This window comes from Chrysoperla carnea, chromosome 4 (genome assembly GCF_905475395.1).
Source record: "Chrysoperla carnea chromosome 4, inChrCarn1.1, whole genome shotgun sequence".
Lineage (NCBI taxonomy): Eukaryota > Metazoa > Arthropoda > Insecta > Neuroptera > Chrysopidae > Chrysoperla > Chrysoperla carnea.
In genome coordinates, this window is record NC_058340.1 from 9,161,337 (window position 1) to 9,222,691 (window position 61,355).

The following is a 61,355-nucleotide window of genomic DNA, read 5'->3' on the forward strand; positions in this document are numbered from 1 at the left end:
TTTTTTTGTCCTAAGCACGCTATAAAATTTCAGCTTGATATCTCTATTCGTCTTTGAGTTATCGTGTTGACGGACGGACGAACTTAGTATACCTTGATATATGTCATATACAGGATGTTTTTTAAGTTGACATATGCTTGAAACTCGAAAAATAAGATTTATCGATAAAATTGCTTCAATCAAAAACGTTGGGTCTATAGGCGCACACCATACGCCTAACATTAAAGCAGACTGTGGTTTCCCAGATCAGTGAAAAACTCACTCTTTTCCTTACCTAGTAATAGATAGTGGAACATTTTAAATTAGAAAGTTATTATTGATTAAAAAGGTAACAGTTTTTGTTGGAAACTTTTTTCCGCAAACCGTACAGTTTAGGCAAAATTGGACTGAAAAGTTTTACCCAAAAATTGTTTTCTTGTTTGTGTCCTGAGGAATCTAGGTATTCTCAAAAATTATCCAATAAAAGTGGTTTGCTTTTCTATAGAGACCATTTTTGTTCAAATTGAGCGAAGAAACGCTCAAAAAGCTATGACATGTAGTTTTTTAAGGCCTTATAGGGGATTTTTGCTATCAATTATTCTCTTAACTATTCGCGGTTTACAAACAAATGTTTGCGTTTTAATAAAGAACATCTTTCTAATTTAAAATGTTCGTCCAATGTTCGTCGAAGTATATTTTGCTCGATTAATTTATTTATTTCTTTTTCCGTGTCAAGTTAAAAAGCACCCTGTAACATGTTATATTGAATCTGTTTCCTTGATTTAACAGACATTAGACACTTGCCTTACTGAACGTAAGTAGTACATAACTAGAGTCGAGCGGTCAATCGGCTAAATACAGTAAACGTAATCTTGATTGTAAAAAACATTTCATGAAATAGTGTCAAATATACAATACTATATTTAAATTGAAAAACTAATAATGTCTACATTAGTATTATTCAATGTTATGATTTTATTTTATATATTGTCAAAATATTGACAAAATATATAAATAAAATTGATGAATTATCTAGATAAAAATACTATACCATTATTGTAATTCATTTTGTTTAGATTCTTTTTTCTTTAATATCTTGATAAAGTAAAAAATATTAGGTAGATGTATTTTTTATCATGTAATATTCACATAATATATTTAATGATACTGATATTATCTTTGCTTCTATTCAATATTCTGAATACATAAATTGTATTTAAAAAAAAACTTTGAATTGAATGGCAGTACCGAGTGATACAGAAATTTTCCAATCAATTGTTTGGAGTTATTTTTATCCTTCGATTTAATAATAATCGATTGATGCACTTTTGCGAAAGCTTAATTCGGATGTGTGGTACTTTCCATATCTGCTTTTTTTTGGTGTATTTAATGGGATTTAAGAAAAAATAGACCCAAAAAAAAAGACCGAAAGAAATTTCTATAATAGTGTCTCATTTTGAAAAACAAGGGCTAAAACTTCAGAACTTTACTTCAGGTACTTTAGAACTTAGCCAGTCCCTCCACAGTCGATAAACTAAACCCAACCAACACGTAATTACAATAAGAATCCGGACCTATAAAATTTGAGTGTTTTTTTCCGCTTATGGTTTCTACCTATCCTGGAAATGTCTTTCTAGTGTCCAATACATTTTTTGGTTCAATTATATCCACTCTTCTATGCTTGCTTAGTTGTGTGGGTTATTTTTTGGGGCAACTCTAAACCTGAATAGAATAGGGCAATTTTTCCACGTTTCTCATTTTATAGAAATACCAGAAAGTTTCTAGTTCAACTAGTTCCTCCTTCTAACTGGGTCACCGTCGTACATACTAAGATGTGGATTTATTATCAAAATTATAGTAAGGTTCTCTCGATATTCTTGTTTTAGGACTCCGTCACAGAGGATATTCTAGAATATTGTGTCAAGCACTGAGCCCTGGGGTAATCCAGCAATGAGTTTTAAAACTTCCTCCCATTAAATAGGATGTACCGTGTGTCAATAGCGGATCGGAATTTTTTTTAACACTTCAGAATAAGAATTCCCACTTCACGAATAGAAAAGTGAAGTTGTTTTAAAAAAATCTTGACTAGTACGCAAGATATGAACGTTTAAAAATCCTGATTAAACAAAGAGGACGACACCTACTAGTGAAGTCATACGTATTCATCACCATAGAACTTATATATGAAACTTTGTTTTGCTAAAAAGAGATGGGCAACCTTTGAATTGATTGCTTTTTACTTCTTCTTTTTATTTTGTCATGACACCAAGTCGAGATTTAAATTTTGATGGGTAATATAGCAAATTCAACATCGGGATTATCCTCTATTCCTGAAACATTTTGTACACAAATGAATTTATATATTTTGATAATTTATTCTCCCACAATTAACAATAACTTGTAGATTTAAATGAATTTTTATTGTAGCATAAAACCACAAATAATTTTTTAAACAAATAAACATTTGCCCGTCTTAAGTTTAACTATAATGTATGTAAAAAATGTCTTTAAGCAATTACAAATAATATAATAATAAATGTAAAGAAATAACCCTTAAAAAGGTATCGTTATTGTTTAGTTCACAAATATGTTATGTATTGTATGAATAAAAATATGTTTATTATAAGAACAAACATATTAACATTACCTACTTTTTCGATATCGAGATATTATAAGTAGGAAATAAAAAATTGAGTATGACCAAAAAAAACTATAATGACCATCTGTTTGTATATATCATTTTGATATACAACTAGACGTTACACACCCGCTTCGCTAGGTAACTTCAAATTAAAATATATACAAATAGGTACTTAAAAAATGACGGAGTTTCAACTTTCATCTCCTATTTTAGTCCCTCGAAGAATGAATTTTCGTAAATAAGTGATACAGTAAACTTTTCTCTCAAATTATGAGCACAAATATCCATTTTACCCCAATAAATACTAACTTTTATATCAATTTTCACTCCTTTAAGAATGAATTTCTTTGAAAATAGTCATACAGTAAACTTTTATTTTGAACCATGAGCTCATGTATCATTTTTGCCTATCTAACTTCGAAATTGACCAAGTTTCATAGAAACTTTCAAACATGATTTTAAACTTTTAGGGAATGAAATTCTAAAAATTTTCTTCTTAGTGCTCGCTCATTAACGTCATTTAAAAAACATTTGTACAAAATTACATGCTTCTAGATTCAGCGGTTTCAGTTGTGCGTTGATACATCAGTCAGTGAATCAGTTAGTCAGCCAGTAGTAATATGTGGTTTTAAAGGTTTTCTAGAAATAGGTCATAACAAGATCGACACTAGATAATAAGTGTCTAAAAAAAAATAGAAAAATTTTAATAACTTTTTGAATGTGTGTCAATTCCGTTAAAAACTTTTAACTTTCGTGAATTCATAGTTTTAAATAATATTTTAGCGAGATTGGGAGAAATTAATATTACCTACACTTCTTAAAAATTTGTTTACGTAAATTGACCACATTTTAAACTAGTGATATGTTTTCCTGTACACTCCAATTCCCAATATGTTTCATTTTTTCCCAATATACGCTCAGCATAAACCAGATTCTTCATGTGACTTAAAACTTCTTAACTTCAATATTGGACCATGTTTTAGGCCGTACCCGTAAAAAAAATAATGAAATAAATCTCGATCGGAGTATCCACTTGCACCCAGCTTGCAATAATATCAAAATTAGTAGTGTACGTACAATCATTTGCGACTTATCGAATCTACCTGAGTAACCTTTTCACTAACCCAAAAAGTAATGAATTTTGGTTAAAGTTTTTCTTTTTAGTAATTGATTCGAAATAGTTACCATTAGCTTTTGGAAAAGTTCATTCTTAAAAGTCGTAACGAGCTGATTGAACTTAGTCTCGAGATTGGATAGATAACTTATTTCAATCTTTTAATCTCGACTGTCAACATAACACTAAAAATAATTTTGAATATAAGCTGGTTAAAATTTTTAAAATTGGGATTTGTGCGCAATGTTAAAGGAGCCAACTAGCCTGGAAACTAATTTAAGTTAGAATTTATAAACAAATTTTACTCGCTCGAGCTCTAAATACGCAAAGGATATAATTTCGGTTTTAAACTTTTCTTTACAAATGTGAAAATTATGATAAAATTGAAATTTTCATAAAAAAATAAATAATTTATTGACAGTAAATAAATACATATAAGCTATTAAATCATAAATATAGTATTTAATAATCGTATTCATGTGATGAAGATGAACCGTAACTGAATGAGGGCGAATCTTTATAAGCTACCGGCGCTGATTTATAAACAATTGGTACAGCTTTGTAGGAAATTGGTGCTGATTTGTATACAACAGGTGCTGCTTTATAATAAGTTGGTACAGCTTTAATAATTTGTGGTGCTTCAGTTGGTTTTCCTTCGTGTGTTACAACAGCGTTGAATCCATCATGTTTGTTAGCTGTGTAATGGACAATACGACGAGTACCATCAGCTTCTTTCAAGGTGTAGTATCCTTCAACAGCATCATCTTTACGTGTTTCCTTTTGTTCTTTAATGTCACCGGTATGTTCATCATGTACTCCGTATGCGAAATCGTAATGAGCTGGACCTTCTTCTTCTTCATGTTCTACAATTACTTTTTTTAATGCAATAGGTGCTGTGTGGTAAACTGGAGCAGCTTTGTAAGCGATGGGAGCAGCAGCATAATGAGGTGAGGAAAAATGTTGTACACTGTGTGATGTGGCCACATGTTCTTCCAAAGCAGAAATGGCAGCAACAAGGCTTGCAATAACAAATAACTGTAAAAAAAGTATTTATTAAAATTTGTTTTAAAAGAATTATGTAATAATATAATTCCACAATCCATTAGAGGCAACAAATTTTATTGTCACATATATACAGATCAAACATATGTTTCTAAAACTATCTAAAAAACTTTAAGCCTATTTTTATCCAATAATTCTGGGGATATTCTTTGTGTTTAAATATGTCATTTGGATATTTATCCAAAAGTTTAGAACTGAAAGAAAATTTTTTGGCTTTTAATATTTTGTTGCCTTGTTTTTTATACTAGTGAAAAGGAAACACCCAAAACAGTCAAAGCTCGATAATTTTGAACAGTAAAACGGATTTGAATGCAGTTTTCTGCATTTGATTCGTTAGAGCGTTAGGAAATTTTGTGGCCTTGATTTATAGAAATTAAAAATATACAATTTGCATAAAAAATAAATATACAATATGCATTTTAAATGAAACGTAAATATAATAAATTCACAATTCGGTTATTAGTGATGAAAATGATTCTAAACTTGTTAATCGGAGGTTTTTGGAGCCACTTAACACGAATATCACTCCTGGAGTTATCGGGAAATTCGTTATAGAATCGATCAAAACTCGTTACCCGGAGTTTTTGGGTACCTTTTTGGAAAGTATCGGGTGCTTGGGATACCTCGCAGACCAATTATGTCGTGATATTTATGTTCAGCGGAGCCAAAAACCCTTGAGTAATGAGTTTGGTCTGATTATATAACGAATTTCCCGAAAACTCCAAGAGACGGCAGGGATACCGTTTATCCTGGGCACTAGGTACGCCTGACATCAATTCTGATGCAATATTCGTGTTTAGCGACCCCAAAACCTCGTGAAACAAGTTTGGAATCATTTTCAACACTATTAACCGAATTGTGCTCAAATTTTTCGAACTCGCTTCCGCGACTAAAATATTCTCTTAAGATTTTAATACAATTTTATTTTTTGGAAAATGTTTTTATTTACTGGAATGAAACCGTTTTATCAAATCCGCCTTAAAAATTTCCCGTAAACCCGGAATTGTGTTGTAGTAAAAAAATTTATTTATTTAAAAATAATAATTTAGAAGAATATATACCTTGATTGCCATTTTTATTTGACTATTTCTTATTGACTTGGAGTAAATATGAATTCTGATATTGATTCACTTCTGGCGTTGTATTTTTATAGTTAAGTAGGTACTAATCACAAGGGAGGGTAAGTTACTTTCACTGGTACTTTTATGTTGTTTAAAAAATCAATTACCAACAATTACTTCTAAATAAATGAGCAAATTTATTTTTAAAGAAATTAAATTGCTAGTATAATTAATATTTATCTGAGAAGGTTATTGGTACTTATTTTCAACTTTATAATGTTCTTATAATAGACCAGTCATTAAAAAAAAAGATCTCGATAAAATGTCTTAAAAGTTTAAACCAGAAATTTTCTTTCATAGAAATTTTAGGGGAGTGTTACACCACTTCATAAAACAATAAAAATTTGTATAATGCTGGTGTGTATTCTCTCCCCAAAGAAATTTTTTTACTCCAAGAATATATATTTTTGTACATATAATCAAATGCCATGATTTATATCGAAATTTTACAACAAGAAAAATAACTCACCCAATTTACTTAAAAAATTTCAATCTTTAATCTTTTTCGAGAAATCGTGATTAAAAAATAAGATTTTTATTTCTCGCAAATTTCATATTAGTAAAAAGTTAGCTTTTGAGAGCAGATTACGGAAAAAACCCTGATTTTTAATATTTTTAAATTACGATTTTCTAATAGAATCCTTTTCTTGTAATAAATTGATTGGAATTTTCTCTTCCTCTTTTGTAAAATTTTAATATATATCACGTTTTTTGACATTTTTTCAAAAGGATACATTTTTGAGATAAAAACCTTAATTGGGGGAGAAGCTACTCCTCCCCCAATAAAGAATTTTTATAGTTTTATGACATACTAAATCTTCAGTAAAATCTTATGAATAAAATTTCTGTTACAAATTCTTGAAAGATAGTTTCATTAAAATGACTGGACTACAAATACATCTAATTAAATTAAAATCTGTTTTAATTTTTAATATAAAAAATGCATTTGCGATAATTTCATAAGTATTTTAGGTTAATACATTAACATACCATTTGTACTATTTATTTATTTTTGCTGAGGTCATTCGATTCGATTGTGACACAATTTATAAAAATATAAATTGACCTATTTTCTGGGTTGATAAAAGGAGATCGGACTAAATTAAGAATTCTCACTTCATGAATAGAAAATTGAAGTTGGTTTTTAAAAATTTTTATTAGTATGCAAATTAGGAACGTTTAAAATTCCTATAATTAAACAAAGAAGAAGATACCCACTAGTGACGTCATACGCGGGTATCGCCATAGAGATTACATATAAAACTCTGTTTTGCTAAAAGGAGATGGGCAACCTTTGAACGCAATCTTTGATTGCTTATATCTTCTTCGTTTTTTAATCAATTTTAGTTATACAGTTTTTACAGTTCTATTGGATGGAAAATTTTTTTGTCGTTCATTGTAATTGTATCGATTTTTGACTATGCCTAAATATTGTTCCTCGATATTTTCAATAGATATCAAATCCTCATTTTTTATAAAAAATGAAAATTGCAATGCAATGATAAATAAAATAGTCATATCAATTCCGCATGACCTTAATGAGTATTTTTGAATGTCATTTCTTAGTATGTTATCAAGTGGTCATAGTATCCGATGCGTTCCCTACTGCGTTTTTTCATACCGAACGCTATCGATATACATAAAACTTTCTGATGGACTGTATATTAGCTTATAGCATGAATTAACTCAACAAATCGTGAATTAGCTACTTCAATTGAAGTCTCCCACTAAGAATAAATTCAAAAGGTTTTCAATACGTATTATAATGATAAAATTTTATTAACTTTTAAAGAAACATTCGAGAGGGTAAATAAAAAATGTAACATAATCCGATCTAATAAAAAAGTATCACGTCAACAAATATAATTGCACAAACAACAATATATTCATTTATAGGGACATTGTAAAATATCGAAATAAAATTTATATAGGTTTACAGTTCCAGCATCGAACTTTTTAAAATTTGTTTCTCCTAGAGTGACATTTAGTTCAAAAAATTGGTTGCAATTCTACCAACCACTCATATTATTTTTTCAAACAAAAAAGCTCACTTACAAAAGAATAGAATGTCAAGATTCTAAATTCGTCACAAATTTGATCCGCCCGACTTTTAAAACCTACCAAACACTTTTACCATTAGACCGTGGGACACCACGGATTTTTTTCAATGATAAATACATACTTGCAACTTCTTGAGTGACTTCCTTTTGACGAGTCTACTAAGCTTTCCTCTACTATGTTTTTCGAAAAAGCTGGGTTTCAAAATGAGCATGATAACGTCATGTTTTAGCAATCGTTCTGAAAAAAAGCAACAAGGAATTTGTCGGACACTGTTACTACTTGATAACATTAATTATTATAAAACAATAAAATATTTTGTCGGACAAAAATATTACACCGATGAGCTGGTATACCACCTCGAACATGGTTCACTTTTGCTGAATTTTTTAATAATTATTAATGTTATCAAGTGGTCATAGTGTTCGACAAATTCCGACTATTTTTCAAAGCTGTAACTCAAATATGACGTCATTATGCTATTTAGAAAACGCTGCTTTTTCGAAAAAAATCATGAGGAAAGTTTATTTGGTAGACTCATCAAAAGGAAGCCACTCTCGAAGTTTAGAGAATGTATTCATCATTTTAAAAAAACAGGTGGTGTCCCACAATCTATGTATTTCGAAATAATCGTGGTTGCTAATTATTGCAGTGAACTAAAATGGTTAACTAAAATTATTAGTCTAGCAATAATGTATATTTTTTTTAAAAAATTAGTATATTTTTAATTAACACGTTTTCATTAGCTTCATACATATGTTAGTATGAATGAATGTATGTTATTGTGTAACGAAAACTTTGAACATAATTTTGACCCCCTTCAAAACGTTGGATTAACTTAAAATTTGATAAACTTATCCAGGATCGATGATAATACAATAATTAAATAAGTTGGTTTGATTATCATGATCAGAATGTTCAGGATTCACGATCACGGATTCACATATCTGAACATATATACATTTATTTGCGCTCCCACCATATTTATATACTCAATTTTTTATAAATAAATAATAGTCTAAAAAAACTAAGAAAAACAATATAAATAATAGTTTAAAAAAAATTAAAAAACCCGCTTTTGTTATTAGCTGTACTAAAAGGTAGAAAATAATTTCTTTATATTCAAATAATTTCTTTTTTTCTTTATAATTCAGTACGATTAAATGATTTTTTTTAAATTGAAGAAATTATTTGCTTATCTTATCTTTTAGTTCAACTAGTTACAAAAGCGTGTTTTTTAGTTTTTTTAAATTATTATTTATTGAATTTTTCCTTCAATTGATTACTTTGATAACTCGACATAATATATAATGTGTACAAAAAAAACACAATAAAATAAATACCTTGTATATTAGAATGAGGCACTTGTAGCAAAGAGTACCTACTTTTTTTACTTTTTTAATATCTAATATGTTACAATACTCAAACAAAAGAGTATTATATGTTTTCTTTTAATGTTTTTGTAACAAGAGATGAACTCTAACCATACACAATTCAATACTATATTGTGCATTATGTTTGTGTATACCACTATGTGTAGTGTAGCTAGATTATAGCTAATAGCATGGTCTAGCTCTTGCTAAACGCACAGTACGGAGCAGACAAGTGTGCAATTTTGAAATTCTTTAAGGTAGTACGAAATTCAAGGCAAGTTTAAACTTGTAGTTAAAATTATTTGTACCTTATTTTTATCTTTGTTAATGAATTTTGTTATAACTTCATGAATGTAGACGAAAAATAACAATAAGCTTTTTCGATATCTGCCTTGGTTTTCGAAAAAACGAAAGCTTAATAATTAAACAAAATTTTCAATTTTCGATATTTTGAATCTTACTCCAAGTATCGAAAAATTGTATTTATACTTTTCGTATTATATTGTCAAATTAAAACATAATTGAAAATCGAAAAAATATATTTATTTAAATTTGTGCCCCTACTACCGTAATTTATTAAGGTTTTAACTTTAAACAGTTTTTTTTTTTAAATTCCCACCTACTAGTTTTGGAAAAATCTATGAAATTATATCATCCATCTACCTTTTTAAAGCCAATGTTAAAAATACCTACTTCAGTCATTTATTTATTTAAATAATCGGACAACCCCCGTAAAATTTTCAAAGTTGATTTTGACTTAGTCCAACTTCATATTTAAAAAAAAAATCAAGCCTTTTATCCAATTCAAGCCTTTTACTTTTATCAAGACACTTGTGACAGAAATATGATGAAATAAGTTAAAATGAATTTAATTATTTATATTATTTCGCTGCTTTAATATTTATAAGCTCAAACATCATTCATTAATAATGCTAGTGCATTAAAAATATAAAATTATGTAGAGGCTATGATTTACAAAGTCAAAGAATATTTATCTCTCATCAAGCAACTAAAGATTACTGAACGGTTGAAACGCTAGTGCTAACGGGTTAAGTAAATTACATGACTTGGATTTTTAAGCAAATTGAAAATTTTATTTTTAACCAAATAAAGCTAATTAAGATAATAAATTATTCGGATCTAGCTTGCGACTTTTTCAAGTCCTTGACTTTTTGTGTAGTTATCAAAAAGAGAAAACAAATTCGGTGGAAAATGAGAAATAACTTGGTTGCCAGGAAGGATGTATAAGCCTGAAATGGCTCTCATTTTACGTAAAAATGCATGTTACGTTGAAATATATTTTATTCAATTTCTTTTAATATCAATTTATTTTACAGCGTATTCAAAATCACTCACTTCTATGCCCCACTCTGTAGATATGTTTTCTATCTAAGATCAATAACAATAATAATAATGGAATACAACCAAATCAAAGGGATGATACAGATACACATCTCCTGGGGAACCACAACCACCTTCCAACATCCAACGCACACACACTTGTTCTAAATACACTTTCTACCAAGTGGTACTAAATACAAAACCATCTTTGAAAAATTGTATGATATTTAAGTTCATACCAAAACTTCTACCATACCTATCCATCTGGTTTAACGATGTTTAAGGATGGGATAAAAGGCTTTATTTTTTTATATGAAGTTGAAATAAGTTTAAATCAATTCTGAAAATTTTAGGAGGAGGGGGGTAGGCATATTTAACATTGGTAAAACGGAGGGTGGATGATATGTTTTCATAGATTTCTCCAAAACTAGTCGATGGAAATAAAAAAAAAATAAAACTATTTAAATAAAAGTTAAAGCCTTAAGTAATTATTGAAAAACAAAACATTTTGCCAGACTAATTAAGGATGTATGAACACGGTAGTGGGAACACAAATTTAAAAAAAACTTGACAAATAAGACAAAAACTAAGAATAAATTTTTCAATATCTGGCGTAATTTGCAAAATATCGAAAATTGAATATTTTGTTTAATTATTTACCTTTCTATGTTTCGAAAACCAAGGCAGATTGTGATTGATACAAAATTGTATTCTTATTTTTCGTCTACATTCATTTGAAGTTATAACAAAATTCATCATTAAAGGTGCAAATAATCTCAACTACAAGTCCAAACTTGCCTCGGAGCTCGTACTATTTTAATCGGTACGAATTTTTCTAAACCATTTTGTGCTTAACAATATCTATTTAGCTACAGGTCATGGTTATACAACTTGTTACTACACAAAGTCTTTACACAAATATTGATTAGTATTATAGTTAAAGTACTTATTATTACACAAGAAAATTTTTTACTCATGTCAACAATTAACAAAACAGTTCTATGACATGTAACATACAAAAAAAAATTGATTAAATTTTAAGATAAAACCAAGCTTTTTATTGAAGTGTTTTGTTAAGATTATTCTCATGAGACCAAGATAAAGTTTTATTTATTTGTATTTCTGTAAAACTTATAACAACAATACCTTATACTTTTTTATAAGTTTTATAAAATATTGTTATTATGGAAAATGATAAAATTGTTTTATTTTGTAACCCACTTCAATATTTTTGCATACAGTAAGTAATCTTAATGCTGATGATATCGCAATCGATAATTACCAGAGGTTTGTTTAACCCCCGGACTAAAAAAAGGGGTGTCATAAGTTTGATTGATATGCCTCTCTGTCTTTTTTTGTTTCGTTTGAAAGGAAAGATGATCTTTAAAATTGACTCAGTTTAGAAAAAGCTTTAAGAAAACAGGTAATATAAGGAAGAGTGTTTTTAGATATGTTTCAAGTGCGAGTTTGGGGTTCCGTACCCGAAAAAGTTCCGTGCCAGTTTCCTTGAATTTACTTAAATATAAAATGTACCTATTTTTAGAGTGCCAGCCATATACAATAGTTAAGGATTATTTTCTTTCTGATAAAAAGAGCGATGTTTTAAAATAATAAGTAGGCATAATAATCAATCGTAGGTGAAGAGATGAGAGCTTGATGGATATCGCATATTTTATAGAATGTGAACGTATTTTTGCTATCCTATTTTTTTGGAGTTTATGTAAAAAGAATATAAAAAAAAGCATGCAATATATACATATTTGAAAAATGGCTCTATTGAAATATATATGAGCGATATGGTCAAGGGGTTAAAGAATTACCAACCGACCAATATAAACACACTTATTCTGCTGTTTACGACATATCTCACATAATAAAAAACGTTCGTCGAATGTGTGTTGTAATACGCACCAGTAAGGTTATGAAGGTGTTACATTGTATAACGTAGAATTTTGATAATGGATTCATTTGCAATTTCTTTGGCCATTTAAACTAATTTTAGAAGAATGATGTATTTTATATTCACCGGCTTGGGAGCGTAAGATGTAAATGTGTCCAAAAGTAGAGTCTGCCACTTCTGCCCCACTTTATGGGGGCAAATAGGAAATGCACAAGTTCACATGAAAATTATTTTGTTGAGTACACTCAGGTAAATATTTTCCAGCGGCTCCCATAAAAATTTACTGACGAGGTGTCGATTCCCTAGTTAGTCTGTTTTTTGGATTTATTCCCTCGATTAAATGGCTCGATTTGATTTACGACCAGAATAAATTCTAACAAAAATTTGAATTTATGAACTTGGCTTTATGAAAATATGAATATTAAGGTTATACGAAATAAGATTGCAATTGCTTAATTTCTTATTCCGCAAAAGCGGCGGTTTTGAAAATTTGACAAACAATGTAATTTCTTTTCCTCTTAAAATTATTAATTATTAATTATTACCATGTTCAGAATGAAAAACTAACCACAAAAAACCAATTTTAAGAGTCACCTCCCCAAAACTATTCTAGACAGTATAGAAAATTCCTTAAATCGGCTGAATTTTAATAGATGGGCTAATTTCAAGGATATTTTTCACCCTATGCCCATTATAGTCATATTTGAGGGATATTTATGATAACAAGAAATTTATAAGTTCTCCCATGATACCAGCGTTGATAGTGTCTTAGCTCAAAAGAGTAAGATTTTCAAGATTGGATACTGAACCCTATAAATAATAGAAAACACAGTTTGTATGAATTCGAATATATAACATTCAATATAAAAATTCAACATGTTATATAGAATATTTAATATGGAGTTCTTCTCAGTAAAATGGGAAAAAATGAGAATTATGTAATATATTACATATTTTTAACACGCTGTGTTAGCAACCCTTTTTTTTCTCAACTTTTAAAACTGATTCTGTCAGTTATTTATGTTACTGACCATTTTCAAAAAGAATAATCGTTATGCTCTTGTAAAAGCTATCTATTTAGAGTTTTTTTTTTTCGTTTTCCATAAATAAAGAAATTGTTTGCATTGTACAAGGGTGATCTAAAAGTGTGTGCTTATTCAAGAGAAATGAGGGACATTACATTATCAGAAATGTCCACATAAAATTTCGAAACTACTTCTTTAAATATAAAAAATATCGTCCCACCTTTTATAATCTTTTTTATTTGAAGTTCTCACGCAGACTTTGAATCAAAACTTAGAAAAAAAGTAAAAGTTAGAAGGTTATTCTTTATAAAATACTGAACAACTTTTGTTTATCTGAAGTTGTTTGTGTAATCGGCTTCTATGGAATCACTTTCGACGAAATATTTCGAGCGAGCTACAAACAAGAGCTCATTTTTCGACTACCTTGAAAAAAAAGGAATTCAAACATCGATTGATGGTATGTTCCCCTTATAATAGAACAACTTTTACCTGGGATAATTTTTATAAAAACACTTCATTGAAACAATATTTACCTAGAAAAATTAAAATAGTCACCCTATATATGAAGTGAGGTGAAAATTTTCAAAAAGTATAAGAAGAAGAAAAGTATAATGTAGAAACTCGAATTTTTTTAGTTGGTCAGATTTATTGAAATTTGTATCTGAATTTTTCATTCTCACTCAACATTTCAATTGAAAGTTCCTAAAATTTTGATGCACACATATATTAATACACACATACACAAAAACACCGAAGCTATAAATTTAAAATAAAAATATTTTTCTATGATAGTTTGTTTTCTAGTACATTGAATTGTTTTCAATTATCCAGAATAACAACCCAAACAAAAGGATTGTTGTTAAAACTGCTTTTATTATTATTTTTGTAAAAAATGGCATTAGTAAAAAAAAATAATAATAGAAGGTTAGGATTTATTTATCATTTTTATAATATTTTGCTGACTTTTTCACATATTATAAAAAATAACAGCTTAGGGTTGCATTTGATGCTGTATAATCTAAAAATAATACGCTTTCTGGCTGATATAGGTTATATAATATAACTGGTATGGTCCCGACGTATGGATATATTTTTTAAAATATATAATATAAAATATTATGAACTGGACCTCATTGGACAACTCGATGGCTATTATTTTTATTCTTTTACATATACATTTGTGTATTTATAATATGATGATAACTTTGCTCTTAATATAGTTGACTCAAAAGTCTCTTAATTTATTATTTTCTTTTTGAAATTTTATCATTGCTTCGGCAACAATATTGAACATTTTATATACGCTTCAATAAACACTTCGAATCGATTGTAGGGACCAAAAAAAAAGATTTCTATATGAAAATATTTTCATCAATAAATATACTCGGTTAGAAAATTGTGACATTAAAACACTTCAGAATATCAAAGAGTACAGCTAGAGAACGCAAGGCCCCAAAACTTGTGATATGAACGATCAAAAAACTGTTTCGATAGCTTAGACGACATTTTTGGGATTTTAACTGACAAAAATAAAAAAAAGGTAGTGTCTCTATAGCATGTGCAAATACTTCCTTGATATTACCTAATTCATTTCTTTCACCAATAATTATTAGTCTTATGCAACTTGTAAGACATGGTTGTAGTTGGTTGTATATAAAAATGAAAACAAATGCAATTATCTTAGATATGCTAGTATCCATCTTAGATAAAAATTTTATTTTGAACGGTTGTTTCTCAGAAACTGCTCATTGCAAACTTAGATGTATAATTTTCTTACAATGAAGGATGATACTGACTTTATAGTTTTGTTTTGGTTTTTTTTTTCTTACTTGCGAAAAAGGCGTACGTTTTGGATTGCGTTCAAAACTTATTATTCAAACTAAGTATGATCTTTCAAAGCAGCTATAATTTTATTTGTGCTAACTTCTCCCTCAAATTTTTGATCCTTATCATTTGGATTTTTGAACCTGTCCAAATACTAAGAGACATCCGGTTGCTCGTCCAGGTCTACATCTACGTGCTATTGATTTAAATAATTTTTATACAAAAATAGAAATGAAAAAGTTTTGGGCCCTATAAAATTTTTAAAGTTTGTATTACATTTTGATGAAATTTTCTAAAAACGAATTTTCTAATGCGTTGGTTTTTAGTATTTTTGAATCCTCTGTCTTTCGTTTAAAGATTTTGTATATTCATTTAATCATTTATATCATCACTATTCGCCAGTTTCAAAATTTATCTGCCTGTAGGAGGTTTGGAGCCATGTGTACTTCCAAAGCTCTAAAATTCCTCTGATACTCGCTAATCACTCCCAACACAGGTACTATAAAAATATGATTATTCATTGTTGAAAATGTAAGCCAATATATTGAAAATAAAATGTATAGAAGAAATTATATTGTTTATTTATATGACTGACATTTTAAATTGATCAATCAATTCTAATAAGCTATTATTTTTATTTTATATCTAAATAAATCATGACATTTTTGTAATAGATTATATATCATAAAAATATAAAATATATTTGAATAAAAAGAAATATGAAAATTTCAATAGCTATTGAAAATTTTTTTGTTGGTCGAAAACATAGGTAGGTAGGTACTTGGAAATAATAAATGGTATTTTAAAAACAAAAACCAAAAATATAGTAAGCTCGATGATAATGGTGCTAAAAATTTTGCGAATGAAGAACAAACAAATAAATAATTCATTATTTTTTTTCAAGGTGTAATCTTTTTATACCATGTATATATGAAATATACATAGTATATTAAGTTTCGTCCCAAGTTTGTAACGCTTAAAAATATTGATGCTACGAAAAAAATTTTGGTATAGGTGTTCATAGAATCACCTAATTAATCCATTTCCGGTTGTCCGTCCGCCCGTCCGTCTGTGGACACGATAACTCAAAAACGAAAAAAGATATCGAGCTGAAACTTTTACAGCGTACTCAGGACGTAAAAAGTGAGGTCAAGTTCGTAAATGAGCATCATAGGTCAATTTGGTCTTGATTCCGTAGGACCCATCTTGTAAACCGTTAGAGATAGAACAAAAGTTTAAATGTAAAAAATGTTCCTTATAAAAAAATAAAAAACTTTTGCTTGAAACATTTTTTTGTAAACATGTTTACCCACGAGGGCGTTAATTAGGTGCAAATTTTATAGTATGTATTAATATAGGAATATCAGTTGTGTGTGTGTCTATTTAAAAGTGAATATCTTTTGTTATTTACGTGACGTCAAAAAAACAAACGACTGCGCATCAACACTGTCTATACATGGTATTTCAACAATTAACTCAGTCAATTGTTTGTTTTCACTTGTTTTATACTAAAATTTGAGTCACCTATGATAGGTATATGACTATAATAAAACTTCAGGCGCTAATTTTTAATATGTTCATGAAATTGAAGTTGACCATAAATAAAAATGCATTAAACATAGGAGAAGGTATCCTATAACAATTCACCTAAGAAAAAAAGTAATTTATAGCCCATTATTCGAGACATGTACCTATAACGTCGAAATATTTTTGGTATCTTTATTCAAGTGTTGCAATTTGCATGCCAACTTCTTTGGATTTGGTCAAATTTTTAGAACTATTCAATATTTCTCAAAAGGCATCGTTTCTCTGACCTTGTAAGAATAGGTGGGTAAAATGATCCCATTGCATTTTTTTACTTAACAGTTTACATAAAATATTTATTGTTATTTTACATTGCATCAATGATTATAATGAAAAAAAAAATCACTGGTAAAATCACCTATATCAACATATTCAAAACCCACTATATGATTGGGGATCATTTTACCTATTATAATTTTACACACAAAATAGGGATCATTTTAACGTATATAAAGGGGATTATTTTAACCGTAACGACATATTTGAATATCTTATTAAATATCAAACATTTGCAAACTGAATGTAGGTAGATCTGTGATAACTATTTAAAACCTTTGGTCGACTAACCCTAAAATATGCTCACAATAATTTTTAACCTAAATTAATAAAAAATCTATCAATTTTCATAAACAAATTGATTTGGAACTTTTAGTTATTTAAGTAAACATTAACAGTTCCTACATATTGACTCATTAAAATATACAGTTTCATAAGTTTAAATATTCAATTTAAAAAAAAATCTAATTAGATATAACAACTTTAATTATGATTTCATAATAAATTCTTTAAAAATTGTAATTAATATCCATAAATTGATCTTGTGTATTTTATTTTTAGATATTTATTTCATATCCCATGGGAAATATATTTTAAAAATATATTACAACAAAAATTGTGAGGTTAAAATTTGTATAAAAAATGTTAATCCATGAAAATATTTCCAAATTTATTTGGATATATTTATTTGAATATACCCTTTTTCGAAATGCGCCTGAAAATGTTCGGTAAATGAAAAAAATCGAATTATTTTTTTATAATAATTAAGTATTGTTAAATCTATACAATTTATTTTTACTCATATTTTGGATCAATTAGCAATCGAAAATTACAGAATGAAAAAATTTTTAACCCCGAACCGAAAAAAAGGGTGTTATATGTTTGACCTCTATTTATGTCTGCCTGTCTGTGTGTCTGACTGTGGCATCATAGCGCCTAAAGCGATAAACCGATTTGGATGCTTTTATTTCGTTTGAAAGATAGTTTAATGAGGAGTGTTCATATCTATGCTTCAAGTTCGAATTTAGGGTTCCGTACCCACAACAACTAAAAAATAGGCGATGGTCTTCAAAATTGGTTCAGTTTGAAAAAGGCTCAAAGGAAAAAGATAATTTAATGGAGAGTGTTCCAAGATAAGTCTTAAATGCGAGCTTAGCGTGCCGTACCCGAAAAACTTCTCGGTTTTTTTTTTTTTAATTTCGTCAATTTTACTTGTACATTTATGATATATGCAGTCTTAGAATTTATGCTATTGAATACACAAAAATTAGAGGATAAAACTATGTGAGACTTTTATTTTAGTGAGACTTTAAAATTTTGTGAGACTTTTATTTTAGTTAAGTTAATTAAACATACGTAACAAACTTTTTTAAGAACTTCTTCTTCAAGCTTTGTTCTGTAGTTAACATTGCAGTACTTCGTCTAAATAAAGTTGAGGCCCATTTACTTCCCAACCAGCAAACAAATCAGAACGATAATGTGCGATAAGGAACATAGTTCCAAAAATAAATTTAAATACACAAATATATTTTTTTTATATATTTTTTTAATGCTCTTACTCAATGAAGTGCAAAAATTTCCAATTTGAAACCAGTGTAAATTTCCGGGTTTATTGTGTTAATTGACTTATTGTACCTACTTTTACCTAGACTGACCTCTTTTACCTTTTTGGGTGTATTAACTATATTATAACATCTAATTATACAATGTATAATTAAACTATAAATAATAATGTGATAAAATGTTTTTACAAATTTTCATGCAGTTTGTACTTTTATGGCATTCTTATCTATGTAAACGGTGTAGTAAGACTTTTCCCAAGTGTATATCCTTAATATATGAACTTAAAACAAAAATATAATCATAAATATATTACATTTACATACACTACTTTCTCCAATTCATTAAAATTAAATCGATTATTTATGTGTGTATTTGCATGTATGTTTGTATGTAAGTATTATTATTATTATGTAATTTGTAAATATAAATAAAAATATATTCTATATATTATGCAAATGAGTAAGTTGTTACATTTTTTTGTATTTTATTTTTATTAATTAAAGTATTTCCGTATGATATAATAAATAATAATTTGTTTATATTGATTAATAATATTTTATTGAAGCAATTTGTACTTTGTTATGAGTCATTAACCGTTTAAAAAAAATTAGTAAATAAATTTAAGGTAGTACGAACGCCAAGGCAAGTTTAAACTTGTGGTTGAAATTATTTGTAACTTATTTTCAACTTTGTTGATGTAATTTGTTATAATTTCATGAATGTAGACGAAAAATAAGAATATAATTTTTCGATATCTGGCTTGGTTTTCGAAATATCGAAAGCTAAATAATTTTCGATATTTTGAAAATTACTCCAAATATCGAAAAATTTTATTCTTATTTTCTATTTCAAGTTATAACATATTTTACCATTTACAAATTTTTTTTAAAAATTTGTATCAACAATACCGTGCTCATACATCCTTAATTAGTCGGGTATATCGGTTTTTTTTTTGTTTTCAATAATTTATTAAGGTTTAAACTTTAATTTAAATAGTTTTTTTTAATTTAATTTCCACAGAGTAGTTTTAGAGAAGTCTATGATAACAGATGATCCATCTTAATACAGTAACCTTGTCATTTGAAAGTACGGGGTAGTCTGCATCAAATTTGGTAGTTCCGATTTTTTGCAGACTTGTTTCTGACGGTGGTCTTATGAAAAATCCAAGTTTTTGATCTGAAGCGCCGAATGCAACTTTGTCTAAAAACGATAAATCCGTGAAAATTTTCGATTTTGGTGATTATAACAAACAAAAGGACTAGATTTTTGATGAAAACTTTTCAGAACGTTTTTAAAGTCAAATCCGGTAATTATGATTTTTATCAGTCTTGTTTTTGATGTTGTTCCAAAGGTCAATCCCAAGTTTGTGATCTCAAGCGACGAACGCAACTTTGTCAAAATCGAAAAAACCCGTAAAAATTTCAGATTTTGGCGATTATAGATTCTGTCAGATATCGAAGTATCTTTTCAAAATAGGACTAGTTTTTTGATAAAACCTTTTTAGAACGTAGACTAAAGTAGACTAAATTTGCTACAATATGAGACTAGAATCGTCTCTGTAGACCCAATAGTTTTTAGTATAGATACTTCAAAAACAACCCCTTTAGAGTTGTAATTGGAAAAATCTGAAAAAAACGTTCGTCGTTTGAGGTCTCAAACTTGGATTATTCATTGGGACAACATCATAAACAAGTCTGCGAAATCAGAACTACCGGATTTGATGCTGTAATGTATAAAGTTACTGTAATACTACCGTTTTCCCATAATACCAACGTTAAATATGCCTATTTTTGAAGTAATTTATTCAATTTAAAAATCAGGTACCCCCCCCTTAAAAAATTCAAAATTTATATACACTTCGTCCAACTTCATATAAAAAAATCAAACCTTTTATAAAAAATTGCTCTGGCGCTCGTACATCCTTAAATGAATTTAATCATTTATTTATAATATATAATTAATTACATATGTATATTGAATAAGTACATATAAATATTTTTATTAATTTAAGATAGTGTTACACATTTCAATAATTATGTGCTATTAAATCAGTAATAAAATAATTTATATGTTTATGTTAGTAAGCAATTAGAAGCTTTTTATAATCACAGCTCAGAATTTCTTTTTTATTTGTGCTTGTTGCATCGGTGTGGGAAGGGGTGTATTATAAATGCGTGTGGTAGCTCCTAGAACATTTTTAGAGGCTTTAATCTATACAATGAAATGGCTTTAATCTGTATTATGACATTTGTATCAGGATTAAGCCATTGCATAGTTAAAAAAAAACTTTTAACAAATAGAAAACCGACTTCAAAAGAAAATTTTTTCCAAAACAAATTAATATGCACTAAAAAGTAAAAAAAAATAACGATAATATCATGTTGTCAAAATTATTGTTATTTTTGGAGTCAGTGTCAGACAAGCTAATGTAGCAAACAGTTCTGCTAGAGTTGTTTTCATATATCTAAGAGTAATTGCTATTCCACATTTTCCATGATGTGGGCATCATAAGTCGAAAAATTTGCCTATTTTACTATTTATTTAAAATTTTAATTTAAAAGTAAAAAACGTGTGAACATCAAATATTCTTTAAGCGATGGGAAAATCAGATCATACTTACACTTATCATAAATATGTCATGCAATTTAAATATGCATGCAAAATTTCAGCTCAATCTGAAACCGGAAACAGAGTCTTTAACTTTCAAAATTCCAGGAAACACATACATAAAATAAAAGATTGTAAAATAAAAATATTTAATTATTTCAGTTCATGGTAAATTACATATACAAGAATGACACAAAATAGATGATAACATAATAAAACAAACATTAAGTACCGTATATTTTACTAAAATAAAAAAAATAAAAATAATCCTGAAAAATTTTCAATTTTTGTTTCTATTTGTTCGTATGTTAATTTTTTAGTTATTTATTTTTGTTTTTTTAATAGATATATTTTTTTATACATGAAATTTAACCATTATATAAAATTGGATGCAACTTTTCATAGATGCAACTTTTGGCTTACAATTTGCAATTAGTCGGTTTCCAAGACTATTTACATTTAATTGATTGTAGTTTAAAATTAGCTTGAAGGCAAGAGTAACATTCATGTGGGGTGACACTTAGGCGAAAATAAAACACATAAAAACTCTATATATATATATAGGTAAATAAAAATTTGCTTTTTAAGCAAATAAGCATTTTTGTCCTTTAAAACCTTCTATTTCTATGGTTGGTTGCAAGCGATGAAATTATATCGATGAGTGAAAAACACTGTGCCTTGAACTCATTTAAGAAACATGACAGTACTATCAATATTAATTTCACTCAGTCGTTTTCATCTTATATTAAAATTTTTAGAAATTTCTATTTTTCTATTAACAAACAGAAAAGAATAGAAATATTTTTCTTGTTTGTTGAATCAAGTAGTCAGGCCTGCCAAAGCTTCGTTGTGCGCTACACTTCGTGTATCGATATATATCAATGAAAAAGGTGAAAATTTTACCCTATATGGCTTTTCCAGATAAGCTACCTTTTCGTTTTAAGATGTTTCCTCTCCACGAGATAATTAATGCCTAAGTTCCCACTTTTGGCCAATTTACGTCATTCCCTCAACTCTCATTCCGTCAAAAAACATTCCTTTCAACTCTTTTACTTGTTTTTCAATTCTATCGGAGAATTTTTTAATATCGTAAAAAACAACTGTGAGGACAGTGAGTTGTACATGATTTGACCCTCGAAATTGCGAACTTTGCAACTGATTATTTCGCGATCAAAACGAACAAAAATTTTGCAACTAGAGTGTCTCGCAACTAACACTATTATGAGTGATACCAATAATGTAGTGATACACATTGCAAAGATACAAAATGTAATTGGAAACTGTTGAAAACAAAAAGCTAGCGAAACTCGTTAAGCCACCCTTAAAGACCTGTAATTTCGTGAAAAGTTAATAACCCGCCACCTTATCAATATGCATTTATTAATGCCAGCGCACAACGATTTAGCAGATCTCGTTATTAACTATTACTAATCTATCTACTACTAACTAATCTATTACTAACAAATCAATATTTATAATTAAAAACAGGTGTGTTAATTGATACATGAGTTTCTGGAAATTGATTACTAAATTGCTGTAAGACTTGTTGATCAATTTGTTTATTAGAATCCAAATTGTTACTTGTCACTTGTTGAATTGGTATATTCCCAACATTTTCATACGTTACATGTGCTTTGAATCCATTCAAAGGATTTGAATTATAACGTACAACACGTTTACGTCCATTTGGCTCAATTAAACTATAGTATCCTTCAACATTACCGTTTTGACGTGATTCTCTATGTTCCTTAAAATCACCGGTTTGCGCATCATGTACTGCGTATTCATAATTATAATTATGGTCAATGATTGGTTGATTAGTATTTACCGGTGTTGCGTGATTTACATGTGATGATTGGTGAGCATGATTTGAAAATCCAGAATTTGAATATGATGTCGCAGCGGGTTGAGAAGGAAAAGGTTGATTTGAAAATGGTGTGACTGGTGACTGATTCTGTAAATGATTTGATGATACTACCGATTGCGGTACCACATGGTTTGTAAATTGTGCCTGTTGTGATATATGACGATTGGTAAATGGAGCGGGTTGTATTGGTTGTGATACAGGATGACTTGTAAATGGCGTCGGTTGTACTGGTTGTGGTAGTGGATGAACTGCTGCTTGTTGTACATGCACTATCGGTAATGCACCAGTGTTTTGTTGAATTTTTAGAATTGGTAATGGAACTGCAGCTCCGTTAAGTGTGTTTAAGGTTTTTCCATTTGATGCAGAATGATATGTTGCTTGTCTACGTTTTGATTGATTGGTTTTTAATTTCTTTATGTCTGCAGCCAATGCAGTTATTTGTAAACATACAGTAAAAATAATTAGACCATTTACCATCCATTTCTATAATGATAATTAATATGTATTATATATGTAGATTATTATATCGATCTACAGGAAATCCAAAAGTTATCTGATGCAAGTAATGTGGACTTTAGATACCTCGGAAGTTTAAGTGCTCGGGCCGAAAGAGAAACTACTAAATTTAATTGTTTTTTATCAGATTGAGTGTCTAGGAGAAATTTTTTTTTTTTGACTTGTAAAAAAAAAAAAAATTTTATGAAGAAAATTTTTCGATTTTCAAATGTTAAGATGAAGATCACAAAAACTCATTTTGAAAAATATGCTTTAAAAAATTGTTTGAGGCGTGTTTGAAATAGACTTCTGACTTTCACAATCAATTGGCTTAAAAAAGCCAATATTGCTACACAAAGGGTGAGGAAGTGTAGTTTTGAAAATACTGTTGAAAAAATACCCATCATTTTTTTACATATTATTTTATAATAATCTTAAGTGTTGATTATTATTGAAATGCAAGTTAATTTTTGGAAAGACGCCGAAAGACGATCTCGCTTTACCTTGAATTGTGGATAGAGCCGGTGCTGAATTCTTCCAATCAACAAAGCTATGCATCACAGAATTCAGAATTTGGATCTTTACATTTGCAGAATTTGAAACACTAAACCGAAACACTATGAGTTTTGTTTCAACTCTTAGGAGTCAGTGTTATTCTGGAACATTTTATCTCTCACTCAAAATTATCGTTTTCAGGTAAAATCACAAGAAAAATCCACTCACAAGTGATTAAATCACAAATAATATATAACTTACCAACTTAATTTTATTTAGTTAAAAATACAATTTAGAATTTACTTCATTTAATTCATGTAATTTTTAATAAATCATTTTTTGTATATTTTATAGGTGGTGAAAAATAATTTGGAAAAATGGATTGGATTTTGTTTTAAGGCGTTTTCAAAATCGTACAATTTTCTACCCCACCTTGTACTTTCTTGTACTTAAAGTAAAGAACTGAAAATTTTTTGTTTTCATCGTAGAGTGTTCTTTATGCGTAATGTAGCGATATCGTAACTTTTAGAAATTCAGATTTCAACATAAATATATTTTTGAAATAATCTTTAACAATGTTATTAGGAATATCCATAGATATTTTATGCGCAGAAATACTTAATGTTGATTTAACAATATCGTTATCAACTTAACAATAAATATTAAATTATATATTGTTTTAAATATCTACCTACCTTGCAATATAACATGTTGAGTAAACACTTAAAAAATTAGTTAAATTAATTTATTTATCACAGGTACTTTTCGATTTACTAAATGACAAGACAAATCAATTTAGGTTTGGTTTTATACTATAACATCTGACTACCGGTACTATTGTTGTAATATTTTGTAGAAAAAAAAACAATCCGTTATTATTTATTAATTTATTGTATTGTCGAGTAAAAACAATAATGAATTCATCACATTGTAATCTATGTGAGAATCAAGTATTTCATGAAATAAATAATATTGTTTGCGCCAGACTTTTCAAGAATATACATCATCTTCGAATATATAACCTAACATTACGAATTCTTATAATTTGTCCTAAGTGCTTACAAAAATTGTTGGCCGTTAGCGCAGGATATGGCCGAAAAATGAAATTGAGTGAGGGGTTTTATTTAATACCCAATAATAATTAATGCATCATCCTTAAATCTATAATAATTTGTAAAATAAAATATTTTTAAGAAAAGGATGTAGGTCGTACATGGACAAACGTGGCTTAGAGAAGACACTCATACTACTGTATCTAAAATACGAGTAAGACAGTGACAACCAAAAATACGAGTAAGAAAGAGATACAACTTTTTTTTTCTACCTATCTCATTACTATAAGAGAAACTGAGATAGGTATACGATACAGTAAAAGGCGAATTTTGGAGTGCCAAGAAAGCTTTAACGAATAATATAAATATTCTACGGATATAGTACAGTGGTCAAGAACTCATTGCTACGTATTTCGTATACCCTTTTCCACCCTGGCGTTTCGCTAGTATTTTGACCCGCTGTTTGAAGTTTAATTATCTTAACGCTATTGAAACTCTCCAAAATTTTCGAAATTTTCAAAGTATTTTCTAGAGTTTTCCTTTTCGTTCCTCTAGAATGTTTCACAAGAACACTAGTTGAAGCAACGAGCAAATTTTCAACTCCCTTTCTTTAATAGTTTTGGAGAAAATTGCCACCAAAGTTTTGTCCTAAGTTGCGCCCTCACGGAAAAACAGCAATATTTAAAGAATGTTAAAACAAAAAGATACAAAAATTGTTAATTTTTTTACTTGAATAACTTTTGCATTTAAACTTTTGTTCTATCTCTAACGGTTTACAAGATGAATGATTTTTCATTTGAATGAACGAAAAAAATAACTCCATTTTAAAATTGACTTATCTCGTTCAATTTTAAAGCTAAAAAGTCGAAAAATCAGCTAGAGCTTTTATTTAAACTTTTTTTTTTATTTGATGTATAGTTTTTTGTAATTTGTAGAAAACTGATTTAAGCCAGCCCAAAAAATGGGTTACCCACCCTCTGAGTTTCACCTTCTGCGTACTTTGTGCTCAACCAACTAAGTCCTGATCCATAAATGTTTAATATGCTTGTGGAATCATACGCTGTAACTTCCTAGACACATTTTTATTAAGTATTAAACAATATAATTAATTTTACACATAAAAATTGAACATGATTACACATAAAATTGTATATAAAATTCTTGAAAGAATAAACATGAATAACTTATAAATAAAATTATTTCCTCTGTTTAATGTACCTACGATTGATTTAATAAGAACTTCATTCAGTCTGTTATATTATTATCTAAACTAATTAACATAAAAAAAAAAAAATCTTCCTATTTTGTCTAATTTACACAAACAATTTAAAATTTGTTTCAAAAGAATATTATTAAAATAATTTAATAAAATATATATACATTATTTTAAATTAGGTAGCTAATTTTGGTAATTCATTCATGACTTTCTTCAAAGATTATACAAACAAATTCGTTCTTCTAAAAATACAAACAAATTATTATAGATTCACATCAAGAAGTAAAAATAAAGTATTTTGAAGTCTGAAATGTCTAGTTTGATTGTTATAAAATGCTTTTTTAGCATCAAGCACAAAGCTATTAAAAGAAAATTGCACTAAGAAAATAATTTGGAAAGTTTGATATCTAACCTAACAATAAGGGAAAATGCTCGTACAAAAAAGGAAACATTACTTATATTCCCAGGTGCGGTATGCTTAGGGTAGCGGGTTCGATTCCCGCCGTCGCAACAAAATTAATTTAATTAATAGTTGTGATGGGCTGATAATGCTTGGTATATGCATGAAAGAGGTGCACTCAGGCTCTGAAATTGAGGAGCTGATAAATGAAATTATCAGCGGAAAGGTAGTAAAACACAGATATGGTATCGCAATGGGCTCTATAGCCTCTAAGTGTGTCCTTCATGGACAGCCAATATAACCTAACCTAACCTAACTTATATATCCAGGTAAAAAAAAGGCCTGGGAAGGAGTCGGAAATATCACATAGAATATAATCACATTAATAAATTATTGTAATGATTTAGAATGATAGAAATAATAAATCTTTACCAGGTTTTGTTTTTTGTTTTTTTGATATATTTGTTTATGATATGTCAAGAAACTGATTAAACGTTTAATTGAAATATTAAAATAAATTGTATAATAAGATATAATTGACAAACATTTTATGCAGGTACCTAATTCAATGATATAATAATAATTTGTCTATAAAATTTATAATAAAAGCGGAAGCATTTTCATTTCAAATTATAAATTAAACAAGTCTGCTTAACATTAAATTTGAATACCTCATTAAATAATGTTCATTACTCCATACGTAAAAAAAAACTAGATCAACTAGAAAGTTTTTAATTATATTGCCAATAAATATATGACTCTAAATATTTAGTATGACCTTGAAAAAGAAATGCTTAATAATAATCATTATCTGCTATTTATTATTACATAAACGAAATGATTTTTTATTATTTATTTTTGATAATAATAATTAATATGAAAGTCTCCCACTAAAAATTTCTTCCAAAATTACATACTATAAATACTTTATGGTTGACAAAAAATGGTATCAATCATCTATCGATAATCATTTTGATTAGAACATCTCTACTATATTTGTGTTTTTAAATTATCAGTACCTATATAATATAAACCATGGATTTTAAGGTAATAGTGATAATTTCAATATGGGTAGTGAAATTTAACATTTATTGAATTTTTGTGAAATATACGGGAAAATTTTTCAAAGTTTAGTTCTTGAAGAGTCCTCAATGGCTACAAAGTACAAAAGTTCGTAGTTTGTGAGATCGTTTACCGAGTCGAGGAAAACAAATTATGTTTGCGTATATTAATCCGCCAGCACTCACGCTATGTGCAATTTGTCACTCTCGATTTGGTTTATGTGGTTGAAATTATTTCTATCTTCATATAATTTTATTTATTTTTGGAAAACGAATTTTGCAATTTTTTTTTCTAACTTATCTACAGATCTATTTTTTGAAGTACAATCTCACAAGCTTTGGATTTTCGATGGCTTTGTGTCATTTACATAACTGTTCTACTACTCTTCAAGCGCTATCACTTCTCAAATTCTTTTTAATTTACCTGCTCAAATTTAATCGAAAGCCATTTTTGTAAGCATTCTACTCGATGGAGCTTTCGGTATTGGGTGAAGTTTTAAGTGCTTGACAAATTTTAACTCCTTAGAGTTCTTAGTAAAGTGTCAAAGTTCTGTTGGATATTTAGTTCAATAGAACGATATTCTGTTAAGAAGGGTAAAACCAACAAAAAATAACAAGAAGTGTCGTGAAACACACGGTAGGAACTTTATTCCTTTCGTGCATTCGTATACTATAAATGTGTCGCTTACTTTTTTTATTACAAGATATTTTTCTCAATAGTTAACGTAATAATTTTAGAAGTCAAATACTTGTTTGATTCTTTAAAGAATTTAATTTAAAGATACTTTTAGTTTTTACTGTATGAATTAATTGTAATATTAGTTTTAAAAAGACATACATCTCCTTTAGTAATCAACCCAATATTTGCGTACATTCCGTTTGGTTTTATCAGGATATTTATTATGACATAACATAACAATTTCATTGAACTTACTTTAAATTGTCTCTATTATCTTTAACTTCTGATAACTTGCATAACTTAATTTTTTTTCAATGATAAAACATAAAAGTTTGACAAATTGACAGAAAATACAAATTGACAATAATTATAAAATTTTTGCATTTTCTTAAAATTCATGGCTGGCTGAATCGATTGAAAAAGTTTTAGTTTTCTAGTTAATCTAGATGAAAATAGTCGGTTTTTGGTGTCGTTTGTTTTTGTTGCCCTTTTTTGGTTTACCTCCCAACCAATATACAACTCAGAACGATAAGGTGGGATAAGGAACATAGTTCAAAAAAGTTATTTAAATTGGCGAATTTGTTAAGGTTTTTTATTATGGAATGTAGATATAAAATTATAGAATAGTCTTATTATTGTTTCTTTGGCTTAAAAGCACAAAAAATACATTTTATAATTCTTAACAATATTTAATTTAATTTAATTTTTTTTAAATCTGTTCATTAATTAATAATTTGAAACAAAGAACAAATATAATTTTTAACGTATAAACCAAAGAACCCTTATTCAAATTAGCCCTCAAAAGGGTCAAAGTAACCCCTAATGTCAGAGTAGCATCGATCTATAATCAATATTAGTCAATTCTTATTATTCATTATTTGTGTTTAATTAAAAACCTGTGATAAAAATTAAATATGTTTGTTCCAGAATTGTATGCTTATCACGCTTGCGTTATTTTCAAGCACAAAAGCATTACCATTATATGAAGCACATCAAGAAAGTCCTGCCCAACAATATGTATTAAAGCAACAACAACCAGTGTATTATACACAACATAAGGAAATTCAAGCTTCCCCTGTACAAATTGAAAAACAACCAATTGTCTATGCACATCATAAAATTGAGGAACCAGAACATTATGGTCCAGCCAAATACGCTTTTGAATATAGTGTACATGATCCACATACCGGTGATATTAAATCACAAAAAGAGACACGTGATGGTGATTCTGTTAAAGGATACTATACATTAGTTGAAGCTGACGGAAGACATCGTACCGTACAATATACGGCCGATAAACATAATGGATTCAATGCTGTTGTAACTTATGATGGAAAACAACAACATCCTTCAGGAGGAAATTTACATCACCATCATCAACAACATTATTCAGGTGTATCAGTTCAAAAATATATTCAACCAGTTGCTCCAGTTGTACCAGTTCAAAAATATGAAGTACCAGTTGTACAAAAATACGAAGTACCAATTCAAAAATACGCTGAAGTCCCAGTTCAACATTATGCCGCTGCACCAGTTCAAAAGTATGAAGAAAGTCCAGTACATTCGTACGCTAGTGCGCCCGTAGCTGTACAAAAATATGAAGCACCAATCGTACAACAAAAAGTTGTAATTAATGGTCAAGACAATCAAAAAGATGGACTAGCACACAGTTATATTTATGCATCATACCCAACAGATTTATCTGAAGTGCATGGAGCTAATCATCATACTACCAGCCAAGCGAGTCATTCCATTTCAACTCATATCACTCATATCATTCCCGTTCATTCATCACATCATTAAAATCATTTCATTTTATTTTCACATAAATGCCATATTTTTTATTATTGTTAATGTTAAGATTTTGTTGTCAAATGTTTTTATTTTTTCATTGCCATTATTTTCATATTATTTTTATGTATCTCAGGTTTTAATATGAATAAATATTCATTTTTGTTTCAATCTTGTACTATTTTTAATCTTAATGGAAATTTCTTTTAGAATTGATAGTGTTTTTCTGCCTGGGTCACCCTGTATTTTAGAAAACTACCTATTTCTTTAAGTAAGTTTCATTAGCTGTACTACAGAGTATCCCAGAATATTGACAAGATCACAGTTTCGCGGTAGAATGAATAAAGTTTTCTTTCTAATAATCGATATCAATAATGAGGTAAATAGGTATAATGTAAAGGTATAAAACATTAGGATCATAAATATCTCCTACGAAATTAAAGTCTATAAATTCGCCTTGGCAATAGAAGTTGTTGTATACACATGCTGTTTCAAAATGCACGGAACTATTTAAACCGTGTGTTTTCTAGCTATATATAAATCATATGTCCCAAAATGAATTTTAATTTATTTTAAATACAGATGCTACAAGATTTACTTTTTTAAAGTAAGATGTTAATCAAGTTGTTACTTGTTTTACAGTTAATTAAAAATTAAAAAATTTTCACTTAATAATAAACACCATAGTACAATAAAATTATTTAAAAAATAATGGTAAGGAAAGGTAAGTTAGTAAGTTGCATCTTTGATATTTGCACAGATGTTTATTTAATTGTAACAACTTCGTACCGACAAATCGACTACTCAAGGAAGGGGTGGCTAAAACCTCTTTTTTGCGGGTTACAAAAAATGAATTTTTTACAAATTACAGAAAAAACTATACAACCAAGAAAAAACACTCAATTTAAAATAGTGGTTCGAGTAATTTTACACATTTTCGTAAATAATTTGATGTTCTATCACCCTTTAAAAGGGATTTTTCGGTACGTAGTTGCAACAATCAAATAAACAACTGTGCCAAATATAGTTTAGTAAATAAGCCGGAAAATACCATCAAATGTGGAAAAGTGGTGGAACAGCTCCGATTTTAAAAATTTTTTGTGTACGTGTTTCTTAGACTTTAATGAACATTCAGCCGCACTAACCTTGGCAAAACAGAAAAAAATGAGGAAATTAGGGTAGTTTTCTCATCCCCAGAGCATTCCAAATAGTAACAGAGAAAACAAATCAATATTTTTACTCAAAAATCGACTCTCGAGGGTCTTTGAGGTCGCTGATCATGAATTCAAGGTTAAAGAGCAACTCAATACAGTTGCAATCCCGCTAAAACTACCCCTAGAAGTGATAAACAAAAACTTTACTACATTCAAAATTTTGCTTCAGAAATCGTCTCTTATGGAGCTTTAAGGTTCGCTGTTCATTAATTTAAGGTCAAAAAGCAATTGAGAATGGTTTCAACCCCATTTAAACTACCCCTAGAAGTGTCACTGATAAAAAAAATTGAAAATTCTGAATTTCACCTCAGAAATTGTCTCTCTGTGGTTCTTGAAAACTATTAGTGCTAGGTTAATTTTGATCATAAATTTGAAAATTTGGGTTACATACTTGGTTTGTCAAAATTGGATAAAATTTCGATGTAATAGAGCAAAATTAAATATTTAGAATTTTGATGACGTCATCAAGTTCAAAAATTCGATTTTCTTAATAACACAGGCAATTTTGATCCGATCTTATTGGAATTTTTTTTGAAACCCACTAATTTTGGGTCATTCTTTTCAGCTGTGATGCCAGTTTTTCGCTAGTTATCACTTATGTGCTTAATTCTGGGACCAGGCCTCCACATTCTTGAAACCTAATAGAGCTAGGTTAATTTTGACCACAAATTTGAAAATTATGGTCCAAATTTAGTAGAATCACATACTTGGTTTGTCAAAATTGGATAAAATTTCGATGTAATAGAGCAAAATTAAATATTTTGAATTTTGATGACGTCATCAAGTTCAAAAATTCGATTTTTTTAATAACACAGGCAATTTTGATCCGATCTTATTGGAATTTTTTTTGAAACCCACTAATTTTGGGTCATTCTTTTCGGCTGTGATGTCAGTTTTTCGCTAGTTATCACTTATGTGCCTAATTCCGAAACCAGACCTCCACATTCTTGAAACCTATTAGAGCTAGGTTAATTTTGACCACAAATTTGAAAATTATGGCCCAAATTTAGTAGAATTACATATTTGGTTTGTCAAAATTGGATAAAATTTCGATGTAATAGAGCAAAATTAAATATTTTGAATTTTGATGACGTCATCAAGTTCAAAAATTCGATTTTTTTAATAACACAGGCAATTTTGATCCGATCTTATTGGAATTTTTTTTGAAACCCACTAATTTTGGGTCATTCTTTTCAGCTGTGATGCCAGTTTTTCGCTAGTTATCACTTATGTGCTTAATTCCGGGACCAGGCCTCCACATTCTTGAAACCTAATAGAGCTAGGTTAATTTTGACCACAAATTTGAAAATTATGGCCCAAATTAAGTAGAATTACATACTTGGTTTGTCAAAATTGGATAAAATTTCGATGTAATAGAGCAAAATTAAATATTTAGAATTTTGATGACGTCATCAAGTTCAAAAATTCGATTTTTTTAATAACACAGGCAATTTTGATCCGATCTTATTGGAATTTTTTTTGAAACCCACTAATTTTGGGTCATTCTTTTCGGCTGTGATGTCAGTTTTTTGCTAGTTATCACTTATGTGCTTAATTCCGGGACCAGGCCTCCACATTCTTGAAACCTAATAGAGCTAGGCTAATTTTGACCACAAATTTGAAAAGTATGGTCCAAATTTAGTAGAATCACATACTTGGTTTGTCAAAATTGGATAAAATTTCGATGTAATAGAGCAAAATTAAATATTTTGAATTTTGATGACGTCATCAAGTTCAAAAATTCGATTTTTTTAATAACACAGGCAATTTTGATCCGATCTTATTGGAATTTTTTTTGAAACCCACTAATTTTGGTTCATTCTTTTCAGCTGTGATGTCAGTTTTTTGCTAGTTATCACTTATGTGCTTAATTCCGGGACCAGGCCTCCACATTCTTGAAACCTAATAGAGCTAGGTTAATTTTGATCATAAATTTGAAAAGTATGGTCCAAATTTAGTAGAATCACATACTTGGTTTGTCAAAATTGGATAAAATTTCGATGTAATAGAGTAAATATTTTGAATTTTGATGACGTCATCAAGTTCAAAAATTCGATTTTTTTAATAACACAGGCAATTTTGATCCGATCTTATTGGAATTTTTTTTGAAACCCACTAATTTTGGTTCATTCTTTTCAGCTGTGATGTCAGTTTTTTGCTAGTTATCACTTATGTGCTTAATTCCGTGACCAGGCCTCCACATTCTTGAAACCTAATAGAGCTAGGTTAATTTTGATCATAAATTTGAAAAGTATGGTCCAAATTTAGTAGAATTACATACTTGGTTTGTCAAAATTGGATAAAATTTCGATGTAATAGGACAAAATTAAATATTTAGAATTTTGATGACGTCATCAAGTTCAAAAATTCAATTTTTTTAATAACACAGGCAATTTTGATCCGATCTTATTGGAATTTTTTTTGAAATCCACTAATTTTGGGTCATTCTTTTCAGTTGTGATGTCAGTTTTTCGCTAGTTATCACTTATGTGCTTAATTCCGGGACCAGGCCTCCACATTCTTGAAACCTAATAGAGCTAGGTTAATTTTGATCATAAATTTGAAAAGTATGGTCCAAATTTAGTAGAATTACATACTTGGTTTGTTAAAATTGGATAAAATTTCGATGTAATAGAGCAAAATTAAATATTTTGAATTTTGATGACGTCATCAAGTTCAAAAATTCGATTTTTTTAATAACACAGGCAATTTTGATCCGATCTTATTGGAATTTTTTTTGAAACCCACTAATTTTGGGTCATTCTTTTCAGCTGTGATGCCAGTTTTTCGCTAGTTATCACTTATGTGCTTAATTCCGGGACCAGGCCTCCACATTCTTGAAACCTAATAGAGCTAGGCTAATTTTGACCACAAATTTGAAAATTATGGCCCAAATTTAGTAGAATCACATACTTGGTTTGTCAAAATTGGATAAAATTTCGATGTAATAGAGCAAAATTAAATATTTTGAATTTTCATGACGTCATCAAGTTCAAAAATTTGATTTTTTTAATAACACAGGCAATTTTGATCCGATCTTATTGGAATTTTTTTTGAAACCCACTAATTTTGGGTCATTCTTTTCAGCTGTGATGCCAGTTTTTCGCTAGTTATCACTTATGTGCTTAATTCCGGGACCAGGCCTCCACATTCTTGAAACCTATTAGAGCTAGGTTAATTTTGACCACAAATTTGAAAATTATGGCCCAAATTTAGTAGAATTACATACTTGGTTTATCAAAATTGGATAAAATTGCGATGTAATAGAGCAAAATTAAATATTTTGAATTTTGATGACGTCGTCAAGTTCAAAAATTCGATTTTCTTAATAACACAGGCAATGTTGATCCGTCATTCTTTTCGGCTGTGATGTCATTTTATCTAGTTATAGTTATCGCTAGTTATCACTTATGTGCTTAATTCCAGGCCTCCACATCTTGAAACCTAATAGAGCTAGGTTAATTTGAATGAATTTGAGGGCAAAAAGCAACTGAATGTAGTTCCAAGCCACTCCTAAAATCCACCCTTAGAAGTAACAGAGAAATATTTTTCCTCGAATATCGTCTTTCGGGGGGTTTTTGGCGTCGCGGATCACGAATCAGAAGTCAAAAAGTAAATTGGATGGTTGCAACCCCATTAAAATACCACTAGAATTGTCAATGATAAAATAACATTGAAAAATCTGAATTTCACCTCAGAAATTGTTTCCCTGCGGTTTTCGGAGTCGATAATCATCAATATGAGAACAAAAAGCAACTGAATGTAGTTCCCAGCCACCCCTAAAAAATGGGAGATGGTGAACTTATTGAAATTCCATTTTCAATAAGTTCAAAGGGTCTCCACTATCTCGTAAGCTAAGTGCCTGGTCTTTCCCAGATTTAAATTTCGTTGTAATTCTAGAAAATATACCTATTACTCTAAATGTAATATAAAGAGTAATATTATTACTCTTTATTATGTTTTAGACGAATTTTTTTTTTTGGTGATAAGTTGGTAACATAATATAATATACTCCTTATAGTGAAGGCTTAAATTAGGTCAAATAGTTTTAATATCAATTTTGCAATAAGCATTTGTATACCACCTGTTAGGGTCAAATTACAAAAACTATATGACCTTGATACTTACACAATTCTAATTAGTTCCTAATTACCTGCAGTATTAACCTACTGATTAAAGTAATTGAAAAAAATTGTAATTTTAGTTAAAAATAATATTAGTGATTATAATTCAGTGAAAGTATTTTGCCCACTCTAAACAAAAATATTTTTCCTATAAAAATTGAAATTTGGACTTAACTTTTATCACAACTAAATTCACTGTTAAGTACTCAGATTCAAAATCAAAATTTATTTATAATGGCTTTTAAGGTAATTGTTAAGTGAGCAGCTTAAATTTAGTGCGATTATTGCAAAATTTATAAACATAAAAGTGAACAATCGGTTGATTTAAGCCTTACGGCAATGTTGACTTAATAGTACAGTTAAAGAGTTGAGAATAGTACAGTTGACTTAAGTTACAGTTAAGAAGATGTTACAAATAAAAGAAAATGAAAGAAACCACTCGCATTTTGCTACAACCTCATGGAATGTGTTTTTTAGCTGTCAAATATCATTAGTAAGGCATGAGTTAGTGGTGCAAATGTTTCTATTTGTTAATAAACAATGAATTGTTAATTCAATGGAACGGTCAATGTGTAAGTTGACTTACAAAACTAATAAATAGGCAACTTGAATTACGTATACGTTATACATGTATATTAGTTTATACATTATTTGACAAACACTTAACACTTACGTCATACAAGTTGCCTAACTATTAATTTTTTGTTAAAGTGAGCTTTAACATTGATCGTTCCATTAAATTAATAATTTATTGTTTATTAATAAATAGAAACATTTGCGTCACTAACTCATGCGTTACTAATGATATTTGGTACGTAAAAAACACATTCCATGAGGATTTAGCAAAATGTGAGCGATTTCTCTCATTTTACTTTATTAGCCTATTTTTTAACATCTGTTACTGTACTATAATGCACCATGGATATTTAAAGCAGTGCCTTTTACTACAACATTTTTGTTTAAAATTCCCTTTTTCTCTAGATATCAGTTAACAAATGTACTTCTAGAAAAATATTCACTACGGTTTTCGAAACATTTATTTGAGAGCCGAAAAACATATTAAAAAAAAAAAAAACATTAATACTGATAAAGTTTTTAGTTATTTTTATGAAAGGAAACTTTTAAAATGTTTACCTATTCGTAAAATAGCTTTTTTTAAATTTATTCTAAAAAAAAATATATATTTTTTAGTCTAATATTAAACCATCTTTTCTTATTTTACAGATATTTTTTGCATTTGCTCTTGTAGCCGTAGCATCTGCTGTAGAACATGCCGCCACATCACACAGTATCCACCATTTTTCAGCACCACAGTATGTGCATGCTCCAGTCGAATATAAAGCAGCTCCTGTTTATCATACAGCACCTGTAGCTTTGAAAAAAGTTGTGATCGAGCATGAAGAAGAATATGGTCCAGCTCATTATGAATTTGCCTATGCCGTGCATGACGAACATACTGGTGACATTAAAGAACAAAAAGAAACACGTAAAGATGATACTGTTGAAGGATACTATACCATGAAAGAAGCTGATGGTACTCGTCGTATTGTCCATTACACAGCTAACAAACATGATGGATTCAATGCTGTTGTAACACACGAAGGAAAACCAACTGAAGCACCACAAATTATTAAAGCTGTACCAACTTATTATAAAGCAGAACCTGTTTTATATAAATCAGAACCAGTTGCCTACAAAGCTGCACCAATTGTTTATAAATCTGAACCTGTAGCGTACAAAGCTGCACCAATTGTTTACAAATCTGAACCTGTTGCGTACAAAGCTGCACCTTCATTAGCATACACTTCATCCTTATCACAAAAGAGTGCTCATATTGAAGCAGCTCCATTATATCATGTATCATTCGCCGGACCACATCATGAATATCATTATTAATTTACTAGTTACTCATGATCATCTTATTTATTTATTTTTAATAAAGCAAATATTTTTCTAAAATTTTCATCTCGTTTTCATTTGATTTTATTTCTTTAAATTTAAAGAAAGTAAAATAAAGTAAATAAAGTTCACTTTATTCAATTCTTTAAAAGGATTTTCCAAATTCCACATAAATTTTTATGCTTTCCAACTATTAGTTTTTGTATGCCATAAAAATAGAGACATTAAAAACACAGTAAATTACAAAAATAGCAGAAAGATTACTATTGAACGAAATCATAAAAATTTAACGTCACTAACAGCTTGAGCTCGGAAGGAAATTTATACATAGAACCGGCTTATTACTGCATGACGCAAGGGCAAAGCTCAGACTAAAAGTCGCAGCTTTTACTTAATACAATATATTTAAAACGAGTTTTAGTGCAAGAGATAAAACGACACGAGTCTTAGCAAAATTACATGGCAAAGTATACACCCTTTTTATCACACTCAATTCGGTAATAACCCAAAAAATTTTGCCTTTTTTATTGAACTTGTTTGTTAATCGGAACATTATCTTCTGCACGTAAACTTTTAGATAGCACATTGCCGTATAATTTAGAACGGTCATTGATAAGAAACTTATTTTTTCGATGGTTGTAAACAATTTTGTTTCACACTAGTCATTTGTTAAATAGAAAATTAAAGTATATTGAACATTATACATTTTGCAGTAACATACCCATGAAAAATATGTGATGTAGCTTTTAAAAAGACAATAATAAAAATTTATAATTTATTACGGAACTATTAATTACTTTGCGCACTTAAATCATTTAACATTGGCAAGGTCGTTGGATATTTTAACCAATTGATTTTAAAACAATTACGTAGAAAATTACACGATTAAAACAACCAAATAGGGTAATTCATAAAATATACCATTCTTGGTATTTTTATCTTATAGCAAGCGCTTGATGAAGAGAAAACTATCAGAGTTTTCAAAGTTCCATATTAATTTTTGTGCTTTCCAACTATTATGGCTAGGCCAAATTTTTTTCACACATTAGCAATTCTCGTTTCTATTTCGTCGGAATTATTGTTATTATTGTTCCGAAGTATTTATACTGGTCCACAAATTCAATTTACTAAGATATATGTTCAGCCCTATTTCCTTGCAGGATAGTTTCAATTTTTGACGACAATTTTTAAATCCTTTAGGTTATCTGAAAGCAAAGCAACATCGTCTACAAAACGTAAATCTAGGAGCCTGATTCCGCCGATTTCCAAGTCGAGATTTTCCCAATGCAATTTAGAGAGTTTGTTTTTTAAATCTACTAATTTTACGCCAATAATTATTTGTGTATGTTTTCCTGATTATGTGATATTTCGGTGAACGTGAGCAACATATATAGTGAGCGACCTCAACGTGAGCGACATATTACTCTAAACTATCAACGGCTTGAAGTTTTTGAAATAACAAGATCTTTAAAAGAGTGAAGACAACTAACAACTCCATTGATATATTTGTGCAGTTTTGTTGCAAATTACTACGGTTTTTTAATATCCATCAATTTTATCAACCCCTGCTGAAACTCATTTAAAGTCTGTTATCGTATTTCTAATTCTCAGATAGAAAAGCGATTTCCTCATTATAAAGTAACACGGGAATTTTTGAATTATAATTACCCGTTGACAATGATAATTCACAAGAATACAATAAAGATATTTACTTTAAGAAGAGGTTCGAAGAATTTCCGTATAAAAAAAATAAATGAGCCCAATTTAATTCATTTGCAACTTTAAATAAATTTTAGCTCAAAAACCGAACGAAAAATTGGTTAAAAAATAACGACCACGTTTTCTAATGGAAAAATGCACGCATTTTGCATCAGCTAATTAAGAACAACCAAATTTTTAGATTAATTCACTATAAGATATTCTGCAAAATAGTGCCATAATTCTCTAAATCTAAAACCGAGATTTCATGTTACAATTCATCAATTATACTTTCCCTTATATTATTTTACAATATAAGCGGAATTATTTCTTTAACAAACGTATAATGTAAATAAAGTAGATATCTATATTTTATAAGTATTATAAAAACACAACATTGTAATTAACTTGAAGATGATTTTTATAATATGTGAAAGATGTTTTGCTTGAACTTGACTTCATATAGTACTCACTAACCAGTCAGTTGTGCAAAAAAATTAATACTATCTGTTTTATACATATATACTGTTCATTTTTAAATATTTTACATGTAGGTAAAATATCATTGAACGACCTTTACCTTGCCTTGTCTTACCTCTTGTTTGGTTTATGACTATAGTTGTAGACTACTTATATTTAGTTGCAGAAACAAAGCAGTAAAGTTCGAAAAATTTTAACAGTAAATCGGATCAGTATACGGTTATCGGCATTCGATTTGTTAGAGAAATTTGGTGACCTAAAGTGATTTATAAGAACTAAGTAAAATGCAATTTCCATCAAAATATTAAATTCGATTAGTAGTGACGAAAATGATTTCAAATTTGTAGCTCGGGGAATTTTGGGGTCGTTGAACATAAATATCGCGTCAGAATTGGCTTTGAGGAACCTGGTGCTCAGGGTAAACGGTATCCCCGCCGTCTCCTTTAGTTTTCCGGGTTGCCACAAAATTAATCTCCGAGGTACCTGGTGTCGAGGATACCCCGGACTGGTGTCGTGAGTACCCCGGACAAAAGTGTACGGACCTGGTGTATGATTCTGTATTTAAAGCAGCAACCTCAAAAACTCCCGAGTAGCAAGTTTGGAATCGTCTTCACCACTATTAACCAAATTGTTAATTTAGTATATTTACGGTTAATTTAAATTGCGGATTTTTTATACAAATTGCATATTTTTAAATTCTTATAAATCGATGTAGGTAAGGTAAAAAAAATTTCTGACGCTCTAACAAATCAAATGCCGAAAATTGCACTCAAATCCGACTTAATGTTCAAATTTTTCGAACTTTGACCGTTTTTAGTTTTTCGTTTCTTCGAGTAATTGCGCACTGACAGTTGTTGTTCACCTTTATAAATTCATATACTGCTAAAATGTTAATGAGGATGGGTTGATTGCTTGTATGGGCTATCTGGCAATTAATGCTTTACATGTATACTTTTATGAATAATACAAAGAACTGGTTTATGTCACTATCAAGATTATATTCACAAACAAATCACTAGCGCAAGTGAAGTGTGTAAAAACCGTGAGCAGGTCTTGTGTTCCCCAAAATGAATTATTTTATTACTAGATGGGAAACATCCGTAGGACACAGTGAAATGATTTTGCACACAAATGAAAATTAGCTTAAAATAAATATTATATTGATAAAAGTTATGGAAGAGTCCAGCAAGAGCTTTTTCCGTAAGGACAAATGATGTGCCATTGAATTAACGCTTTATGCATTACCATTTTTAAGCTAATAAAATGCTAAATGCAAAACAAACAACAAGCGTCAAAACAAGCGAAAATATCAGATATTCTTTTTTTTATTGTACTTATCAATCCGTTTCCTCGATAGTTCTTGCCTCTTATGCATCTAGCACAGCTTTTTGATTTCCATTTCCAACCACATTTCGAAAACTAAATATGGATGTGGAAAATAGATGCATTAGACCAAAAAGAAAACATTTCAAACAACGGTTCATAGAACATACTCAAATCCGATCAGCGATTAAAGATTTAAGTTTTTATGATTTGTCTATGCAGTCTGCTTTATTTAATTATTGTATACCGTGCTGTGACTACTTGTTTAGTTAAAATTTCTTAAATACGATTAGATTAGATACTAGCGAAAAGTTATTTTAATTTATTCATGTAAAATATCTATAAAAAAAAAACTTTTTTTCAAAAATATATTTTGTATAGTTTAAAAGACACTAAACTTTCTATATTGATGGCCTCCAAATTATTATTATTCGTTATAAAGAATTTCCTCCAAACGAAAGGGAGTTAATGCTTTTGTACCGTGAATGGAATTTTGCCAAAAAATTGTCGGATGTAGAGGAATAGAAGAATAGATAGTTTTTTTATATAAATATAAGAAAGAGTAAAACACTGCAGCGTACGTTATATCCTATACGCATGTACGAAGCTAGTACAAACATTTTGTAAGGTATAAAAATATTCCTTTAGGAAAATTTCAAAAAATATCTATTAAATACGTTTTCCAAAATAATTTTTGTTCTTTTCTACATAAGAGGGGATAATCTTGATGTTGAATTGGCCATAATAGCCATAAAAATATAAAACAAGATATGATGCCATGACAAAAAGTGAAATTAAAATTGATTAAAAAACCAAGAAGTTATAAGCAATCAAAGATTGCATTCAAAGGTTGCCTACCTCCTTTTAGCAAAACAAAGTCATTAGCGGGTATCTTCCTCTTTGTTTAATTAGGGATTTTAAATGTCCTTTTGTATACGAGTAAAGATTCTTAAAAACCAATTTCATTTTTCTATTCTTGAAGTGAGAATTCTTCATCTTAAGTGATATGGGAAAATGCTATGGGAAATTATTAACAAACAAATCTACACTTCTCATAAGCAAAATTGTACGGTAATTGTTAATCCAGCTGATGAAAAACTGCTGGATTATGTATTCAATTTAAAGAAGATGAACGTATGCTTTTTTATACGAAAAGTAATTGGTTTGTTTAATTATGACAGGAAATTCGCTTAATTGACGCAGCTTCTGCGTTACGGGATTTTATTTGGTAACATATGTGTAGTAAGTGTTAAAATTTCTTTTAAAATGAAAATAAATGATAACAGACATCTCTCAAGGTGAAATTTAAATAAATGCTTATAATGAGATAGATACACTTGATACTACAATATCTCTTAGTTATCTGCACTTTGGATATGTGAGTTCGAAAAAAATACATATAAATTAAAAATTTTACGATACTTTCGACACAAAATCAGATCTGATCGATTCGTTTTTGACACCGTTGTCCCTAAACGGCTGATCCAATTTTGATTCTATTTTTATCTGTATAACTAGTTTAATCGAGAGTGTTCTTAGCTACCTCGCAAGAAAATCTCAGTCGTTTGAAGATTATCACTTATTTTTCAGTTTTTATTCGATACGGAACCATTAAATCGAAATTGAAAATATCGGTAAATTCGTTCAGGAACTACGATGCTACAGAACAGCTATGACCAATATTCTTGTATAATTGTTTTTTATTTATGTTTTAATGAAATATTTATACAATAATTTTGACGTTAGAAAACCAAATTAGGGCTCATAAATAGATAATTTATTTAATCTTTTTCAGCCCAGACTATAAATAATAACAATATCAACATACAATAAGTATGGAAAAAATTGAAAATATAATACAAAATATACCTTCAAGAAAATTTCAAAAAATATCTATTAAATACGTTTTCTAAACTTTTTTTTTTAAACTTTCAACTTTCTACATTAATTGTTACGGGAAACTATTAATAAACTTATCCTGAGGTCTCATCAGCAAAATCCAATCGTATTTGCTGCTTTTGTGTAAAGTACTATAGACGACAATAACATGTCAAACGATTTTACCAGAAAAATAGAATAGTAGAACACACAAAGTATGCCCCTTTGAATACTCAAAGCAATAATAAATATTTATTTGCGTTAGACCATTACAATGGTATACAATACGTCAAAATAAAGAAATTGGGTAGATGGGGAAATATTATTAGGTCGTAGGTCACAGGGGGATAAAAACTACCTTCTATTTTTAATTGATAATATTTAGAGGAAAATTTATAATGCAGCGTAATTATTCTTTTTAAAGTTAAAATGATCGCTACTAAAAAAATCCGTAAATACAAAATTTTCTAAAGTATAATATTACGCATGGCTCTAGAGGACCCGCAATCGAGTTGCGGTTTCTGTGTAATTTTTTCGGTTCCTTCTACTTGTTCAAATGAGAATAACTAATGAAACCAACTCTATTTTATGTATTAAAAAGGCCAGACTGTATTTTGCCATTCCATAGTCGGTTACATTATAGATTTTAGAAAATTCAGAGTTTTAATTTCACAAACCATCAATTTTCGTTTGACCTGACTTGGTGTTAGAGATGAAAACTAAACTACTTATTACTGATCGAAAATTAAGGTCGAATGAATTAGAATTAATAACTACGTAGACATATTATTAAACTTTCTGTTTAAATTAAAATAATATATATTTAAATGAAACCTAAATAAAATAATTTTAAATTGTATATAGAGTGCCTGGTAATGATTGTACTCAAACAATAGCGTGATATATGAATATTCTTAGCCAAAAATTTCCGATCCTTACATAAATCCTAATTAATTACAGTAGTGACAAATAAAATATTAGTGTTTCATTTACTAAAATTTTTCTAAGGAGCTGAAAACGGGGCATTTATTTCAGCTTCTGTTTCAAAAGATTTATCCGAATTTATAAGAATTTTTCTATTTTGAATTTATTATATTTGATATTAATGGTATTGTTTAAATGGTTATTACGGAATATTAATATTTAAATAGATCCTGCCATATTCGTTAGCTAGGCTTAATGAACGAAAAGCTATTTATCCTGGTGAACGTCCCGTCCTCACGTTTGCGTTTTCAACAAAAATATAACCATTAGTTCTGGGTTCATTGCACATGTATTGTTTACACATGGCGTATCAAAAGCCAAAGACGATCTCTGTCGGCTATTTCCATTTCAAAAATGAGAATGGCAAGAAGTCAAATATAATTTGCTGTATTTGTTAACCGAAAATCGGTATCAGTAATTGATATAGTTTAAAATATTATACACGTCTGAAAATATACAGCTTGTACGTTTTAGGGATGTGGGTGAAGTGTTAAATTCATAAGAAATATTATTGTAATTCCATCGGCTTTTATTTTATCTAATGGGCTATTCGAGGACATCTAGCCTTCGGCTGAAAGGTTGTTCTCAAGGAGGGCATAGATGACTCTTGGTCAAGATGCTAGGGGCCCATTTGCGATACCCTAAGTATAATTTTAGGGTTTTTAGATTCACTATAGGAAGTTATTGTAATGGGTTGGATTTTCAACATTCAACATGACTTTACGTTTCATGGTTAGGACAAGCTATTAACACTATTTTGGAGAAGAAGTGTGTGTGTGTTTGTATACGTACGTACGTACATCCGTCGATATTATCGAACAAAAAATGATATCGAATTCGTTGAGGTTTCGATCGAAGCGTATTAAAGGAATTTGATCTGAAAAAAATGAAAAATTTCGATCGAATCATTTCGAGCCAGTCGAGGTTTTTCTTAAATTTTATCCTGATCGATATGGCACAAAAAAAGATGATATCGACTTCTTTTAGGTGCCAATCAAAGCGTATTAGTAGCAATATGCTTCAAAAAGAATTGCATAACATTCAGGCAAGGCGTTTCGAGTCGGGCGAGATATTTCTTAAGCTTTTTGCTGACCGATATCGCGTGAACAAAAAATGATATCGACTTGCCAATCGAACCGTATTAATGGCAATACTATCTGAAAATAATTTCATAACATTCGGTCGAATTGTTTCGAGTTGGTCAAGTTTTTAACTTTTTATTATTCTGGGAAGTTATTCGTGTGGTCCTCAAGGGTCTCACCGGAATGTATCACCGACTTGTTTATTTTTAGGTAAATCCAAAATAATAGAATTAATGGCATTTAAAATTTATTAAAAAAAAAAAAATTACATGTAATATTTACACTTTATGTAATTTTTTTTTAATTGTTTTGAAATAGAAAAGTGAAATGCATATAAAATTAAAGTGTTATAACGTGGTTTCTTGTTTTCAAATATATTATTATTTTATTTGTCAGAGATCTATCTATATATATATATATAATATGAAATATGTGTGTATATCAGCGTATTATATACATTTATAAACATTTGTAACCAGTTGTTGAATTCTGTGCCACATTCAATATTTTAACAATTTAAGTGAAAGGTTTATTTTAATATCGTAATATTACGTAGCACCTTTAGATAGTTGGTGTATAAAAACAGAACAGTTAAATAATATCACTTGATAAATAAACATACGCGAATTATTATCTATAGGTATCTATATAAGTGCATGTTATAGAAATGGTGAACTATATTAAGGTAAGAATTTTTAATTTTTAAGTATTAAATTTATGGTTAAGTTTCTATGAAGAATTTACGAGCATCTGGGCAATTTTGGATAAAAGGCTTGATTTTTTTTTATATAAAGTTGGACTAAGTCTAAATCAATTCGTAAAATTTTAGGAGGGGTTGTCCGATTATTTAAATAAATAAATGACTTCGAAAGTAAACATATTTAACATTGGTCTTATGAGAAAACGGTAAATGGATGATATGTTTTCATAGATTTCTCCCAAACTAGTCGGTGGAAATTAAAAAAAAAAAAACTTATTTTAATTAAAGTTTAAACCTTAACAAATTATTGAAAACAAAAAAAAACTCGTTGTGCCTGACTAATTAAGGGTGTATGAGCATGGTAATGGGGACACAAATTTAAAAAAAATAAATATTTTTAATTTTGATGATGAATTATGTTATAATTTGATAATATAAGACGAAAAGTAAGATTATAATTTTTCGATATCTGGAGTAGATAATTTTCAAGATACCGAAAATTTAAAATTTTGTTTAATTATTTAGTTTTTGTTATTTCGAAAACCAAGGCAGATATCCAAAAATTGTATTCTTATTTTTCACCTACATCTATGAAGTTACTACTACCTTAAAAATATTATTATAAAAATTAATAAATTTAGAAAAATAAATTTTTTGAATATTTAAAATAAATTTTTGATCTTCATGAAAATAAAACAAGAAATCAATAAAATTAAAAAATGCTTAATTTGAGCTTGATAATTTATTGCATTATAACTTTTAGAATAAAAAATTTAAAACTAGTATTAGCTTAATTATTTATAGTGATAAATAACATTTTTGCCTACCTACCCATTTAAATACTAAATTAAGTGTTAAAGAAACATTTCAAACAAAAATTCCTTGACTCTTGACCAGATAAGACACTAATCTTTAATTAAAAAATAGTATTTAAAAACATTTGCTTTACTTATTTTATAATACGTACGGTACATTCTGGAAAATTATATGAATTAAGTTTTTTTAGGTGGGGAGATAACAGGTTTTGTAAATAAAATGAAAAGTGGGGTTATTAATAGATAAAAATTATGCTTTTTATTTATTAAATGGGTACATGAAAAATAAGTTCAATTTTAAATATTGGTTCATTCAATTAGGCGCTACGATGACACAGACAGACACAGACACACACGCATAGTGGTCAAACTTATAACACCTCTTTTTTAGTTCGGGAGTTAAAAATATGCTATAAATTTTTCATGTTCTTTGTTTCAGATTTGCGCTTTCGCAATTTTCGTTGCTGTTGTAAATGGATTCCCACAATATCATCCACAACAGTATCAACAACAACAGTATCAACCACAATATCAACCAGTGGCGGTAGCGTATAAACAACCAGTGGCTGTAGCATATAAACAACCAGTTGCTGTAGCATATAAAAAACAACCAATTGACGATGGCCCTCAACATGATTACGCTTTTGAATATTCCGTAAATAATCCACAAAAACACGATTATCACGATCGTAAAGAAGTGAATGAAAATGGTGTGATTCGTGGGTATTACAGTTTAATTGAAGATGATGGTACACGACGTATTGTACATTATACCGCTGATAAAGTTAATGGTTTCCATGCAACAGTTGAAAAAGAAGGTGAACCAATTCCTAAAGTAGCCGCACCAGTAGTAGTTAAGGCTGCAGCTCCAGCATACGCAGCTGTTCCACAGTATTATCAACATTAATTAAAAATAATTTGTTTGTTTGTTGAACATCATTTTTTGTACGACATTATTATTTATTTGTCATCTCATTCTGTTTGTCATTAATTCGTTACATATTTTTTTTTTTACGTATTCAATAAAATGATTTCGTATTAAAAACTAAAAAAAAAACATTGGTTAATGAAGGTTAACAAAATATTGTAAAATTTCTCTATTTCCATTATTGATTAATCACATTAACCAAAAATTTTATTTACAAAACACGTCAATTTTAATTTCCTACCGAAATCCCTGCTATACCATTTTAAGGAGGTCCTTTCGCTTGGAGGAAGTAAATTTTTTAAATTAACATTGACGGCGAAAGGTGATCCTTAATTTAATAAAATAAATATTTAACTTAAAAAGTAAAGTATAGCAAGAAAATATTGTCTTAAATCTAAGTATTTACTTGCTGCCTTAAGAACTAATTTTTTTTCTAGTACTTTTTTTTTCAGTTTATTATTTATTTCTCAATAAATTTCACGATAAAATATATATTTTAGTGTAAAAACAGAAACCTGAATATTTCGAAAAATTAATTTTCAGTTTCTTTTCACCCCATCTAATCGATAACTGGTAGTATAATTCAAGAAAAATTGGTAGGGTGTTACGTTCTCGTAAAACTGTTAACAAATATTAACTTTTTTGAAGAACTTTTTCACAAACATTTGCACCTTAAAGTATGATCGAAACTTCAATATACGATAGATAAAGAACTATTACAAAAAAAATTATTTTTGATTGTAATCTAAAATCTTTAATTAACTTGGGCAGCGAAAAGATCGTTTTTTCATCTTACATGGCTTTTTTTCAGAAAATTTTCTTTTATTTTCAAACTTAAATTTTGCGAGTACATATTTACTCAAAAATACTTTCTTTTTTTTTTTTCTTTTTGTGGCCACCATTTTCAATTTATCGAATGGAGATGATAAGAAATTAGTCACAATAAACTAACGAAACGAAACTATCAAATAGTACCTACCAGCGATCTCAGTTGGTTAGAGCATAACCAATTCCGTCCAAGGTACGCCTTGGGTAGCGGGTTCGATTCCGTCAACAAAAATTATTTTAATTAATAGTTGTGATGGACTGTTGTAATGCATTATATACGATGGGCTGGTGAGGCGCACTTAGCCTCTAAAAATAATTGTGGAGCTGATAAATGATATTATCAGCGGAAAAGGTGATAAAACACATATACGCTGTCACAACGGGCCTTATGGCCTAAGTGTGTCTTACGTGGACAGCCAATATAACCTAAACTAACCTAGCCTACCTCCTCCAGGTGGTACAGAAATAACCGTCATTTTTGGAGAAGGGATGCTTTTTAATTTTCCATTCGTCCCCTTAACGTTATCGAATGAACTTGATATGGAAGTATGAACATTAACCTAACGACTCGAAACATTAAAGATTTGCATCTCAATTTTTTCCAGAGACATTCGAGGAAATATGCTTAGTGCTTGCAAGTTGAACAGAAATTCTTTCTCATATTCAAATTATACGTCCTTTGAAGCTTTAAAGTCCAAATCTTGTGGGTGATTAAAATATATTAAAATAATTTTCTTCGATTACTTGAATTTTAAAATTTCTTTTCCTGTTTATGTTGTCTAATCAGAATAATAGCTAAATGCTTGGAATGGATTAGTACATATTATGTTACTTCTTGCAAAAAGATGATGTATCTACGGCCTCTTCTGTGGTGGCTAAAATTTGATTGAACTTTGATTAATGATATGCTTTTGATATTTGTACGGCATTTAGGGACCAATCCTGTGCATTTTTTATTTTTTTGGAAAGTTTATTGAAATTCGTTCATCTAACAAAATGTGATTCTAATTTTTCCCATGGAAGTAAAAAAAAAGTGCAACTTATATAAAATTATTTTAAACTTTGCAAAGTTTTCTAAGTAATCTTTTTTAAAATTCATTTCTTAGAAACAGTCCTAACTACTTTATGGTAAAACTAACCCCTATTATATAAGAAATAAATCAATAATGTTAATAAAATAAACCAAAAAAAGTTTTGGTCATTAAATGGTAATTTTATTCAATTTTTTTAAATGGTTGTTTTGAATAGGTTTGCCTTTTGTCAATAAAAATTTACTATTTTCCGATACCTGTATAAATGGGCTGATTATTCATAAACAAAAAACTTGTTAAATTTGACTATTAATAACAATAGCCAAAATTTATTAGTGCGACAAATTTTAGTGCAGATAGTGCGCGGTAAATACCTATCCTACACGAAATTTAAAATGCAAAGGATATGCCCTTTTCTTATTTTTTATTTAAAGAAGTTTTATTGTTTTTAAAAGTTCATTTAATTATTTTAAATTGTGCATCAGTGGACAATTTAAACCCCTTAACCCCCTCCTCAAATCCTTTCATTTCGACTTATCGATAAACATTTAGGCTTGCAGTTCAGCAAGCAACCTAGACTTTGTAAATTAGGTTCATGGTATGTACTTTGTATTGTTTCATCTCCAACTAGTCTACATTCTTGTAAGAACAATTGCCGATAGTTTGTTAGCTAAGAATTATTTTTTATATTTCATTATTGTTGTAATAATACACAGAGTATTGCAAAGATTCAAAATAAAAATTTATGAAGGGTAACTAATGGCTTTAATAATAGGGAAAAACCAAAAATAATAAGATAAGTTTTCAAAAATCTCTATATTCCCTAATAGACATTGAAAATAATAATTATAATCTATAACTCCTAGTTGATTTGATCAACGTCGATTGCACCGGTATTATTTAAAATATAATCGTCAATAAAATTATAATTTTATTGCAATAACTATCTTATATTATAATTTTATTTTCAAATAAAAACGATTTTTTTATGTATGCTTTCAACTAAAATAACCTTGATATTACAAATTTGAATTCATGGCTATTGAAAGAGTTTACATTATTTTGAGTCTTTATGAAGAATTATTTTGATTTCTATTATTTTTATAAAAAGTTATTTTTAGAAATCATCCAATGCTCGTATAAACAACTTTGGGGCTTAACGACTTCGATGAATTCTACAGCGAATATACTATTACAGACATCGTATGATCGTTTACAATTTTAAACTAGTCTGCACAATAAACCAGATGACGTAAGAAATGAAAATCTAAAATAATGACATTTTCACAATTCTTGTATGTTTGAAAACATTGTCCTATTATAAATTTAGATTTTTCTTTTTATCCGAATACGCGACGCAAAGGAGTGCAGGTAATGTGTTTATCAGTCTTTATACAGGGTGGATCATTTTACTGTCCTATTTAGATCCTAAAAGGCAGGAGATAGAAAAACACTTCAAATTAGAAAGGTAATCTCATGAAAAACAAAAATTTTTTCAAAAATCTTTAACAAGTGTGAGATTAAAAGTGTCAGAGCAGACACTGTATAAAATACTGTTCTTGAACAAATTATATTTGATATTAATGAGGTTCAAGCTTTTACCCTCATTACACAGACCATTTTTGTAGGAAGTACACTTTAACTGATCTTGAGGTGATTCTAGATAATAATTTGTCTCATTTATAAATATTATCAAAGATAATAAATGAGAACTCTAGGATATTTCGAAATAAATTTTGATTTTTGTCCCAATTTCCTAGATAAATTTTTTGTATTATATAAATACGTATTTCGACTACCTAGTGGTCATCATCAGTATGAATTAGCTAGTCGTAACTACTCTTATTGTGTATGTTACTCGTTGTTAATTTGGTGGCGGACTCTACATTGATATTTTCGTGTACCTACAATTTATAATTTTCCAAGTCTCTGTAAAATTGCAATGTCAGTAACGTCAGCCAATCCTCATGATATTCGAGTATTTTTTTACGTTTAAAATAATAAATTACAAAATTAAACTTAAATTAAAAATTAGAAATAAATCATGAAAGTAAATAATCTTTTATTTTCACAATCCATTAATTCAAAAAATTTAACTTTTATCTTGCAATTTTTATTAAATCCGAATTTGGAATAGGTCTCTTGTCCAAGTTCATTGCTTCATTACCCAGTTTTTGAATGTAGATGCTTTAATAAGCGTCTAACTCGCTAGGATTGGGTACTGATTTTAGAAGTTTTAAGTTCGATTTGTCAATTTTATGATCATTTTAAATAACATGAGCGGCTACACATGATTTTTCTATTCTTCCATATTTCAAATGTCCCATATGTTGTTTCAATCTTGTAATAAATTGTCTTCTGCTTTGACCTACATATTTCTTCGAACAATGCAATATATTCCCGAATGTTGTTCGTTGTTTACTTTATCTTTGGGATTTCGGATTTTTTATTGTCTCATCTAGTTTCGATTCTCTTCATCTCTTTCTGGGTTCTAGCCAGGAAGTTACTATTACCTATAGGTAAATTAAAAAAAAAATATATACGAAAAAAGCATTGATGTAGACAAAAATTTAGAATAATCCTAAAATTGATAGAATTTATTGGTGGATGTAAATCGAAATCCATTTATCTGTTTTTGCGAAAAAATAAACTCGTACACTTACTTTAAACATAGATCATATGGTATGAATGGTAATTTAGAAAAAAAAAACTCAATATCGACTTGATCTATAACTATACATTAAAATCCATTTATAGATATTAAAATCAATAAGAAATATTTCTGCAATATTTAATACTTCGGTAGTACTCTAGAGAGATTAACGTAATACCTATACACGACAAAACTTTCACTTGACCGCGAATTGGGTATAAGTAAATGATCTACATTCGATACCTATACAACAAGTCATGTAATAATTATTTTTTATGCAACCTATTAAAACATTTAATTATTTATTCTAGAAAATAAAATTTAATTAAAATTTTTTTTTTTACAAAATTTCTTCTTACATTTTAACAAGTCATATTGCATTCAAGGTCAATTTTTACTTTTTTAAATTACGTAACAATTATTTTATTTTTTAATATTTGCGTATTTTCAAATTAAATAGCAGTATTTCCCAGCTCACTAATGAATCTACATTCTTTTGCGGTATTACAAAAGAAGTTACATACGTTTGGGTAGGAACAGATCAAATAAATATAAGTGTAATAAAAACCGAAGGATTATTTGTACTTCAAGTCTCATTGGCATTTCTCAGTTAGACGCTTTTTTTTAGCTAAGAAAACTACCTAAATTGTACTGAACGTGATTTTTTAACGTGATTTCCTCAGAAACTCATGTGAAACTGTTACCGTTGATCGTGGTATGAAGACATTAATCAATGCAAGTACTAAAAGAACTGATGAATTTTCAGAATATCTTAAATGGCAGAAATTTGTGAGCATACATGTGGAGTGTCGTTAAAATTATATTCGAAAGTGTTCTGTTACTGCAGCTATTATACCACAACTTGAAGAACAAGAAGCCAGCACATCTACAGTAAGTCCTCCTCGTACTAGAGAACGTGTAAATGAATCAGCTATTTGTAGTAAAAAACTATGCTTATTTTGCGGCAAGGAATTGAATGAAGAGTATGAGAACTGAAGGACCACTGGAGTTAAAGTTGGTCGTTCTCATGATGAAACTACGAATCTGGAGTGGAGAAAATATTCACTTACATTAAAAATAGCGATGACTGTCAGTTCACGCAAAATGCGCTACCCCAAAGGTGGTGAGGAAACGTGCACATATTATGAAGGGATGCACTTTTTCAATTTTTTGAATCGTAATATCTCGGAAACGGTGGCTCTTAGGAAAAAAAGTAGAGCATTTTTTATATTTAAACATCTGATCTACAATTTTAGTCTGAGCTAATTTTATGATAAAACTTACCGTTTTGCTGAAAAACGCAAAAAACCCGTTTTGATAATTAACTTCGCGTTAATTTTTTTCCACACATCGGATCGATGAGGACTTTTTAGATTTCATTTATGATGGTGTTTTGAACGAATTCAGCCGGGTTCTAATTTTCATCAACTCATATTTTTTTGTTTATTTTGGCCGAATTATTATATAGACTGGGTCATATGGGTATACCAGCTGATTTATATAGGCTCGATATGTTTGAAACATTTTTTTTTACCTTAAATATTTCTTATTAAAGTATGGATACAAGTACATGGAACATGTTGAATGTTTGTTTTATCTACGACCGGATCGTGTAAGCAGATTATTCAGGTAATGTACACAATATATTGCTAATTAATTTATTGAAAATAAACTAATAATTAATTTCATAAAGACATTTATTTGATCCTGATGTTAAAACTGTGGGAGTGTGTGGGCATAAAACTGTACAAAAACTCATTGAATATGAAATCATTTTCAAACGGTACTCTTCAAATAGATTTTATTTTTCTATGTTTTACAAGTACATAAGGTGTGGCCGGATAATTTAAACATATCCTCATAACGTATCCCTCTACACATAAAATAAATTGCCAACCTTGGTGGATAGTCGTGCGATTGTGTGAAAGTGAGGAAAAAACAAAAAATACCATAAATGTAAGTCAAGAGTATTTTTATTATGAAATAAAATCATTCGACTAGAAACTATTATATAGATAGGTAGATACTTTGTTTTGTAATCAATCATCTTTGCTGTGTAAAAATGATGCATTTTATACTTGATAGATAGCATTCCAAAGTAATCATAAAAATTGAGATTTACAAATAAATATAAAAATAATAACCACAAATAATTGAAATTACAAACAATAAATTTGTGTTGCGTTTTCTTCTCAATTTAAATGGCAGTTTGTTAACAATTCAAGTACAATTTTTACACGGTTTTTCATGTTATTCGACAAGAAACATTATGACAAAACTCCTTGATTTTAAGAAAATTTTTTAAACACAAACGTATACTCTTTTAAAAACTTTCAGCGACATTTATCAATAATTCCTTCAAATTATCTGTTGTAGGTGTATGATACACGATTCCTTTTAAACTTTTTGTTTGTTACAAGTAGCTCTGGCTTGCCAAAAAAGGCAATAACCGCGAACTCATTGTATCCATTTTTTTTCACAAGTTTTTTCTTTCAATGGGTTTTTTATACTAAATATGAAATATGTTAAAATCAGTTCTTATTCTGAAAATGAGCGTTTCGATGAAAACGTGAAAATTTAGCTATAAGAAAGTTGATGGTATCTGATAAAGCATTTAGAGGGTATTCTATTTAAAACTTGTACCTAGTTCTTTAGTCATAATTTTGGGAGTTTATTATTCGCAATTGCGACACAAAACTCATAATAGACTCCAAGTTGAATTTGGTTTTGGAAAACGGGTAAAGGCCTTGAGAATATATACGTTAAAATTGCTACTACATTTTCAAAAATCGTGAATTTTAAGTTAGATAAACCTTAATGAACTAACTTTTATTTTGACCGTAGACCGTAGACTTTAAAATAAAATAATAAATAGGGTTTTCTATTGAAAAAAGTTCAACTTTGATACTTTTCGTGTTTTCCGGACATCCTGTACATCAAGAAAATAATTTGTACCGGCAATAAGTCTACATCTACCCCAGAAAGAAAATTTTCTTAAAATCAAACAGTTTAGCTTTACTCTGTCTTTTCGAACAACGTGAATAACCGGTATATTGTTATCCATCCTCTTATCAAAGATATTCTCTTTTTAATCCTTGAACCAAAAAAAGGGGTGTTATAAGTTTGACCACTATGTGTGTGTCTGTCTGCCTGTCTATGGCATCGTAGCGCCTAAACGTATTAACCGATTTTGATTTTTTTCTTTTTCGTTTGAAAGGTAATTTATTGGAGGCTGTTCTTAGCTATGTTTCAAGTGCGAGTTTAGGGTTCCATACCCGGAAATACTAAAAAAAGGGGCTCCTCAACACCGGCTCAGTTTGGAGAAGGCTCGAAGGATAAAGGTAATTTAATTGAGAGTGTTCTTAGATATGTTTCAAGTGTGAGTTTAGGGCTCCGTGCCCGAAATATTTGTCGGTGGTTTTTTGTGAATTTTACTTATTTGTGCTCCCATTACACCACGCCAGTATTATGCATTTTTGTACAGTTTTAAAGCTTTGCACATAGTTTCCTATTTTTTTTTTTGAAAAGTGAAAATAAACCGAGTTCCGTGCTGCAAGTCATGAAACACGAATGTTTCAACCATGTAGAATTGAATAAAACCAACCATCTGTTAGAAATAAAACCAACCAGTGTTAGAAAAACAAACCAAATGATTAAAAAACCATGAATTATATTTTTTTAAACATTTATTGGGTTAATCACAATTTATATAATAAATATCAGTTACAAAAAGAATACTATTAAATTTTTTTTCTTAATAATCGTGTGAATATGTTTCGTGAGATGAATGATCGTAGCCGTGTGGAAGGGAATAACTGTCATATTGATGTGGAACTTCATAGCTTTCGTGGGAAACAGGATGAGGAACAGAATAAGAATCATGTGTGGAATGATGATTATTAACTGCTTCATATTGTACAGGCACATTTTCATAGTGCGCTTGTGGAATTGTTGCATAATGTGGCTCAGCATGAGCATCTTGGGCGCTTAGTACGTACCGTTGTGGTTTGAGGACAGGAACAAAGTTTTGTTTGCCAATTACACTATATTCTGGTTTAATAAATGCAGCTGAATGTCCGTAGTTTGGTATATGGTGTTCTTTGGCAATTGGTTGAAAATGTTCTACATATTCTGGTTTTTGTACAGAAATTATTTGTGGTTTAGCTTGCGCAATATATTTTGGTGATGCAACAAACTGTGGTTGTGTTTGAACAAACTGTGGTTGCGCTTCAACATACTGTGGTTGTGTTGCATAAACAATGTCAGGTTTTGCAGAGTATACTACTTCTGGTCTTGGAGCAGGTAATGCATATTCTGGTTCAGCAACAACAATTGGTTTTGATAGAATACCCCCGTTTGGAATAATGGTTGGTTGTTGATGATAAATTGGGGCAGGATTTTCGTAAGGTGTGGATAAGGTATAATAATTGGGATGTCCATGTGGATCAGCGTATGCTCCATATGCGATTGGTGCGTGTGTAAATTCTTTGCTGTATAATTTTGCTGGATTAACAAATTTCACTGGATGTACGGCATGTCCAATTTTTTCAACAACTGCTTGAAAACCGTTTTGATCATCAGCGGTGTAGTGAACAACACGTTTTGTACCATCGGGTTCATTTAAACTGTAATATCCTTTCACTTTATCACCATAACGTGTTTCGTGTTGTGATTTTACATCTCCAGTTGTTGGATCATTAACACCGTATTCGAATGTATAATTTGGTATTGAATATTCATCGTCTAATGTTTTAGCTATTGGTGCGTATGCGAATACTGGTGCCGCTGTATGATGTGCGTTAAATGTAGGAACTGCTTCAGGTACATAACCGCCAGTGTAATGTGTTGGATAATGTTCTAGACCAGCATGATTAACAGCAACCGGATTTATATATCCAGCATTTACCACAGCTACCAAACACGTAGCGAACACCACAAACTGTAAAATATAAAACATAAATGTTTCATGTTTTGATATTCATAAAACCTTCAAATTTAAATTCTTATTTAATTCACGCATTTATTACACAGGCTCACATCAATCATACTGTTCCGCATACATAATATTAATTGGGTTTTGAAAGAAAAAATAATTATACAGGCAGAGTTTAAGAGAACTTTTCAAAAGAGAAACGAAAACGACCGACAAAAATGTGTTTGTAAAAGATCGTATAAGATCATAATGTTAATTAATAATTGTTTACAATGTATAAAAAATAATTAACATTATTACGTCACAACTATGTTTTACGAACATTATTTTTGTCGGGAGTTTCCGTTTCTCTTTTTAAAAGTTGTTTTAAAACTGTCTTTAACTTTAAAATTTTCTATAAATTTTATTCTATAAGTTTTTATATAAAAATTATAAATGATCTTTCCATGTTTGTTGAAAATAATTTTGGTTCAAAATCCAAATTGTACAGAATACGTAAATGTAAATAAAGGATCATGTTTGAAAATGGAGAAAATCAATCCCGCCTATTGATTGGTTACGGTATAAGACAATGATCTATTGCCGGATGTTGTCACTACTAGTTTATTTATCTTCGCACGTGAGCTAAAAAGTATTTTTCTCACTCAGTATGCGTGGGAAAAATAGTTCATTACCACACTCCAAATTACAATCAAAATGAAATTACTATCAGAATTATTAAGCCGAAAATTGATAGAAATGTAGCTTTAAATTGAATAAATCCTTTTAATCCTCGACTACAATTGGGGAGGGGGGGTGTTTTAAGTTTAACGTGTTTATGTATCTGTTGCCTGTCTGAGGCATCGCTGCTCCTAAACGATTGCACTAGTTTGAATTTTTTTATAGCTATGTTTCAAGTGCGAGTTTAGGATTCCGTAACCGATAAAAACTGGAAAAGGGGTGATAATCTTCCAACGGCTGAACATTTTTTTTTGAAGCATATCTAAGAACACTCACGATAAAGTAACCTTTCAAACAAACAAAAAATTGAAATCGATTCATCCTAAATTTATTGGAGAGAGATTCATATCAGCTTCAATATCATTCATATCAATACCATTCATATCAGCTTCAATACTTTTGGTAAAATAATTTTAAGCGAAAAATTAAGGACGAAAGTAAATAATGTGCCCAATCTGGGCACTCTAACTATTATAAAAAGATACCCACAAATACTAACAATAATAATGTAGAAAAACTGGATTTAAATTTACCCATTGACTATTTCAAAGTTATTGTTTAGGTGCTTAAAATCAAGTTCTCGCAAAACGAATGAAACCTACTTTATAGGAGATTTTTGATGCATGTATTTAAACAAAATTTAAAATCCACAAAAAAGATTTGGGAAAATTGTACTACATAAAAATCTAAACGAGCAAAACACGTAGTGGAAGCTATGGGATACCCATCTACTACCAATTTAAGTTTTGAAGTATATATATAAACTTCCAAAAACTTGTTATATGTATGCGCAATAATTATTGCGCATTTAATATTTAACATCTAAATTATTTAAAATATTTTTTTCTTTTGATTCTTTGAATTGAATTCAATGGAAAATTAAAAATATTTGGTATATGGCAAAAATAAACACAAAACAAAATTATCACTAAGAAAACCAAAGTGACATTGCGGACTACCAAAAAGGAACAGGAAGTTACAATGTTTTCTATGTAATTGTAAAACTATGATAATATTTGCCTAGCGCATTGCACTTTATATAACACACTGAACAACACGTTTATAATCACAAATTAAATTTTCACTCACGCCAAATTTTTAATAATTCACTACCGATTTAATAATAATCATGTATTACATTTATTAATGTACTTACTTTAAACGCCATTATATTTTATTTATTGAAAAATACAATGGTTCTTTAATTAATTGTGGTAATACACTGTCCAAGAAACGAGGGTAAGATAAGTTTTCATGTTCATATAATTTGTATTTATATAGGTGTTTCATTAATTTGTTTTCGCCCCCACTTGAAAGATTTCTCTATAATTGCAATGAGTTTTCCATGAAATTTGTTTGACTTTTTTAATTCAATAGCATAAGATTTTTTACCCCTTCACTTTTTTTCAATTCATTATCACATTTCAATTGTGATTTGATACAATTATTTGTGATGGAGTAATCAACAAAAATGTTGTAAATTCAAGTTCATTTATGATGTGATTGCTGTGGTCTATTCACAAACAAGTTTTGGTTTGAGAGTTATGTTTGATGCAATTAAAACCTGTTGAATAATTAATTGATTGGCGAATTGAAACAGAATAAATTTCCTCTCTAGGGTTTAAATTTAAAAATCTATAATTTAAAGAGACAATTTATCTTTTAATGAGTCTTTGTTTTATTAAAAATATTGGCGACTTATCTTCAGGTATATATTATTACACGAGATGGAAATCTTTAAAGCTTTAAAAAATATAACATTACAAGCTTTTGCCTACGACCTCGATCATCAAAATGAATCATTTCATAAATTATAAATTAGTGAATCATTGAGCCATTTAGAGAACCCACCTTTACCTCACTAATCACTTGTACATACCTCTTAAAAAATAGGCAATGCCAGCTTGAACGACCCACATGCTATACTTTTCTTCGTTTAGTTCACTCCCTAAACATCAACTTTACTTCCATCCCCTTGAAAAATAACGCGGCTTTTGGACATGAAACTCGCTGCGCTCTTTTAAAGAATTACAAAGAAGTGATACAGTAACCTTTTGTCTTAAACCATAAACACAAGTATAAATTTTTTCATTTCTTCGAAAATGACAAAGTTTCATATAAATTTCATATCCTACTTTAGCCCCTTGAAAAATGAATTTGATGAAAATACTCATACAATAAACTTTTGTTTTGAATCATGAGCTAAAATATCATTGTTTGCATTTTTAACTTGAAAATCGACCAAGTTTCATACAAACTACCAACCCTCATTTTAAATCCTTAAGCGCTTCTTTTCGAAAAGATAGAGAGAAAGAGAGAGAGAGAGAGAGAGAATATCTTTGTGCTAACAGAGCTACCTTTGCTGAGCAACATCCCCACTTTCAGGGGTTACAATTTTGTAATGTACACGTTATACTCTTTTATTTAATATGCCCCCCTCTAAGCTCTCGCTTCACCCCCCCCCCCAAGTTTAAAAATAGATAATACAATCCTTGAACTGGTTGAATATTTTGTTAATATTTGAGGTTAATTGATGCAAAACTTTTTAAGTTTTTGAAGCAGATCTCTTTCAGCCCCTATTTCAACCCGTTACTATACAATATTATACATATATTATCCATAAAAACTTTCTTCCTGCATCACTCTATCTATTAGAAAAAAACCGTTTAAATCCGTTGCGTAGTTTTAAAGACAAGCGGAATCGTTTTTAGACTATGTATTTGTATACATCTTTTTAATAGTTGCGTTGTACTCACACTAGATCTCAGTCGTGATCTTGGATCGTTTGGTAGCAAAATTCGAAATTCGGTGATTGTGCACCAGGAGTACCAATCTCTGTTTTTCAATTACTTGCTCCCCCAGTAATTTAGTGGGGGTCATTCTGATTTCATATCATTCATTTTTTTGTTTAAAACTTATCTGAATTGTGAAAAACAATGCAAGCACTAATAATAGCACTGTCTTATACAGGGTATTTTGACAGTAAACTCAGTAAATTGTTTATTTTCACTTATTTTTCTTAAGCCCCCCTAGCATTTATTTACAAACTTAAATTTGACTTAAAGACTAATTTTTATCTCCTAGCTTCAGTAGTTTTTGGCATGTCAAATAATATTGGATATTGTACATTGGATGGACAAATAATAAATCTAAGAATTTTGATTGCTTATTGTTTTTGCTGGTATATTTTTTAAATGAGTAATGAAAATGTTATTATTTTTCATTCTTTCAATATTTGAAATACGTCATTGTTTATTTGATTAATAAATATTATTTCCTGTTATATTTAATTTAATTTTGTCCTTAAGTTTACACACAAAAAAAAAGATTTTAATAACTTTTCTGATTTTGCCTAGAAGCACAATTCGTTTTTTCATTCTTTGAATAGAAAGAATTATAGTAGCCCTACAAAAAACTACAAAAAACAAAACTGATGTTATGCCCATGAAAAAGTTCACATTAATTTTAAAATAAAAGTGTGATCTTTGTGGAAGCACTTTATTATTGTAGCTACAGAGATTCCACAATCTTATGGGCGTTA

At 29.2% G+C, this 61,355-nt stretch overlaps 5 protein-coding genes across 5 annotated transcripts; 2 read left to right on the top strand and 3 right to left on the bottom strand.

Moving 5' to 3' along the window:
• Positions 1–4,155: 4,155 nt before the first annotated feature.
• On the bottom strand, positions 4,156–5,909 carry LOC123299273 (larval cuticle protein A2B-like). Its single transcript, XM_044881620.1, has 2 exons — positions 5,858–5,909; positions 4,156–4,769 (listed from the first exon to the last, which is right to left on the bottom strand). The coding sequence occupies exons 1-2, from the start codon at positions 5,867–5,869 to the stop codon at positions 4,197–4,199; spliced, it is 585 nt and encodes a 194-aa protein (XP_044737555.1). The 5' UTR covers positions 5,870–5,909; the 3' UTR covers positions 4,156–4,196.
• A 17,024-nt stretch (positions 5,910–22,933) lies between these two features.
• Positions 22,934–23,812, bottom strand: LOC123297817. Its single transcript, XM_044879610.1, has one exon. The coding sequence runs from the start codon at positions 23,810–23,812 to the stop codon at positions 22,934–22,936; it is 879 nt and encodes a 292-aa protein (XP_044735545.1).
• Positions 23,813–28,028: 4,216 nt separating this feature from the next.
• On the top strand, positions 28,029–37,771 carry LOC123297819. Its single transcript, XM_044879613.1, has 5 exons — positions 28,029–28,040; positions 29,661–30,477; positions 35,943–35,977; positions 36,058–36,108; positions 37,087–37,771. Exons 1-5 carry the CDS (start codon positions 28,029–28,031, stop codon positions 37,756–37,758), a joined length of 1,587 nt encoding a protein of 528 aa, XP_044735548.1. The 3' UTR covers positions 37,759–37,771.
• An 8,031-nt stretch (positions 37,772–45,802) lies between these two features.
• LOC123299276 (cuticle protein 7-like) lies at positions 45,803–47,712 on the top strand. The gene is made up of 2 exons (XM_044881624.1): positions 45,803–45,891; positions 47,161–47,712. The coding sequence occupies exons 1-2, from the start codon at positions 45,874–45,876 to the stop codon at positions 47,626–47,628; spliced, it is 486 nt and encodes a 161-aa protein (XP_044737559.1). The 5' UTR covers positions 45,803–45,873; the 3' UTR covers positions 47,629–47,712.
• An 8,173-nt stretch (positions 47,713–55,885) lies between these two features.
• Positions 55,886–59,071, bottom strand: LOC123299271 (cuticle protein-like). The gene is made up of 2 exons (XM_044881618.1): positions 58,971–59,071; positions 55,886–57,100 (listed from the first exon to the last, which is right to left on the bottom strand). The coding sequence occupies exons 1-2, from the start codon at positions 58,980–58,982 to the stop codon at positions 55,916–55,918; spliced, it is 1,197 nt and encodes a 398-aa protein (XP_044737553.1). The 5' UTR covers positions 58,983–59,071; the 3' UTR covers positions 55,886–55,915.
• Positions 59,072–61,355: the final 2,284 nt, after the last annotated feature.

What these genes read in the sequence shown, in the direction of transcription:
- LOC123297817 (XM_044879610.1), bottom strand. Translation starts at nt 23,812, where the DNA reads ATGGTAAATGGTCTAATTATTTTTACTGTATGTTTACAAATAACTGCA.
- LOC123297819 (XM_044879613.1), top strand. An exon ending in GTGATTATAATTCAGTGAAA is followed by an intron (nt 35,978 to 36,057) that starts GTATTTTGCCCA and finishes CAACTAAATTCA; the next exon opens with CTGTTAAGTACTCAGATTCA. An exon ending in TATTTATAATGGCTTTTAAG is followed by an intron (nt 36,109 to 37,086) that starts GTAATTGTTAAG and finishes CTTATTTTACAG; the next exon opens with ATATTTTTTGCATTTGCTCT.